This window comes from Schistocerca gregaria, chromosome 9 (assembly GCF_023897955.1).
Source record: "Schistocerca gregaria isolate iqSchGreg1 chromosome 9, iqSchGreg1.2, whole genome shotgun sequence".
Taxonomy (NCBI): Eukaryota; Metazoa; Arthropoda; class Insecta; order Orthoptera; family Acrididae; genus Schistocerca; species Schistocerca gregaria.
This window is the reverse complement of record NC_064928.1, coordinates 29,857,363-29,929,451: the sequence shown is the minus strand read 5'-3', so window position 1 is coordinate 29,929,451 and position 72,089 is coordinate 29,857,363.

Sequence of the window (72,089 nt, the reverse complement as noted above, 5' to 3'; positions counted from 1 at the left end):
CAACATTAATACTAGTATGTATCCCTGAGGCACGCAAGCCTCCCCAACACTAATACTACTATGTATCGCTGAGAACGCAAGCCTCTTCAACACTAATACTACTATGTATCACTGAGGCACGCAAGCCTCTCCGATACTAGTACTACTATGTATCGCTGAGGTAAGCAAGCCTCCCCAACACTAATAATAGTATGTATCGCTGAGGCACGCAAGCCTCCCCAACACTAATACTAGTATGTGTCTCTGAGGCACGCAAGCCTCCCTAACAGTAATACTACTATGTTTCGCTAAGGCACGCTAGCCTCCTTAACACTAATACTACTATGTGTCGCTGAGGTAAGCAAGCCTCCCCAACACAAATACTACTATGTGTCGCAGAGGTACGCAAGCCTCCCCAACACTAATACTAGTATGTATCGCTGATTCACGCAAGCCTCCCCAGCACTGATACTACTATGTATCGCTGAGAACGCAAGCCTCCCCAACACTAATACTACTATGCATCACTGAGGCACGCAAGCATCTCTGACACTAGTACTACAATGTATCGCTGGTATAAGCAAGCCTCTCCAACACTAATACTAGTATGTATCCCTGAGGCATGCAAGCCTCCCCAACACTAATACTACTATGTATCGCTGAGGTACGCAAGCCTCCCCAACACTAATACTAGTATGTATCGCTGAGACACGCAAGCCTCCCCAATGCTAATACTATTATGTATCACTGAGGCACGCAAGCCTCCTTAACACTAATACTACTATGTGTCGCTGAGGTAAGCAAGCCTCCCCAACACTAATACTACTTTGTGTCGCAGAGGTACGCAATCCTCCCCAACACTAATACTAGTATGTATCCCTGAGGCACGCAAGCCTCCCCAACACTAATACTACTATGTATTGCTGAGGAATGCAAGCCTCCCCAACACTAATACTACTTTGTATTGCCGAGGTACGCAAGCCTCCCCAACACTAATACTAGTATGTAACGCTGAGGCACGCAAGCCTCCCCAACACTAATACTACTATTTATCGCTGAGGTACACAAGCCTCCCCAACACTAATACTAGTATGTATCGCTGAGGCATGAAAGCCTCCCCAACACTAATACTACTATGTGTCGCTGAGACACGCAAGCCTCTCCAACACTAATACTATTATGTATTACTGAGGCACACAACCCTCCTTAACACTAATACTACTATGTGTCGCTGAGGTAAGCAAGCCTCCCCAACACTAATACTACTATGTATCGCTGAGGCACGCAAGCCTCCCCAATACTAATACTACACTGTATCGCTGAGGCACGCATGCCTCCCCAACACTAATACTACTATGTATCGCTGAGGTACACAAGCCTCCCCAACACTAATTCTAGTATGTATCGCTGAGGCACGCAACCATCCTTAACCCTAATACTACTATGTGTCGCTGAGGTAAGCAAGCCTCCCCAACACTAATACTACTATGTGTCGCTGAGGTACACAAGCCTCCCAACACTAATACTAGTATGTATTGCTGTGCCACGCAAGAATCCCCAATACTAATACTACTATGTATCGCTGAGGTACGCAATCCTCCCCAACACTAATACTAGTATGTATCGCTGAGGCAAGCAAGCCTCCCCAACACTAATACTACTATGAATCGCTGAGGTACGCAAGCCTCCCCAACACTAATACTACTATGTATCGCTGATGTAAGCAAGCCTCCCCAACACTAATACTACTAAGTATTGCTGAGGCACGCAAGCCTCCCCAACACTAATACTACTATGTGTCACTGAGGCACGCAAGGCTCCCCAACACTAATACTACTATGTATCGCTGAGGCACGCAAGCCTCTCCAACACTAGTACTACAATGTATTGCTGAGGCACGCAAGCCTCCCCAACACTAATAATAGTATGTATCGCTGAGGCATGCAAGCCTCCCCAACACTAATACTAGTATGTGTCCCTGAGGCACGCAAGCCTCCCCAACAGTAATACTACTATGTATCGTTAAGGCACGCGAGCCTCCTTAACACTAATACTACTATGTGTCTCTGAGGTAAGCAAGCCTCACCAACACTAATACTACTATGTATCGCTGAGGCACGCAAGCCTCCCCAATACTAATACTACTATGTATCGCTGAGATACGCAAGCCTCCCCAACACTAATACTAGTATGTATCGCTGTTTCACGCAAGCCTCCCCAACACTAATACTACTATGTATCGCTGAGAACGCAAGCCTCCCCAACACTAATACTACTATGCATCACTGAGGCACGCAAGCATCTCTGACACTAGTACTACTATGTATCGCTGACGTAAGCAAGCCTCCCCAACACTAATACTAGTATGTATCCCTGAGGCACGCAAGCCTCCCCAACACTAATACTACTATGTATCGCTGAGGTACGCAAGCCTCCCCAACACTAATACTAGTATGTATCGCTGAGACACGCAAGCCTCCAGAACGCTAATACTATTATGTATCACTGAGGCACGCAAGCCTCCATGACACGAATGCTACTACGTGTCGCTGAGGTAAGCAAGCCTCCCCAACACTAACACTAGTATGTATCCCTGAGGCACGCAAGCCTCCCCAACACTAAAACTACTCTGTATCGCTGAGGCACGCATGCCTCCCCAACACTAATACTACTATGCGTCGCTGAGGTAAACAAGCCTCCCCAACACCAATACTACTATGTATCGCTGAGGCACACAATCCTCCCCAACACTAATACTACTATGTATCGCAGAGATACGCAAGCCTCCCCAACACTATCACTAGTATGTATCCCTGAGGCACGCAAACCTCCCCAACACTAATACTACTATCTATCATTGAGGTACGCAAGCCTCCCCAACACTAATACTAGTATGTATCGCTGAGGCACGCAAGCCTCCCCAACACTAATACTACTATGTATCGCTGAGGTACGCAAGCCTCCCCAACACTAATACTACTATGTATCGCTGAGCCACGCAAGCCTCCCCTATACTAATACTAGTATGTATCGCTGAGGCATGCAAGCCTCCCCAACACTAATACTACTATGTATCGCTGAGGTACGCAAGCCTCCCCAACACTAATACTACCAAGTATTGCTGAGGCACGCAAGCCTCCCCAACACTAATACTACTATGTATCGCTGAGGTTCGCAAGCCTCCCCAACACTAACACTAGTATGTATCCCTGAGGTACGCAAGCGTCCCCAACACTAATACTACTATCTATCATTGAGGTACGCAAGCCTCACCAACACTAATACTAGTATCTAACGCTGAGCCACGCAAGCCTCCCCAATACTAATACTAGTATGAATCGCTGAGGCACGCTAGCCTCCCCAACACTAATACAACTATATGTCGCTGAGGTTCGCAAGCCTACCCAAGACTAACACTAGTATGTATCCCTGAGGCACGCAAGCCTCCCCAACAGTAATACAACTATATGTCGCTGAGGTTCGCAAGCCTCCCCAACACTAACACTAGTATGTATCCCTGAGGCACGCAAGCCTCCCCAACACGAATACTACTATGTATCGCTGAGAACGCAAGCCTCCCCAACACTAATACTACTATGTATCGCTGAGGCATGCAAGCCTCCCCAACACCAATACTACTACGTATCGGTGAGGCACGCAAGCCTCCCCAACACTAATACTACTATGTATCACTGAGATACGCAGGCCTCCCCAACACTAATACTAGCATGTATCCCTGAGGCACGCAAGCCTCCCCAACACTAATACTACTATGTATTGCTGAGAACGCAAGCCTCCCCAACACTAATACAACTATGTATCGCTGAGGTTCGCAAGCCTCCCCAACAACAACACTAGTATGTATCCCTGAGGCACGCAAGCCTCCCCAACACTAATACTACTATGAATCGCTGAGAACGCAGGCTTCCCCAACACTAACACTAGAATGTATCCCTGAGGCACGCAAGCCTCCCCAACACTAATGCTACTATGTGTCGCAGAGGTAAGCAAGCCTCCCCAACACAAATACTACTATGTATCGCTGAGGCACGCAATCCTCCCCAACACTAATACTACTATGTATCGCTGAGATACGCAAGCCTCCCCAACACTAATACTAGTATATATCGCTGAAGCACGCAAGCCACCCCAACACTAATACTACAATGTATCGCTGAGAACGCAAGCCTCCCCAACACTAATACTACTATGTATCACTGAGGCACGCAAGCCTCTCCGACACTAGTACTACTATGTATCGCTGATGAAAGCAAGCCTCCCCAACACTAATACTAGTATGTATCCCTGAGGCACGCAAGCCTCCCCAACACTAATGCTACTATGTGTCGCAGAGGTAAGCAAGCCTCCCCAACACAAATTCTACTATGTATCGCTGAGGCACGCAATCCTCCCCAACACTAATACTACTATGTATCGCTGAGATACGCAAGCCTCCCCAACACTAATACTAGTATATATCGCTGAAGCACGCAAGCCACCCCAACACTAATACTACAATGTATCGCTGAGAACGCAAGCCTCCCCAACACTAATACTACTATGTATCGCTGAGGCACGCAAGCCTACCCAACACCAATACTACTATGTATCGCTGATGTATGCAAGCCTCCCCAACACTATTACTAGTATGTATCGCAGAGGCACGCAAGCCTCCCCAACACTAATACTACTGTGTATCGCTGAGGTACGCAAGCCTCCCCAACACTAATACTAGTATGTATTGCTGAGGCACGCAAGCCTCCCCAACACTAATACTACTATGTGTCGCTGAGGCACGCAAGCCTCCCCAACACTAATACTACTATGTATCGCTGAGGCATGAAAGCCTCCTTAACACTAATACTACTATGTGTCGCTGAGGTAAGCACGCCTCCCCAACACTAATACTACTATGTATCGCTGAGGCATGCAAGCCTCCTTAACACTAATACTACTATGTGTCGCTGAGGTAAGCAAGCCTCCCCAACACTAATACTACTATGTGTCACTGAGGTACACATGCCTCACAACACTAATACTAGTATGTATTGCTGAGGCACGCAAGCCTCCCCAATACTAATACTACTATGTATCGCTGAGGTACGTAAGCCTCCCCAACACTAATACTACTATGTATCACTGAGGCATGCAAGCCTCCTTAACACTAATACTACTATGTGTCGCTGAGGTAAGCAAGCCTCCCCAACACTAATACTACTATGTGTCACTGAGGTACACAAGCCTCCCAACACTAATACTAGTATGTATTGCTGAGCCACGCAAGCCTCCCCAATACTAATACTACTATGTATCGCTGAGGTACGCAAGCCTCCCCAACACTAATACTAGTATGTATCGCTGAACCACGCAAGCCTCCCAAACACTATTACTACTATGTATCGCTGAGTTACGCAAGCCTCCCCAACACTAATACTACTATGTATCGCTGAGGTAAGCAAGCCTCACCAACACTAATACTACTAAGTATTGCTGAGGCACGCAAGCCTCCCCAACACTAATACTACTATGTATCGCTGAGGTACGCAAGCCTCCCCAACACTTATACTAGTATGTATCGCTGAGGCACGCAAGCCTCCCCAACACTAATGCTACTATGTGTCGCTGAGGCACGCAAGCCTCCCCAACACTAATACTACTATGTATCGCTAAGGCATGCAAGCCTCCCAAACACTATTACTACTATGTATCGCTGAGTTACGCAAGCCTCCCCAACACTAATACTACTATGTATCGCTGAGGTAAGCAAGCCTCACCAACACTAATACTACTAAGTATTGCTGAGGCACGCAAGCCTCCCCAACACTAATACTACTATGTGTCGCTGAGGCACGCAAGCCTCCCCAACACTAATACTACTATGTATCGCTGAGGCATGAAAGCCTCCTTAACACTAATACTACTATGTGTCGCTGAGGTAAGCACGCCTCCCCAACACTAATACTACTATGTATCGCTGAGGCATGCAAGCCTCCTTAACACTAATACTACTATGTGTCGCTGAGGTAAGCAAGCCTCCCCAACACTAATACTACTATGTGTCGCTGAGGTACACAAGCCTCCCAACACTAATACTAGCATGTATTGCTGTACCACGCAAGAATCCCCAATACTAATACTACTATGTATCGCTGAGGTACGCAAGCCTCCCCAACACTAATACTAGTATGTATCGCTGAGGCACGCAAGTCTCCCCAACACTAATACTACTATGAATCGCAGAGGTACACAAGCCTCCCCAACACTAATACTACTATGTATCGCTGATGTAAGCAAGCCTCCCCAACACTAATAGTACTAAGTATTGCTGAGGCACGCAAGTCTCCCCAACACTAATACTACTATGTATCGCTGAGGTACACAAGCCTCCCCAACACTAATACTAGTATGTATCGCTGAGGCATGCAAGCCTCCCCAACACTATTACTACTATGTGTCACTGAGGCACGCAAGGCTCCCCAACACTAATACTACTATGTATCGCTGAGGCACGCAAGCCTCTCCAACACTAGTACTACTATGTATTGCAGAGGCACGCAAGCCTCCCCAACACTAATACTAGTACGTATTGCTGAGGCACGCAAGCCTCCCCTATACTAATACGACTTTGTATCACTGAGGTACGCAAGCCTCCCCAACACAAATACTAGTATGTATCGCTGAGCCACGGAAGCCTCCCCAACACTAATACTACTAGTATGTATCGCTGAGGCACACAAGATTCCCCAACACTAATACTACTATGAATCGCTGAGGTACGCAGGTCTCCCCAACACTAATACTACTATGTATCGCTGATGTAAGCAAGCCTCCCCAACACTAATACTACTAAGTATTGCTGAGGCACGCAAGCCTCCCCAACACTAATACTACTATGTATCGCTGAGGTATACAAGCCTCCCCAACACTAATACTAGTATGTATCGCTGAGGCATGCAAGCCTCCCCAACACTAATACTACTATGTGTCACTGAGGCACGCAAGGCTCCCCAACACTAATACTACTATGTATCGCTGAGGCACGCAAGCCTCTCCAACACTAGTACTACTATGTATTGCTGAGGCACGCAAGCCTCCCCAACACTAATACTAGTATGTATCGCTGAGGCACGCAAGCCTCCCCTATACTAATACGACTTTGTATCACTGAGGTACGCAAGCCTCCCCAACACAAATACTAGTATGTATCGCTGAGGCACGCAAGCCTCCCCAACACTAATACTACTAGTATGTATCGCTGAGGCACGCAAGATTCCCCAAAACTAATACTAGTATGTGTCGCTGAGGCACGCAAGCCTCCCCAACACTAATACTACTATGTATCGCTGAGGCACGTAAGCCTCCTTAACACTAATACTACTATGTGTCGCTGAGGTAAGCAAACCTCCCCAACACTAATACTACTAACTGTCGCTGAGGTACGCAAGCCTCCCTACACTAATACTAGTATGTATCCCTGAGGCACACAAGCCTCCCCAACACTAATACTACTATGTATCGCTGAGGCACGCAAGCCTCCTTAACTCTAATACTAGTATGTGTCGCTGAGGTAAGCAAGCCTCCCCAACACTAATACTACTATGTATCGCTGAGGCACGCAAGCCTCCCCAACACTAATACTACTATCTATCGCTGAGGTACGCAAGCCTCCCCAACACTAATACTAGTATGTATCGCTGAGGCACGCAAGATTCCCCAACACTAATACTAGTATGTGTCGCTGAGGCACGCAAGCCTCCCCAACACTAATACTACTATGTATCGCTGAGGCATGTAAGCCTCCTTAACACTAACACTACTATGTGGCGCTGAGGTGAGCAAACCTTCCCAACACTAATACTACTAACTGTCGCTGATGCACGCAAGCCTCCCCAACACTAATACTACTATGTGTCGCTGAGGTAAGCAAGCCTCCCCAACACTAATACTACTATGTATCGCTGAGGAATGAAAGCCTCCCCAACACTAATACTACTATGTATCGCTGAGGTACGCAAGCCTCCCCAACACTAATACTGGTATGTATCCCTGAGGCACGCAAGCCTCCCCAACACTAATACTACTATGTATCGCTGAGAACGCAAGCCTCCTTAACACTAATACTACTATGTATCGCCGAGGTACGCAAGCCTACCCAACACTAATACTACTAAGTATTGCTGAGGCACGCAAGCCTCCCCAACACTAATACTACTATGTATCGCTGAGGCACGCAAGCCTCTCCGACACTAGTACTACTATGTATCGCTGAGGTAAGCAAGCCTCCCCAACACTAATAATAGTATGTATCGCTGAGGCACGCAAGCCTCCCCAACACTAATACTAGTATGTGTCTCAGAGGCACGCAAGCCTCCCCAACACTAATACTACTATGTATCGCTAAGGCACGCAAGCCTCCTTAACACTAATACTACTATGTGTCGCTGAGGTAAGCAAGCCTCCCCAACACTAATACTACTATGTGTCGCAGAGGTACGCAAGCCTCCCCAACACTAATACTAGTATGTATCCCTGAGGCACGCAAGCCTCCCCAACACTAATACTACTATGTATCGCTGAGGCACGCAAGCCTCCTTGACACTAATACAACTATGTGTCGCTGAGGAAAGCAAGCCTCCTCAACACTAATACTACTATGTATCGCTGATGTTCGCAAGCCTTCCCAACACTAGTACTAGTATGTATCGCTGAGGCACGCAAGCCTCCCCAACACTAATACAACTCTGTATCGCTAAGGCACGCGAGCCTTTTTAACACTAATACTACTATGTGTCTCTGAGGTAAGCAAGCCTCCCCAACACTAATACTACTATGTATCGCAGAGGCACGCAAGCCTCTCCAATACTAATACAACTATGTATCGCAGAGATACGCAAGCCTCCCCAACACTAATACTAGTATCTGTCGCTGAAGCACGCAAGCCTCCCCAACACTAATACTACTATGTATCGCTGAGGCACGCAAGCCTCCTTAACACTAATACTACTATGTGTCGCAGAGGTACGCAAGCCTCCCCAACACCAATATTAGTATGTATCCATGAGGCATGCAAGCCTCCCCAACACTAATACTACTATGTATCACTGACGCACGCAAGCCTCCTTAACACTAACACTACTATGTGTTGCTGAGGTAAGCAAGCCTCCCCAATACTAATACTACTATGTATCGCTGAGATACGCAAGCCTCCCCAACACTAATACTAGTATGTATCGCTGAGGCACGCAAGCCTCCCCAACACTAATACTACTATGTATCGCTGAGAACGGAAGCCTCTTCAACACTAATACTACTATGTATCACTGAGGCACGCAAGCCTCTCCGATACTAGTACTACTATGTATCGCTGAGGTAAGCAAGCCTCCCCAACACTAATAATAGTATGTATCGCTAAGGCACGCAAGAATCCCCAACACTAATACTAGTATGTGTCTCTGAGGCACGCAAGCCTCCCCAACAGTAATACTACTATGTTTCGCTAAGGCACGCTAGCCTCCTTAACACTAATACTACTATGTGTCGCTGAGGTAAGCAAGCCTCCCCAACACAAATACTACTATGTGTCGCAGAGGTACGCAAGCCTCCCCAACACTAATACTAGTATGTATCCCTGAGGCATGCAAGCCTCCCCAACACTAACACTACTAAGTATCGCTGAGGCACGCAAGCCTCCTTAACACTAATACTACTATGTGAAGCTTAGGTAGGCAAGCCTCCCCAACACTAATACTACTATGTGTCGCAGAGGTACGCAAGCCTCCCCAACATTAATACTAGTATGTATCCCTGAGGCACGCAAGCCTCCCCAACACTAATACTACTATGTATCGCTGAGAACGCAAGCCTCTTCAACACTAATACTACTATGTATCACTGAGGCACGCAAGCCTCTCCGATACTAGTACTACTATGTATCGCTGAGGTAAGCAAGCCTCCCCAACACTAATAATATTATGTATCGCTGAGGCACGCAAGCCTCCCCAACACTAATACTAGTATGTGTCTCTGAGGCACGCAAGCCTCCCTAACAGTAATACTACTATGTTTCGCTAAGGCACGCTAGCCTCCTTAACACTAATACTACTATGTGTCGCTGAGGTAAGCAAGCCTCCCCAACACAAATACTACTATGTGTCGCAGAGGTACGCAAGCCTCCCCAACACTAATACTAGTATGTATCGCTGATTCACGCAAGCCTCCCCAGCACTGATACTACTATGTATCGCTGAGAACGCAAGCCTCCCCAACACTAATACTACTATGCATCACTGAGGCACGCAAGCATCTCTGACACTAGTACTACAATGTATCGCTGGTATAAGCAAGCCTCTCCAACACTAATACTAGTATGTATCCCTGAGGCATGCAAGCCTCCCCAACACTAATACTACTATGTATCGCTGAGGTACGCAAGCCTCCCCAACACTAATACTAGTATGTATCGCTGAGACACGCAAGCCTCCCCAATGCTAATACTATTATGTATCACTGAGGCACGCAAGCCTCCTTAACACTAATACTACTATGTGTCGCTGAGGTAAGCAAGCCTCCCCAACACTAATACTACTTTGTGTCGCAGAGGTACGCAATCCTCCCCAACACTAATACTAGTATGTATCCCTGAGGCACGCAAGCCTCCCCAACACTAATACTACTATGTATTGCTGAGGAATGCAAGCCTCCCCAACACTAATACTACTTTGTATTGCCGAGGTACGCAAGCCTCCCCAACACTAATACTAGTATGTAACGCTGAGGCACGCAAGCCTCCCCAACACTAATACTACTATTTATCGCTGAGGTACACAAGCCTCCCCAACACTAATACTAGTATGTATCGCTGAGGCATGAAAGCCTCCCCAACACTAATACTACTATGTGTCGCTGAGACACGCAAGCCTCTCCAACACTAATACTATTATGTATTACTGAGGCACACAACCCTCCTTAACACTAATACTACTATGTGTCGCTGAGGTAAGCAAGCCTCCCCAACACTAATACTACTATGTATCGCTGAGGCACGCAAGCCTCCCCAATACTAATACTACACTGTATCGCTGAGGCACGCATGCCTCCCCAACACTAATACTACTATGTATCGCTGAGGTACACAAGCCTCCCCAACACTAATTCTAGTATGTATCGCTGAGGCACGCAACCATCCTTAACCCTAATACTACTATGTGTCGCTGAGGTAAGCAAGCCTCCCCAACACTAATACTACTATGTGTCGCTGAGGTACACAAGCCTCCCAACACTAATACTAGTATGTATTGCTGTGCCACGCAAGAATCCCCAATACTAATACTACTATGTATCGCTGAGGTACGCAATCCTCCCCAACACTAATACTAGTATGTATCGCTGAGGCAAGCAAGCCTCCCCAACACTAATACTACTATGAATCGCTGAGGTACGCAAGCCTCCCCAACACTAATACTACTATGTATCGCTGATGTAAGCAAGCCTCCCCAACACTAATACTACTAAGTATTGCTGAGGCACGCAAGCCTCCCCAACACTAATACTACTATGTGTCACTGAGGCACGCAAGGCTCCCCAACACTAATACTACTATGTATCGCTGAGGCACGCAAGCCTCTCCAACACTAGTACTACAATGTATTGCTGAGGCACGCAAGCCTCCCCAACACTAATAATAGTATGTATCGCTGAGGCACGCAAGCCTCCCCAACACTAATACTAGTATGTGTCCCTGAGGCACGCAAGCCTCCCCAACAGTAATACTACTATGTATCGTTAAGGCACGCGAGCCTCCTTAACACTAATACTACTATGTGTCTCTGAGGTAAGCAAGCCTCACCAACACTAATACTACTATGTATCGCTGAGGCACGCAAGCCTCCCCAATACTAATACTACTATGTATCGCTGAGATACGCAAGCCTCCCCAACACTAATACTAGTATGTATCGCTGTTTCACGCAAGCCTCCCCAACACTAATACTACTATGTATCGCTGAGAACGCAAGCCTCCCCAACACTAATACTACTATGCATCACTGAGGCACGCAAGCATCTCTGACACTAGTACTACTATGTATCGCTGACGTAAGCAAGCCTCCCCAACACTAATACTAGTATGTATCCCTGAGGCACGCAAGCCTCCCCAACACTAATACTACTATGTATCGCTGAGGTACGCAAGCCTCCCCAACACTAATACTAGTATGTATCGCTGAGACACGCAAGCCTCCAGAACGCTAATACTATTATGTATCACTGAGGCACGCAAGCCTCCATGACACGAATGCTACTACGTGTCGCTGAGGTAAGCAAGCCTCCCCAACACTAACACTAGTATGTATCCCTGAGGCACGCAAGCCTCCCCAACACTAAAACTACTCTGTATCGCTGAGGCACGCATGCCTCCCCAACACTAATACTACTATGCGTCGCTGAGGTAAGCAAGCCTCCCCAACACCAATACTACTATGTATCGCTGAGGCACACAATCCTCCCCAACACTAATACTACTATGTATCACTGAGATACGCAAGCCTCCCCAACACTATCACTAGTATGTATCCCTGAGGCACGCAAACCTCCCCAACACTAATACTACTATCTATCATTGAGGTACGCAAGCCTCCCCAACACTAATACTAGTATGTATCGCTGAGGCACGCAAGCCTCCCCAACACTAATACTACTATGTATCGCTGAGGTACGCAAGCCTCCCCAACACTAATACTACTATGTATCGCTGAGCCACGCAAGCCTCCCCTATACTAATACTAGTATGCATCGCTGAGGCATGCAAGCCTCCCCAACACTAATACTACTATGTATCGCTGAGGTACGCAAGCCTCCCCAACACTAATACTACCAAGTATTGCTGAGGCACGCAAGCCTCCCCAACACTAATACTACTATGTATCGCTGAGGTTCGCAAGCCTCCCCAACACTAACACTAGTATGTATCCCTGAGGTACGCAAGCGTCCCCAACACTAATACTACTATCTATCATTGAGGTACGCAAGCCTCACCAACACTAATACTAGTATCTAACGCTGAGCCACGCAAGCCTCCCCAATACTAATACTAGTATGAATCGCTGAGGCACGCTAGCCTCCCCAACACTAATACAACTATATGTCGCTGAGGTTCGCAAGCCTACCCAAGACTAACACTAGTATGTATCCCTGAGGCACGCAAGCCTCCCCAACAGTAATACAACTATATGTCGCTGAGGTTCGCAAGCCTCCCCAACACTAACACTAGTATGTATCCCTGAGGCACGCAAGCCTCCCCAACACGAATACTACTATGTATCGCTGAGAACGCAAGCCTCCCCAACACTAATACTACTATGTATCGCTGAGGCATGCAAGCCTCCCCAACACCAATACTACTACGTATCGGTGAGGCACGCAAGCCTCCCCAACACTAATACTACTATGTATCACTGAGATACGCAGGCCTCCCCAACACTAATACTAGCATGTATCCCTGAGGCACGCAAGCCTCCCCAACACTAATACTACTATGTATTGCTGAGAACGCAAGCCTCCCCAACACTAATACAACTATGTATCGCTGAGGTTCGCAAGCCTCCCCAACAACAACACTAGTATGTATCCCTGAGGCACGCAAGCCTCCCCAACACTAATACTACTATGAATCGCTGAGAACGCAGGCTTCCCCAACACTAACACTAGAATGTATCCCTGAGGCACGCAAGCCTCCCCAACACTAATGCTACTATGTGTCGCAGAGGTAAGCAAGCCTCCCCAACACAAATACTACTATGTATCGCTGAGGCACGCAATCCTCCCCAACACTAATACTACTATGTATCGCTGAGATACGCAAGCCTCCCCAACACTAATACTAGTATATATCGCTGAAGCACGCAAGCCACCCCAACACTAATACTACAATGTATCGCTGAGAACGCAAGCCTCCCCAACACTAATACTACTATGTATCACTGAGGCACGCAAGCCTCTCCGACACTAGTACTACTATGTATCGCTGATGAAAGCAAGCCTCCCCAACACTAATACTAGTATGTATCCCTGAGGCACGCAAGCCTCCCCAACACTAATGCTACTATGTGTCGCAGAGGTAAGCAAGCCTCCCCAACACAAATACTACTATGTATCGCTGAGGCACGCAATCCTCCCCAACACTAATACTACTATGTATCGCTGAGATACGCAAGCCTCCCCAACACTAATACTAGTATATATCGCTGAAGCACGCAAGCCACCCCAACACTAATACTACAATGTATCGCTGAGAACGCAAGCCTCCCCAACACTAATACTACTATGTATCGCTGAGGCACGCAAGCCTACCCAACACCAATACTACTATGTATCGCTGATGTATGCAAGCCTCCCCAACACTATTACTAGTATGTATCGCAGAGGCACGCAAGCCTCCCCAACACTAATACTACTGTGTATCGCTGAGGTACGCAAGCCTCCCCAACACTAATACTAGTATGTATCGCTGAGGCACGCAAGCCTCCCCAACACTAATACTACTATGTGTCGCTGAGGCACGCAAGCCTCCCCAACACTAATACTACTATGTATCGCTGAGGCATGAAAGCCTCCTTAACACTAATACTACTATGTGTCGCTGAGGTAAGCACGCCTCCCCAACACTAATACTACTATGTATCGCTGAGGCATGCAAGCCTCCTTAACACTAATACTACTATGTGTCGCTGAGGTAAGCAAGCCTCCCCAACACTAATACTACTATGTGTCACTGAGGTACACATGCCTCACAACACTAATACTAGTATGTATTGCTGAGGCACGCAAGCCTCCCCAATACTAATACTACTATGTATCGCTGAGGTACGTAAGCCTCCCCAACACTAATACTACTATGTATCGCTGAGGCATGCAAGCCTCCTTAACACTAATACTACTATGTGTCGCTGAGGTAAGCAAGCCTCCCCAACACTAATACTACTATGTGTCACTGAGGTACACAAGCCTCCCAACACTAATACTAGTATGTATTGCTGAGCCACGCAAGCCTCCCCAATACTAATACTACTATGTATCGCTGAGGTACGCAAGCCTCCCCAACACTAATACTAGTATGTATCGCTGAAGCACGCAAGCCTCCCAAACACTATTACTACTATGTATCGCTGAGTTACGCAAGCCTCCCCAACACTAATACTACTATGTATCGCTGAGGTAAGCAAGCCTCACCAACACTAATACTACTAAGTATTGCTGAGGCACGCAAGCCTCCCCAACACTAATACTACTATGTATCGCTGAGGTACGCAAGCCTCCCCAACACTTATACTAGTATGTATCGCTGAGGCACGCAAGCCTCCCCAACACTAATGCTACTATGTGTCGCTGAGGCACGCAAGCCTCCCCAACACTAATACTACTATGTATCGCTAAGGCATGCAAGCCTACTTAACACTAATACTACTATGTGTCGCTGAGGTAAGCAAGCCTCCCCAACACTAATACTACTATGTGTCGCTGAGGTACACAAGCCTCCCAACACTAATACTAGCATGTATTGCTGTACCACGCAAGAATCCCCAATACTAATACTACTATGTATCGCTGAGGTACGCAAGCCTCCCCAACACTAATACTAGTATGTATCGCTGAGGCACGCAAGTCTCCCCAACACTAATACTACTATGAATCGCAGAGGTACACAAGCCTCCCCAACACTAATACTACTATGTATCGCTGATGTAAGCAAGCCTCCCCAACACTAATACTACTAAGTATTGCTGAGGCACGCAAGTCTCCCCAACACTAATACTACTATGTATCGCTGAGGTACACAAGCCTCCCCAACACTAATACTAGTATGTATCGCTGAGGCATGCAAGCCTCCCCAACACTATTACTACTATGTGTCACTGAGGCACGCAAGGCTCCCCAACACTAATACTACTATGTATCGCTGAGGCACGCAAGCCTCTCCAACACTAGTACTACTATGTATTGCAGAGGCACGCAAGCCTCCCCAACACTAATACTAGTACGTATTGCTGAGGCACGCAAGCCTCCCCTATACTAATACGACTTTGTATCACTGAGGTACGCAAGCCTCCCCAACACAAATACTAGTATGTATCGCTGAGCCACGGAAGCCTCCCCAACACTAATACTACTAGTATGTATCGCTGAGGCACACAAGATTCCCCAACACTAATACTAGTATGTCTCGCTGAGGCACGCAAGCCTCCCCAACACTAATACTACTATGTATCGCTGAGGCACGTAAGCCTCCTTAACACTAATACTACTATGTGTCGCTGAGGTAAGCAAGCCTCCCCAACACTAATACTACTATGTATCGCTGAGGAATGAAAGCCTCCCCAACACTAATACTACTATGTATTGCTGAGGCACGCAAGCCTCCTTAACTCTAATACTAGTATGTGTCGCTGAGGTAAGCAAGCCTCCCCAACACTAATACTACTATGTATCGCTGAGGCACGCAAGCCTCCCCAACACCAATACTACTATCTATCGCTGGGGTACGCAAGCCTCCCCAACACTAATACTAGTATGTATCGCTGAGGCACGCAAGATTCCCCAACACTAATACTAGTATGTGTCGCTGAGGCACGCAAGCCTCCCCAACACTAATACTACTATGTATCTCTGAGGCACGTAAGCCTCCTTAACGCTAACACTACTATGTGTCGCTGAGGTGAGCAAACCTCCCCAACAGTAATACTACTAACTGTCGCTGATGCACGCAAGCCTCTCCAACACTAATACTACTATGTGTCGCTGAGGTAAGCAAGCCTCCCCAACACTAATACTACTATGTATCGCTGATGAATGAAAGCCTCCCCAACACTAATACTACTATGTATCGCTGAGGTACGCAAGCCTCCCCAATACTAATACTAGTATGTATCCCTGAGGCACGCAAGCCTCCCCAACACTAATACTACTATGTATCGCTGAGAACGCAAGCCTCCCCAACACTAATACTACTATGTATCGCCGAGGTACGCAAGCCTCCCCAACACTAATACTAGTATGTATCGCTGAGGCACGCAAGCCTCCAAAACACTAATACTACTATGTATCGCTGAGGTACACAAGCCTCCCCAACACTAATACTAGTATGTATCGCTGAGGCATGCAAGCCTCCCAAACACTAATACTACTATGTGTCGCTGAGACACACAAGCCTCCCCAACACTAATACTATTATGTATCACTGAGGCACGCAACCCTCCTTAACACTAATACTGCTATGTGTTGGTGAGGTAAGCAAGCCTCCCCAACACTAATACTACAATGTATCACTGATGTACGCAAGCCTCCCCAACACTAATACTACTATGTATCCCTGAGGCATGCAAGCCTCCCCAACACTAATACTATTCTGTATCGCTGAGGCACGAAAGCCTCCTTAACACTAATACTACTATGTGTCACTGAGGTAAGCAAGCCTAACCAACACTAATACTACTATGTATCGCTGAGGCACGCAAGCCTCCCCAACACTAATACTACTATGTATCGCTGAAAACGGAAGCCACCCCAACACTAATACTACTATGTATCACTGAGGCACGCAAGCCTCTCCGACACTAGTACTACTATGTATCGCTGAGGTAAGCAAGCCTCCCCAACACTAATAATAGTATGTATCGCTGAGGCACGCAAGCCTCCCCAACACTAATACTAGTATGTGTCTCTGAGGCACGCAAGCCCCCCCAACACTAATACTACTATGTATCGCTAAGGCACGCAAGCCTCCTTAACACTAATACTACTATGTGTCGCTGAGGTAAGCAAGCCTCCCCAACACTAATACTACTATGTGTCGCAGAGGTACGCAAACCTCCCCAACACTAATACTAGTATGTATCCCTGAGGCATGCAAGCCTCCCCAACATTAACACTACTATGTATCGCTGAGGCACGCAAGCCTCCTTAACACTAATACTACTATGTGTTGCTGAGGTAAGCAAGCCTCCCCAACACTAATACTACTATGTGTCGCAGAGGTACGCAAGCCTCCCCAACACTAATACTAGTATGTATCCCTGAGGCACGCAAGGCTCCCCAACACTAATACTACTATGTATCGATGAGGCACGCAAGCCTCCTTAACACTAATACAACTATGTGTCGCTGAGGAAAGCAAGCCTCCCCAACACTAATACTACTATGTATCGCTGATGTACGCAAGCCTTCCCAACACTAGTACTAGTATGTATCGCTGAGGCACGCAAGCCTCCCCAACACTAATACAACTCTGTATCGCTGAGGCACGCGAGCCTCCTTAACACTAATACTACTATGTGTCTCTGAGGTAAGCAAGCCTCCCCAACACTAATTTTACTATGTATCGCAGAGGCACGCAAGCCTCTCCAATACTAATACAACTATGTATCTCTGAGATACGCAAGCCTCCCCAACACTAATACTAGTATCTGTCGCTGAAGCACGCAAGCCTCCCCAACACTAATACTACTATGTATCGCTGAGGCACGCAAGCCTCCTTAACACTAATACTACTATGTGTCGCAGAGGTACGCAAGCCTCCCCAACACCAATATTAGTATGTATCCATGAGGCATGCAAGCCTCCCCAACACTAATACTACTATGTATCACTGACGCACGCAAGCCTCCTTAACACTAACACTACTATGTGTCGCTGAGGTAAGCAAGCCTCCCCAATACTAATACTACTATGTATCGCTGAGATACGCAAGCCTCCCCAACACTAATACTAGTATGTATCGCTGAGGCACGCAAGCTTCCCCAACACTAATACTACTATGTATCGCTGAGAACGCAAGCCTCCCCAACACTAATACTACTATGTATCACTGAGGCACGCAAGCCTCTCCGATACTAGTACTACTATGTATCGCTGAGGTAAGCAAGCCTCCCCAACACTAATAATAGTATGTATCGCTGAGGCACGCAAGCCTCCCCAACACTAATACTAGTATGTGTCTCTGAGGCACACAAGCCTCCCCAACAGTAATACTACTATGTTTCGCTAAGGCACGCTAGCCTCCTTAACACTAATACTACTATGTGTCGCTGAGGTAAGCAAGCCTCCCCAACACAAATTCTACTATGTGTCGCAGAGGTACGCAAGCCTCCCCAACATTAATACTAGTATGTATCCCTGAGGCACGCAAGCCTCCCCAACAGTAACACTACTAAGTATCGCTGAGGCACGCAAGCCTCCTTAACACTAATACTACTATGTGTCGCTGAGGTAAGCAAGCCTCCCCAACACTAATACTACTATGTGTCGCTGAGGTACGCAAGCCTCCCCAACATTAATACTAGTATGTATCCCTGAGGCACGCAAGCCTCAACAACACTAATACTACTATGTATCGCTGAGGCACGCAAGCCTCCTTAACACTAATGCTACTATGTGTCGCTGAGGTAAGCAAGCCTCCCCAACACTAATACTACTATGTATCGCTGATGTACGCAAGCCTCCCCAACACTAATACTAGTATGTATCGCTGAGGCACGCAAGCCTCCCCAACACTAATACTACTATGTATCGCTGAGAACGCAAGCCTCCCCAACACTAATACTACTATGTATCACTGAGGCACGCAAGCCTCTCCGATACTAGTACTACTATGTATCGCTGAGGTAAGCAAGCCTACCCAACACTAATAATAGTATGTATCGCTGAGAACGCAAGCCTCCCCAACACTAATACTACTATGCATCAGTGAGGCACGCAAGCATCTCTGACACTAGTACTACATTGTATCGCTGAGGTAAGCAAGCCTCCCCAACACTGATACTAGTATGTATCCCTGAGGCACGCAAGCCTCCCCAACACTAATACTACTATGTATCGCTGAGGTACGCAAGCCTCCCCAACACTAATACTAGTATGTATCGCTGAGACACGCAAGCCTCCCCAATGCTAATACTATTATGTATCACTGAGGCACGCAAGCCTCCTTAACACTAATACTACTATGTGTCGCTGAGGTAAGCAAGCCTCCCCAACACTAATACTACTATGTGTCGCAGAGGTAAGCAATCCTCCCCAACACTAATACTAGTATGTATCCCTGAGGCACGCAAGCCTCCCAAACACTAATACTACTATGTATCGCTGAGGCACGCAAGCCTCCTTAACACTTATACTACTATGTGTCGCTGAGGTAAGCAAGCCTCCCTAACACTAATACTACTATGTATCGCTGAGGAATGCAAGCCTCCCCAGCACTAATACTATTATGTCTCGCTGAGGTATGCAAGCCTCCCCAACACTAATACTAGTATGTATCCCTGAGGCACGGAAGCCTCCCCAACACTAATACTACTATGTATTGCTGAGGAACGCAAGCCTCCCCAACACTAATACTACTTTGTATTGCCGAGGTACGCAAGCCCCCCAACACTAATACTAGTATGTAAGGCTGAGGCACGCAAGCCTCCCCAACACTAATACTACTATTTATCGCTGAGGTACACAAGCCTCCCCAACACAAATACTAGTATGTATCGCTGAGGCATGAAAGCCTTCCCAACACTAATACTACTATGTGTCGCTGAGACACGCAAGCCTCTCCAACACTAATACTATTATGTATTACTGAGGCACGCAACCCTCCTTAACACTAATACTACTATGTGTCGCTGAGGTAAGCAAGCCTCCCCAACACTAATACTACTATGTATCGCCGAGGCACGCAAGCCTCCCCAATACTAATACCACTCTGTATCGCTGAGGCACGCATGCCTCCCCAACACTAATACTACTACGTATCGCTGAGGTACACAAGCCTCCCCAACACTAATTCTAGTATGTATCGCTGAGGCACGCAAGCCTCTCCAACACTAATACTACTATGTGTCACTGAGACACGCAAGCCTCCCCAACACTAATGCTATTATGTATCACTGAGGCACGCAACCCTCCTTAACCCTAATACTACTATGTGTCGCTGAGGTAAGCAAGCCTCCCCAACACTAATACTACTATGTGTCGCTGAGGTACACAAGCCTCCCAACACTAATACTAGTATGTATTGCTGTGCCACGCAAGAATCCCCAATACTAATACTACTATGTATCGCTGAGGTACGCAAGCCTCCCCAACACTAATACTAGTATGTATCGCTGAGGCACGCAAGCCTCCCCAACACTAATACTACTATGAATCGCTGAGGTACGCAAGCCTCCCCAACACTAATACTACTATGTATCGCTGATGTAAGCAAGCCTCCCCAACACTAATACTACTAAGTATTGCTGAGGCACGCAAGCCATCCCAACACTAATACTACTATGTATCGCTGAGGTACACAAGCCTCCCCAACACTAATACTAGTATGTATCGCTGAGGCATGCAAGCCTCCCCAACACTAATACTACTATGTGTCACTAAGGCACGCAAGGCTCCCCAACACTAATACTACTATGTATCGCTGAGGCACGCAAGCCTCTCCAACACTAGTACTACTATGTATTGCTGAGGCACGCAAGCCTCCCAACACTAATACTAGTATGTATCGCTGAGGCACGCAAGCTTCCCCTATACTAATACGACTATGTATCACTGAGGTACGCAAGCCTCCCCAACACAAATACTAGTATGTATCGCTGAGGCACGCAAGCCTCCCCAACACTAATACTACTAGTATGTATCGCTGAGGCACGCAAGATTCCCCAACACTAATACTAGTATGTGTCGCTGACGCACGCAAGCCTCCCCAATACTAATACTACTATGTATCGCTGAGGCACGTAAGCCTCCATAACACTAATACTACTATGTGTCGCTGAGGTAAGCAAACCTCCCCAACACTAATACTACTAACTGTCGTTAAGGTACGCAAGCCTCCCTACACTAATACTAGTATGTATCCCTGAGGCACACAAGCCTCGCCAACACTAATACTACTATGTATCGCTGAGGCACGCAAGCCTCCTTAACTCTAATACTAGTATGTGTCGCTGAGGTAAGCAAGCCTTCCCAACACTAATACTACTATGTATCGCTGAGGCACGCAAGCCTCCCCAACACTGATACTACTATCTATCGCTGAGGTACGCAAGCCTCCCCAACACTAATACTAGTATGTATCGCTGAGGCACGCAAGATTCCCCAACACTGATACTAGTATGTGTCGCTGAGGCACGCAAGCCTCCCCAACACTAATACTACAATGTATCGCTGAGGCACGTAAGCCTCCTTAACACTAACACTACCATGTGATCTGAGGTAAGCAAACCTCCCCAACACTAATACTACTAACTGTCGCTGAGGCACGAAAGCCTCCCCAACACTAATACTACTATGTGTCGCTGAGGTAAGCAAGCCTCCCCAACACTAATACTACTATGTATCGCTGAGGAATACAAGCCTCACCAACACTAATACTACTATGTATCGCTGAGGTACGCAAGCCTCCCCAACACTAATACTAGTATGTATCCCTGAGGCACGCAAGCCTCCCCAACACTAATACTACTATGTATCGCTGAGGAACGCAAGCCTCCCCAACACTAATACTACTATGTATCGCCGAGGTACGCAAGCCTCCCCAACACTAATACTAGTATGTATCGCTGAGGCACGCAAGCCTCCCCAACACTAATAATACTATGTATCGCTGAGGTACACAAGCCTCCCCAACACTAATACTAGTATGTATCGCTGAGGCACGCAAGCCTCCCAAACACCAATACTACTATGTGTCGCTGAGACACACAAGCCTCCCCAACGCTAATACTATTATGTATCACTGAGGCAAGCAACCCTCCTTAACACTAATACTACTATGTGTTGGTGAGGTAAGCAACCCTCCCCAACACTAATACAACTATGTATCGCTGATGTACGCAAGCCTCCCCAACACTAATACTACTATGTATCCCTGAGGCATGCAAGCCTCCCCAACACTAATACTATTCTGTATCGCTGAGGCACGAAAGCCTCCTTAACACTAATACTACTATGTGTCACTGAGGTAAGCAAGCCTCCCCAACACTAATACTACTATGTATCGCGGAGGCACGCAAGCCTCCCCAATAATAATACTACTATGTATCGCTGAGATACGCAAGCCTCCCCAACACTAATACTAGTATTTATCGCTGAGGCACGCAAGCCTCCCCAACACTAATACTACTATGTATCGCTGAAAACGGAAGCCTCCCCAACACTAATACTACTATGTATCACTGAGGCACGCAAGCCTCTCCGACACTAGTACTACTATGTATCGCTGAGGGAAGCAAGCCTCCCCAACACTAATAATAGTATGTATCGCTGAGGCACGCAAGCCTCCCCAACACTAATACTAGTATGTGTCTCTGAGGCATGCAAGCCTCCCCAACACTAATACTACTATGTATCGCTAAGGCACGCAAGCCTCCTTAACACTAATACTACTATGTGTCGCTGAGGTAAGCAAGCCTCCTCAACACTAATACTACTATGTGTCGCAGAGGTACGCAAGCCTCCCCAACACTAATACTAGTATGTATCCCTGAGGCATGCAAGCCTCCCCAACACTAACACTACTATGTATCGCTGAGGCACGAAATCCTCCTTGACACTAATACTACTATGTGTTGCTGAGGTAAGCAAGCATCCCCAACACTAATACTACTATGTGTCGCAGAGGAACGCAAGCCTCCCCAACACTAATACCAGTATGTATCCCTGAGGCACGCAAGACTACCCAACACTAATACTACTATGTATTGCTGAGGCACGCAAGCCTCCTTAACACTAATACAACTATGTGTCGCTGAGGAAAGCAAGCCTCCCCAACACTAATACTACTATGTATCGCTGATGTACGCAAGCCTTCCCAACACTAATACTAGTATGTATCGCTGAGGCACGCAAGCCTCCCCAACACTAATACTACCCTGTATCGCTGAGGCACGCGAGCCTCCTTAACACTAATACTACTATGTGTCTCTGAGGTAAGCAAGCCTCGCCAACACTAATACTACTATGTATCGCAGAGGCACGCAAGCCTCTCCAATACTAATACTACTATGTATCGCTGAGATACGCAAGCCTCCCCAACACTAAAACTAGTATGTATCGCTGAGGCACGCAAGCCTCCCCAACACTAATACTACTATGTATCGCTGAGAATGCAAGCCGACCCAACACTAATACTACTATGTATCACTGAGGCACGCAAGCATCTCCGACACTAGTACTACTATGTATCGCTGAGGTAAGCAAGCGTCCCCAACACTAATACTAGTATGTATCGGTGAGGCACGCAAGCCTCCCCAACACTAATACTAGTATGTGTCTCTGAGGCACGCAAGCCTCCCCAACAGTAATACTACTATGTTTCGCTAAGGCACGCTAGCCTCCTTAACACTAATACTACTACGTGTCGCTGAGGTAAGCAAGCCTCCCCAACACAAATACTACTATGTGTCGCAGAGGTACGCAAGCCTCCCCAACACTAATACTAGTATGTATCCCTGAGGCATGCAAGCCTCCCCAACACTAACACTACTAAGTATCGCTGAGGCACGCAAGCCTCCTTAACACTAATACTACTATGTGTCACTGAGGTAAGCAAGCCTCCCCAACACTAATACTACTATGTGTCGCAGAGGTACGCAATTCTCCCCAACATTAATACTAGTATGTATCCCTGAGGCACGCAAGCCTCCCCAACAATAATACTACTATGTATCGCTGAGGCACGCAAGCCTCCTTAACACTAATGCTACTATGTGTCGCTGAAGTAAGCAAGCCTCCCCAACACTAATACTACTATGTATCGCTGATGTACGCAAGCCTTCCCAACACTAATACTAGTATGTATCGCTGAGGCACGCAAGCCTCCCCAACACTAATACTACTCTGTATCGCTGAAGCACGCGAGCCTCCTTAACACTAATACTACTATGTGTCTCTGAGGTAAGCAAGCCTCCCCAACACTAATACTACTATGTATCGCTGAGGCACGTAAACCTCCTCAATACTAATACTACTATGTATCGCTGAGATACGCAAGCCTCCCCAACACTAATACTAGTATGTATCACTGATTCACGCAAGCCTCCCCAACACTAATACTACTATGTATCGCTGAGAACGCAAGCCTCCCCAACACTAATACTACTATGCATCACTGAGGCACGCAAGCATCTCTGACACTAGTACTACTATGTATCGCTGAGGTAAGCAAGCCTCCCCAACACTAATACTAGTATGTATCCCTGAGGCACGCAAGCCTCCCCAACACTAATACTACTATGTATCGCTGAGGCACGCAAGCCTCCCCAACACTAATACTAGTATGTATCGCTGAGACACGCAAGCCTCCCCAACGCTAATACTATTCTGTATCACTGAGGCACGCAAGCCTCCTTAACACTAATACTACTATGTGTCGCTGAGGTAAGCAAGCCTCCCCAACACTAATACTACTATGTGTCGCAGAGGTACGCAATCCTCCCCAACACTAATACTAGTATGTATCCCTGAGGCATGCAAGCCTCCCCAACACTCATACTACTATGTATCGCTGAGGCACGCAAGCCTCCTTAACACTAATACTGCTATCTGTCGCTGAGGTAAGCAAGCCTCCCTAACACTAATACTACTATGTATCGCTGAGGAATGCAAGCCTCCCCAGCACTAATACTATTATGTATCGCTGAGGTATGCAAGCCTCCCCAACACTAATACTAGTATGTATCCCTGAGGCACGCAAGCCTCCTTAACGCTAATACTACTATGTGTCGCTGAGGTAAGCAAGCCTCCCTAACACTAATACTACTATGTATCGCTGAGGAATGCAAGCCTCCCCAACACTAATACTATTATGTATCAGCTGAGGTATGCAAGCCTCCCCAACACTAATACTAGTATGTATCGCTGAGGCATGAAAGCCACCCCAACACGAATACTACTATGTGTCGCTGAGACACGCAAGCCTCTCCAACACTAATACTATTATGTATTACTGAGGCACGCAACCCTCCTTAACACTAATACTACTATGTGTCGCTGAGGTAAGCAAGCCTCCCCAACACTAATACTACTATGTATCGCTGAGGCACACAAGCCTCCCCAATACTAATACCACTCTGTATCGCTGAGGCACGCATGCCTCCCCAACACTAATACTACTATGTATCGCTGAGGTACACAAGCCTCCCGAACACTAATTCTAGTATGTATCGCTGAGGCACGCAAGCCTCTCCAACACTAATACTACTATGTGTCGCTGAGACACGCAAGCCTCCCCAACACTAATGCTATTATGTATCACTGAGGCACGCAACCCTCCTTAACCCTAATACTACCATGTGTCGCTGAGTTAAGCAAGCATCCTCAACACTAATACTACTATGTGTCCCTGATGTACGGAAGCCCTCCCAACATTAATACTAGTATGTATCGCTGGGGCACGCAAGCCTCCCCAACACTAATACTACTCTGTATCGCTGAGGCACGCGAGCCTCCTTAACACTAATACTACTATGTGTCTCTGAGGTAAGCAAGCCTCCCCAACACTAATACTACTATGTATCGCTGAGGCACGCAAGCCTCCCCAATACTAATACTACTATGTATCGCTGAGATACGAAAGCCTCCACAACACTAATACTAGTATGTATCGCTGAGGCACGCAAGCCTCCCCAACACTAATACTACTATGTGTCACTGAGACACGCAAGCCTCCCCAACACTAATACTAGTATGTATCCGTGAGGCACGCAAGCCTCCCAACACTAATACTACTATGTATCGCTGAGGCATGCAAGCCTCCTTTACACTAATACTACTATGTGTCGCTGAGGTAAGCATGCCTCCCCAACACTAATACTACTATGTATCGCTGAGGCATGCAAGCCTCCCCAACACTAATACTATTATGTATTGCTGAGGTAGGGAAGCCTCCCCAACACTAATACTAGTATGTATCCCTGAGGCACGCAAGCCTCCCCAACATTAATACTACTATGTATCGCTGAGGAACGCAAGCCTCCCCAACACTAATACTACTATATATCGCCGAGGTACGCAAGCCTCCCAACACTAATACTACTTTGTATCGCTGAGGCACGCGAGCCTCCATAACACTAATACTACTATGTATCTCTGAGGTAAACAATCCTCCCCAACACTAATACTACTATGTATCGCTGAGGCACGCAAGCCTCCCCAATACTAATACTACTATGTATCGCTGAGAACGCAAGCCTCCCCAACACTAATTCTACTATGTATCACTGAGGCACGCAAGCCTCTCCGACACTAGTACTACTATGTATCACTGTGATAAGCAAGCCTCCCCAACACTAATACTAGTATGTATCGCTGAGGCACGCAAGCCTCCCCAACACTAATACTAGTATGTGTCGCTGAGGCACGCAAGCCTTCCCAACACTAATACTACTATGTATCGCTGATGTACTCAAGCCTCCCCAACACTAATACTAGTATGTATCCCTGAGACACACAAGCCTCCCCAACACTAATACTATTATGTATCACTGAGGCAAGCAAGCCTCCTTAACACTAATACTACTATGTGTCGCTGAGGTAAGCAAGCCTCCCCAACACTAATACTACTATGTATCACTGATGTACTCAAGCCTCCCCAACACTAATACTAGTATGTATCTCTGAGGCACGCAAGCGTCCCCAACACTAATACTACTATGTATCGCTGAGGAACGCAAGCCACCCCAACACTAATACTACTGTATCGCTGAGGCCCGCAATCCTCCCCAACACTAATACTACTATGTGTCACTGAGACACACAAGCCTCCCCAACACTAATACTATTATGTATCACTGAGGCACGCAAGCTTCCTTAACACTAATACTACTATGTGTTGCTGAGGTAAGCAAGCCTCCCCAACACTAATACTACTATGTATCGCTGTGGTACGCAATCCTGCCCAACACTAATACTACTATGTATCGCTGAGGTACGCAAGACTCCCCAACACTAATACTAGTATGTATCGCTGAGGCACGCAAGCTTCCCCAACACTAATACTACTATGTGTCGCTGAGGCACGCAATCCTCCCCAACACTAATACTACTATGTATCGCTGAGGCACGCAAGCCTCCCGGACACTAATACTACTATGTATTGCTGAGGTACGCAAGCCTCCCCAACACTAGTACTGGTATGTATCGCTGAGGCACGTAAGCCTCCCCAACACTAATACTACTATGTATCGCTGAGGTACGCAAGCCTCCCCAACACTAATACTAGTATGTATCCCTGAGGCTCGCAAGTCTCCCCAACACTAATACTACTATGTATTGCTGAGGCACGCAAGTCTACCCAACACTAATTCTACTATGTGTCGCTGAGGCACGCAAGCCTCCCCAACACTAATACTAGTATGTATCGCTGAGGTACGCATGCCTCCCCAACACTAATACTAGTATGTATCGCTGAGGCATGCAAGCCTCCCCAACACTAATACTACTATGTGTCGCTGCGGCACGCAAGCCTCCCCAACACTAATACTACTATGTATCGCTGAGGCACGCAAGCCTCCCCAACACTAATACTACTATGTATCGCTGAGGCACGCAAGCCTCCCCAACACTAATACTACTATGTATCGCTGAGGCACGCAAGCCTCCCCAACACTAATACTACTATGTATCGCTGAGGCACGCAAGCCTCCCCAAAAGTAATAGTACTATGTATCGCTGAGGCACGCAATCCTCCCCAACACTACTACTACTACTACTACTACTACTAATAATAATAATAATAATAATAATAATAATAAGCGTGACTGACGGGTAAGTGTGATTGAGTGTACGTATGTTTTCGTCTTAAAAAGATGTACAAAATCCAACTATTTCTTATGAGACAGAAAAGCAGTCTGCTGACTTTGTCTCGTTGGTTTATAAGCAGCTCGAGCGGCGGATATACACCGGCGATGCATTCGTAGTCAGTGAGGAACAGCTCAGTCACTTGCTAGGACACCAGAATGGTTTTATCCTCTTAAAGTTTGTCACTGTAGTGATTGGCATGAAAAACTTCCAGGATGGTTCTATGTCTGAAGTTCGAGAAATATGTTCAGCATTTGGGTATTAAGAGCGTTGCCATAGGAGTGTGTGTTTATACTTTGCGATTTTTTCACTCATGCTGGTAGCTTCTTTGTTCTGACTCTAGACACTGCACTAATACTCCAGAATTGATAGCACAGTTGAATAAAGTAAAATGTTTCAAATTCCATCCCTCTGCAGCTCCATTATGTATAATCCACATGTTTCCTCTTAACCGTCTGTTACATCACTGCAACACTCTCATGTCTACTCTAACCTCCTGGAGAGATCTTGTGCATCCGGCTGGGTGCCATAGGTAAGATTGGTGTGGAACAGTCTGCACTGAAGAGCGGTTATGGACACAGCTAGATGCGTTCCTTCAGGAGGTGTGGAATGTAGTGGGTATGGTACCCCCACACTTCTGGTCAGCGTTGGTCCCGCGTTGCAGTGACGATTGCTCAACAACAATGTGGGAAGTCCTGTCAATCTCCGACTTCAGCCTATGAATGCGAGAATACTCTGTGACTCCCATCCACTCAGGGAAAGATGGCCAGTCGTAATCGTAAATTGTGCATTATGACCGATGTGCTGGAAATATGTAGATAACCTAAATGCAACGCCATAGGACGCTGTCTGGTATACTTTGGTGTATATGAACGAATGTATGTACTGCACAATTGGTAAGGATTTTGCTGTGTCATTGGCCGGCGTGAAATTACGGAACAACTGATAAGTCTGCTAAACTTGATTACACCCACATCTGGAGTAGTACACCATCTCATTTTGATGATGCCTTTCCCATCACATCCTTCCACCGGTTTGCTGTTGATTACCACATAATGATTGACTGACACCTCTTGTCTGAGATGAAGAGCCTTGGCGGAACACTAGAAATCTGCTACATGCCTCTGCGGACCATAGGTTTAAACGTAGATGTCGACACCTTCAGACAGTTTTTTTGATGGGTTCCTCTATGCTGCAGACTCGTCGTAATTCCATATGCTGCGATGCCCTCCACATTTTTTAACCAGTAAAATAACAGTTCCTCTTTTTATTTTTGCTATCGTACATTTTGTGAACAGTATCTTCCGGTGATGATAGACACAGGATCAGTGATCACGTGCCTGAGAGCAACTGCAGAATGAGGAAACAATGCTCTTCGAAACTAGACATTTGCTATACTGTCATTGTGGAAGATGATATTAATTGTATAGGTCATCACCTTCAGGCAGCTGTTTGGATATGCTCCAAAGTGTTGCAGATTCTCCCACAATATTATCAATGAGAAACATCGCCTCTGTTTTATTTCACCTTCATGTGTGTTGTGGGAGGAGTATAGATTACACAATGTGATATCCAGCTTTCTGTGAGAGTCGATGGATCGAAACATGCTAATGTCAGTTTAGAAGCTGACACAGACCTCAAAGTCATGGTAGAAAAACAAAGCGTATGGCGGTACACAGAGCTGTAGTCATAATTGCTTTGACGTGTTACAGTTGAAAAACAAGCTACTAAACTGCTTATGAAAGAACGACACAGGAACCTTCTCTTGTGATTGATAGTCTGCGGGGTGCAGTCTTCCTCCGGAACAGGTGACTTCGACCACAGGCCATCTGCTCCAGTGGAGTGATACGTGTACGTGTAGTGCGCTCATGGTCACCACGCTGATGGTACTTGTTTTTCGATGTATCAGAAGAGAGACACTTTAAAATCTTATAGGAAGATCTGTGACAGGGAGCGGCGTGAGTGGTTAAACTTCGGATGCAGATATTTCGTATTTTTTTACCTACTTGAATGTTACAAAATTATGATGAGGATTGTTCTCGAATGTACTAAATGACTGTATAGATGCTGAAATATATTTCATACATCTGAAATGAATGTAATGCCCTCGTGCATGAAAATTCGTAATTTTAACACGTGGAACGCTCTCAAACGACACCGGATTTTCTCATAAAACTAATAGAAATTGACTGTATCTATTCTCGACGAATCATGACTGGTTTTATCACTGTCGTCATGATTGCATGATTAAAAATAGGTGTTACCACAAATCCTGTGTTACGTCATACATCATAACATCTAACTATAAAGTAGACACCATTTGGATTATAGCTCGTTGTGGAACCTAGAAATGATATTGTTTCTCCTGAAATGTGAGTAGATTTCATGAAACATGCTGTTCTGTGATGATCAAATTCCTTACGAAAATAGAACCGATCAAGCTACTGTTATTGCAAATGATTGCCTGCTGTATGAGAGAACCTACATGCAGGTTGTTAGAGGGGAGTTACGGAGCAAATACGTCACACATACGGCATTTGTTCTCAACGTGTCGGAGGAATCTTATACGATTCTCTACTAGGTGATATTAGGAGGTTCTATTGCAAGACGTGTTCTTATGATTTGCTTTGTAAAGGCGAGTTTAATATAGCATTGCATTGGTGAAACGGGAACTGCCATAGTGTAGAAAATAACATCATCCTCTTGAATTATAGCTCGTTGTCGAACGTAAAATGATTGTGTATCTTTCGACAAGTGAGCAAGTGGCAGGAAACGCTGCATTCTGTAACGTTATTTCTCGTGTCTGAAATATCCATAATGCAGACGTACATGACAGTTTACTTACAGACACTGATTTGAACTCCAGGAATGCTCTCAAGTCATGTAATTTTGTCCATCAAGCAGAAAGAAATCGCTAAACATAGTTGGTTTCTTCTTTGGAGTCAAATTCTCGTTTTTTCTGTACTCTGATGACACCATGGAAATAACGAGGACATTCTGCAGTTATCGGCGGTTTTGGCAGCAAGGTAATGGAAGCTTTTCCGAGTTTACGCACGGTCAACATTTATAGGAGATGTAAGTTAATAAATCTTTCAGATGTGTAGCCCGACCTGTGCGACGGTGCTGAATTTTTTTTTTTTTTAATAACTTCGTTGCATGTCGCAAAATAACACACCGATTTTGCTCATAAAACTAAAAGAAAATGGATTGCTCCAATCAGGACATTTATTACCATTGCAGTTGTGTATTCTTTTTAATAGATGCCCTCTCAAAGAGATGCGCTGACGTTAAATAAAAGTGTTCCGCATTGCAGAGCGGCTGGCGGGAGCGGTGTGAGTCGCGACCGCTTTGTTCAGGGGGCGTCTGCGTCGGTGTCGTTAGCGCGGACCGCCCAGCCACGTGCTTCACCGGGGAAGCACTGGACTGAAGACTCTGACCCGTGTACAGAGGGAGGCTGTGGCGCGCTTAGGTGGCTCGCGGAAGTGTTACCAGCTGGCCGTATGAGAAAGCCTGCATCCCCCCCCCCCCCCCAGTCTCCCCCACAGTGGGGAGAGGGAGCGAGGGGGGAGGGGGGAGGAAAGAGTGGCTCTGAGTTGGGTAGCTCGTGATCGCACATTGATGACAACATAGGTGCAATTGTCACCCCTCTCCTCTGGGAAAATATTTTGGGGTGACGACTTTTGCCCATCACCGACACATGTATTGTAATATGACTCATTGATTACGAGTGCTGTTTTTTTTCACGCCAGTTTCTGTGTCTAATTAGAACAGTGAAGCTTTTTCCATCAGTTGTGGTAGTCTTTATCCCCTTACCTGAATTTCGATTATCTGGGCTGCATGGTGTTTGTCAAGCAATGTGGCGGGAGGAGTCTGAAGCGAACTCTGGCGTCAAACAGAGACAGACACAGTCCTCAGCTGTACGCTTACTGTAGCTATTAAACTCCTCTCTGTTCAACACCAGCCTCTCGTCAGTTGAACATATTTCCAGCCAAAAAATGAAGATAGTACCTTCCACTCCAGACTTCTTTCTCCACCAGCTTGTAGGTGAAGGCTACAGTTTTAGTACATCTTCCACTAGTTTCGAGTGGTACCGTGGAATTTTTTCCCAGCAGAACAACACCAGTTGTTTGGTATCGTCCATTTTTGAGCTGTGTTGCGATTTTAGACACTCCTTGTCTAGCGCTAAGCATACAGCTATGTATTTAGAACCGGTCTTTATGATTGATTATGTAGTTAGGACCAATTAGGAGCAATTCAGATGTGGGCTGCTGGATTTGTTACAGGTAGATTCGAACAATGTGCAAGTGTTATTGAGACGTTTCAGGAATTCAGACGGCAATCCCTGGAGGAAAGGCAACGTTTTTTTCGAGAAACACTACTGAGAAAATTTAGTGAACTGGTATTTGAAGCGGACTGCCAAACCATTCTACTGTCACCAACATACATTGCGCGAAAGGACCACGAAGATAAGATACAAGAAATTAGGGTTGGTACGGAGGCACATAGAGAGTCGTTTTCCCCTCGCTCTGTTTGCGAGAGGAACAGGAAGGGGAATGACGAGTAGTGGTACAGGGTACGCTCTGCCGAGCACCATACGGTGTATTGTGCAGCAGCTATGTAGATACTGATGTAGAATCTTTGCTTCAGTTTCACAACCAAAATAAATAAAGTGCACTAACGCAACCTTCCTCAGCTGCGTTTGGACAGTTTCCATGTGTTGGAAGGGGGGAGGGGCGCAGTTGGGCTTTCCACTCACTAGGACTGGGTTCGAGTTCCGAAAAGGGCCAATTCCAGGGTGAGGGGTGATGTGGGACGTCAGCACAGCTCTGGGAGACAGAAATTCCCTCCAAAATTCTAAATTCCCGCCAAAATCGAAATTGCCGCTAATAGGGTTGGTGGGGAAATGGGAGGGGCGGGAAGAGTGAGGAAGCGGAGACCTACGTGCTGGCTTGGGGAAACCACGTCACATCAGGGGATGGATGCGAGGGTAATTAATTGATCAATTTAGTTAATTTGCATATCAATTTGATATAAAAATTGCGCTCTTGGCGCCCTAATCCCACTTCTCTTGCTGTTTGGATACTAGATACAAGAGTGTCGGTGAATCCATTTACAACTTCAAACAATCTATGTTGAACATGTAAATTATAAATAATTTGCCACTTGGCACCACTGGTGTGAAACTTCAGCTTGCGATCGGATTTGAAGTAAGGTCCCTGGTTCGAAAATAACTACCGATCACGTACTGGTGCAAGGCAGTCCCTTCGTTGATACTGCAGTTCAACAAATTCGCACCCAGAGCTTATTAATAGTAGCGTGAAATGAATGTAGGTAGGTAGGTAGAGTCAATAGACGATATGACATGGTGATTTATAGTTTCAACTCAAAATGTTTGTTTTAAAAACCTGCAAGACATTTTGTGGAGGAAAACTGTTGAGATAGCAACTCCAGCTAGCAGGCGGTTTTCACAGTTCTTCACTAATATCTCAGTAAATGAACGATAGCGTTTATTTTCTGCGCCTGTAACTCTTTTTAGGCACGAGATCTGACGAAAATATTCGCTGCTTCTCAAAGGTATTAGCAATACGGGCTCACTTGTCGATATTACGTGGCGCTCTGTGTGACCTGAGTGCATGTAGTGGATCGGTTGCGAAGGGTCTGTTAAAGTAGTTGTATCCTCTCCTGGGGCCAGATGGCCCACAACTTTAGTTAACTGCCACTGGGGTGGTACCGACGTCGAAGCTCGACCCACACGTGTTCTGTCGGGGACAGATTTAAATACCTTTCTGGACTTGGAACGCCCAAGTGGCATCCAGTTCAAAGACTTCCACCACGTCATTGAGCGACACGAGATTTTTTTTTTTTTACCTCAACATGGCGCTCGCAACTCATTGACATGCGTTATATGTGGGCGAGCATTTTTCTGTTCAACAGTTGGCCAGGTCCGAGTGAATCAGTAAAAACTTAATTACTTATACAGGTAGTTCATCCATTACGGGAATCGAGAGTCTATGATTTTTGCTGGTTATCACCAGTGATACGGGCGAGATGTCGGTCCCAGGGGTTCCAGTAATTACGAGAGTGTTTTAATTTCACGTCTGAAGTCGGATAACAAGTGACAAACGAAATATTTTTGCGTGTGATAGAATTACAAATCAACAATTTTGTTATTCTTTTCCTTTACTTGCACTACGAATCCTTTCTTCTTGCCAAATTTACTCATTCAAGTCAGGGGAAAGGCCGTATATACTTTGATCTGCTGGTTGGTTGGTTTGGGGAGTAAAGGGACAAACTATGCAGTCATCAGTCCCTTTTCCAGTATCAATATATGTGACATAAATGGCCGTATGTTTTGATTACATTGACTTAAGGCTAACGTTTATTATATCGCCAAGGGACCATAGATGTCAGTATGTGACATAAATTTGAACTCGATACGTCTGCCCATTCCTGAGAAAATGGGGTTTTGATAGACAGACATTAAACGTACTCTCGCAACTGTGAATAATGTCAACCGCCAGCTGTAGAATGGAATGACGACACTGAAAATTTTGCGGTATCGGGACTCGAACCCGGCTTTCCCGCTTATTGCTAGCGGACGCCTTAACCGCTCTGGCTACCCGTGCACGACTCACGGCACGCGTCTAGACCTGGTCTCGTACATCCATCACGTGTATTGCCGTACACGTGAGACGTTGTGCTTGCCCGGTACCGGCACACAAATACGACATTGCAGTCCCTGTGTCACGCGTGCGTGTCCAAAGAAACTTTTCATCATAATCGGAATAACACAGGCACTGCAATATCTTATTTCTGTGCCAGTACCGGGCAAGCGACTTTCGAGTATAACGTCTTACGTGTACGGCAATATGCGTAAGGGATTTAGGAGAGCACGTCGTAGACGCACGGTTGACGGCAAATGGAAGTTTGGGTGTGCTCTGAGCCGTGCACGGGTGGCCGAATGCTAAGCCTGCTTTCCGCAGGGCTGCGGCGAGGGCGACCTCTTTACATCCCGTCCGCGCGCTCGGGAGTGTCCGTACTTGTCTACTACTGCGTCGCCGCTAGTTCAGAGTCCATCGCTACCGACGTCATGTGGCACATCCCTACGGAGAACCCACCGTCGAGATCAGTTTCCAACTCGATTATGAACGGCCGCGAGCTTTCGAAGTGGAACGTTTTCTACGTGACGACGTTAAAACTGATCCGAAGGACATAATTGGTATCCATCTCTCCGCCACGAGCAGTGTTGTCTACGTCAGGTTGATAGGTAACGAGGTATGCAACAGAACTGTGCGCGCACATGTGAACGATCTTAAATATCAAACACTGTGGCGGCCATATTGGAGCAGTCCATCGATCGTGCGGGGCTTGGCCTCTGTACGATACGGAGTGCCACCGGACGTGGTCACCGCGGCTCTCCAGCGTTACGTGATGACTGGGTTTGTGTGCTGTCCTTACGTTAGTTAGGTTTAAGTAGTTCTAAGTTCTAGGGGACTGATGACCATAGATGTGAAGTCCCATAGTGCTCAGAGCCATTTGAACCATTTTCTCCAGCGTTATGGCAGAATGGTAATCCACGTGGCCGAAAAATAGACCACCTTGTCATCGGCGGATGTAGGGCGATTATTATGACGGACAGCCACTCACTTGCTCCGGTCGTGGCCAAGAAGGGCACGTCAGATCGGATTGTCTCTGACGACGGCTTGCTCAAATCCCGACAGGTGAATGTAAGACACCTTCTACGGTGACGACCCTACCTCTCAATTATGCCTGGGTTCCTGTCGGGAAGGTCGCAGTTCGTAGTAATAGACGGCAAATCATAGAGTAAAACTGCAGTCATATCAGGTGTTCCCCAGGGAAGTGTCCTGGGACCTCTGCTGTTCCTGATCTATACAAATGATTTGGGTGACAATCTGAGCAGTTCTGTTAGGTTGTTCGCAGATGCTGCTGTAATTTACCGTCTGGTAAGGTCTCTGGGGACCAGTATCAGTTGCAAAGCAATTTAGAAAAGATTGCTGTATGGTGTAGCAGGTGGCAGTTGACGCTAAATAACGAAAAGTGTGAAGTGGTCCACATGAGTTCCAAAAGAAATCCGTTGGAATTCGATTACTCGATAAATAGTACAATTCTCAAGGCTGTCAATTCAACTAAGTACCTGGGTGTTAAAATTACGAACAACTTCAGTTGGAAAGACCACATAGATAATATTGTGGGGGAAGGCGAGCCAAAGGTTGCGTTTCATTGGCAGGACACTTAGAAGATGCAACAAGTCCACTAAAGAGACAGCTTACACTACACTCGTTCGTCCTCTGTTAGAATATTGCTGCGCGGTGTGGCATCCTTACCAGGTGGGATTGACGGAGGACATCGAAAGGGTGCAAAAAATGGCAGCTCTTTTTGTATTATCACGTAATAGGGGAGAGAGTGTGGCGGATATGATACGCGAATTGGGATGGAAGTAGTTACAGCAAAGACGTTTTTCGTCGCGGCGAGATCTTTTTACCAAATTTCAGTCACCAACGTTCTCTTCCGAATGCGAAAATATTTTGTTGAGCCAACGTACATAGGTAGGAATAATCATCAAAATAAAATACGAGAAATCAGAGCTCGAACAGAAAGGTTTAGGTGTTCGTTTTTCCCGCGCGCTGTTAGGGAGTGGAATGGTAGAGAGTTAGTATGATTGTGGTTCGATGAACCCTCTGCCAAACACTTAAATGTGATTTGCAGAGTAGTCATGTAGATGTAGATGTAGATGTAGCGAGGCCACGATGGATTCTGCGGTACGGCGCCCCCTCCTGAGGACAATCACCGACAAACAGATGACAGCGTCGACACTGATCCGCGGGTTGTGCCGACAGCGGCTTTTCTCCCAGACAGCGGTGCAGCGAAAGAGATCCACGCACATCCGGGTACTGAAACACACGTCCGTAAGCAGCGTTCTCCGCGGAAACACAAGAGACGGCGGCGTGCTCCATCGGACGAGTGCTTGCAGCGGTCGTCTGACACGGACTGTGGACACTCCCACGACGGCACCGTCGGTGCCGAGGCCGCAGTAACGTCCCATCCGACAGACTGCCACGGTGACGGCTTCAGTCCCTCTGCAGGGTCACATGCAGACGGCCGCTGCCGATCACCAGGCAGTAGCGCCGAAGGAGTCTGCAGCAGCAGCCACCAACAGCCGATGGTGTTTCGTGACGACTGAGCGGGCGACGGTGAGGAAAACTCCTCGTCCACCGTGTCGGGCGCTACGCAGGGAATTCACCGAACCGGTGTTGATCCTTTTCCACAATCAGTGACAGCGATGAGACAGCCAGACGTCACGTGCCCACACAATCCTTACAAGGGTGTTGATGACCAACCGGTGGTATGGATAGCCCTCAAACTTATTTTGTTGCGACTATGAAGATCAACACTATACGGACACGCGGTAAGTTATCCTCGCTTCAGGATATCTTGAATTCTGCTGCCATCGATATAGCCCTTCTTCAGGAGGTGTAAGTCTACATGTACGGTTACGATGCTTGCGTCTCTCCAGCTTCCCCCATAGAGAGCGGCATCGCTGTACTTCTTCGGAAAGCGATAGTGCCGGACTGTATCCTCCTTCTGCCTGGGGCAAGAGGAAAGGCAGTCACGGCAGTGGGTGCCCGCGTCATCAGTATCTAAGTACCTTCTGGGACGGACAAACGTCACGTTCACTGTTCCTTGCGGAAGACGTTATTCCGTCCTTCCGAGGCCGCCACGACCATCTGGTTTTCGGAGGTGAGTACAACTGCGTACCGGAACCCAGAGACCAACTGCCTGCAGCTTTCTCGGGCCACCCAGTTTACATCTGCGCCGTCACCCTACGGCGACTACAGCCGTGGAGAAGCCGCAGCCCGTGGAAATTAAACAACGCCCACCTGTCGCACCCAGATTGCCGCCAAGCCGTTGACGATACCTGGCATTCGTGTGAAAATCTCTTCCGTACATATCCCACAACGATGCGCTAATGGCTGGATTGCGCCAAACCGGCTCTGAGGCGAACGTCGATAACCTACGGTTGCAAATCACACTGCTTGGCGTAGACATAAACTCCATTTTTACTTCAGGGTACTGCGAGACTGTGATGCTACGAGGCCGTCTCCGGAACGACAAACGGCGGTCCATCGTGCTAAGACTCAGATCACCGCTAATATGTTACGTCACCTACAGGGGGTGGTCATCCGCTCGAGGACGCAGGACAGGATAGCGAGCCAACGCCCACGTTCCACGTACTCCGTGAACGTCAACGACGCCAAAGAGCGCTGATTCGCTTCATCGACACGCAGGACGGTCGTCGCCTCACGACGCAACATGACATAAGCACAGCGGTAGAACGACAGATAGCACGGCCGCCGGTAGTCGTATCAAAGTCGCAAAGTCAGTTGCGATGAACATGGGGGCCTAGCTACCTGAGGACAGCGCCACCCCTTTTCAGCTCAGAGATACGTCGAAGTGCTACGGCATTGATTTCATAGACGACATACGACGAACCGCTGCTCCCAACTTTCGACGACTTTTACGAATTGTTCCCACTGGGAGAGCCAACAACCGCCTACGAGCCCTGGACATCGTCGAACGGACCCAGTATGTGAACACACATTTAGCGCATCTCGCATCACGAATCTCGCACATAGCCCAGATATTACCTATACTGATGATGAAACTTCCTGGCAGATTTAAACTGTGTGCCGGACCGAGACTCGAACTCGGGACCTTTGCCTTTCGCGAGCAACTGCTCTACCATCCCCCAACCTGTGGCTAAGCCATGTCTCCGCAATATCCTTTCTTTCAGGAGTGCTAGTTCTGCAAGGTTCTCAGGAAAGCTTCTGTAAAGTTTGGAAGGTAGACGAGGTACTGGCAGACGTGAAGCTGTGAGGACGGGGCGTGAGTCGTGCTTGGGTAGCTCATTTGGTAGAGCACTTGTCCTCGAAAGGCAAAGGTCCCGAGTTCGAGTCTCAGTCCGGCACACAGTTTTAATCTGCCAGGAAGTTTCATATCAGCACACACTCCGCTGCAGAGTGAAAATCTCATTGTGTATACTGGTGATGTTAGCTCGCCATATAATGGCGGCTTTTGGGTCCTTGAGTTCAGGAACGCTTTCCAAGATCACGAATGAGACTCTCACCCTTCCCCCGGATCGGGGATCATGACAGAGCGGTCGCGTTAGTCAAACTGTGGTACGGCCGTCCGGACAGCCACAAGAGTTTGTTATCAGAAGCACTGTCGCCGCCCTCCCCCTTGCCAGCCGTGCCGGTTCACCACGCCCCCTCGTCACTCCTGTACACCGGCGCCTTTCACCTCCAACTGAGCTGCATTCGACTCGCCTCACCAGCGGCGGCACAGGCGGTTTACCGTGTCTTGCGGCGTGGACGGCCCGATGACGTCGAAGGGGGGAAGCAGCCGAACGTGGAGTGGGGGAGGGTTCACCACGTGACGCTGGACGCTGCTGATACATCACTGACAACGGTAAGCAGGTGGCTAGATCAAGGCTGCATGCGATCCTGTATGGTGAACTGACTCACGTGCACGAGCTGTGGCGTTCCAGACACTTTTTTTTCACTAGCTGCTTATATTTTATGACCCCCCATCTAATTTCTTATGGTGGGTCAAATGTTGCCCCTTAGCCGCTGTGACCGGGTCTTGGGTCCGGAGTGACAAAGTAACACCACCCCATCTCCCGTCCCCACTCACACCGTTGCCCGTGTCCCGCCACCTGGAGGCGGGCTCTGTCTGTTTACATCCATTTGATATCTTTTTTTGTGTGCAGCATTAGAAAAACTTATAACTAATACAAAATCAAATAAGATATAACAAAAAGAAATTAAATAAATAGAAAGAAGGAAGGAAGAGAACTGAATAGAGAAGGGATAGGTATAATGTTGCCCATCACCTGGTTGTTGGCGGCGGCCAGGATCGTGGAATGACCCTCAAGACGCTGGCCGTTGCTCACCATGCCTTTAACATCTACCATCCTAAAAACTAACTTAACTAGAAGAGATTAGAGAACGTTAAAGCTAGAAACTAAGGCTAAGACCTCCATGTCCAGCCTGCTAAACTATTTACGATGTACAATAGAGAGGTAACTGATTTTGTGCTCGGCTCAAAGTTGCCAATGAAAGGATACTTGTGGTGAAAGTAACAAGGTAAGGACGCTAACGGTTTGCGTTGAGGCTACAACGCTTCTAGTAAAGTACCTCAGGTGCAAGCTCCTGCCGGCCCCCCAAGAACACGACCTGAACTGTGATTTTCCCCAATCCACCATAGGTATCCGCCGGGTTGGGCTCAAAAGAGAGGTACCACAATTAAGATCCTTCCATCCAGGACATGCGCCGCCTCTTACCAGGCGGCGTAGGTCCCTTGAAGAGGTGCCTAACATTAAGCTTCAGATCAGAAGTTATTAGTGAAGTGGTGGTTGAGGTATAGGCTGTGTAGGTTGGTTGTACAAACAGTTCACGCTGAGACAATTAGACAATGATACGTGGTGTGGCAGTTAGCACCTTCTGGCCCCACCAGCAACACAGCCTGAACGGTGGTTTTCCCCGATCCACCGTAGGTATCCGTCGGGTTGGGCTCAAAAGAGGGGGACCAAAATTAAGATCCTTCCATCCAGGACGTGCACCACTCTTACGAGGTGCCTAGGTCCCTTGAATAGGTGCCTAACTTTAAGCTTCATATCAGAAGTTATTAGTGTAGTGAAGGTTTAGGTATAGGCTATGTAGGTTGGTTATACAAACAGTTCATGCTGAGTGAATGAGACTTACAATGTTCAATGATGTGGCAGTTAGCACCTTCTGGCCCGGCCAGCAACACCGCCTCAACGGTGGTTTTCCCCCATGTACCACAGGTATCCGTTAAGTTGTGCTCAATAGAGAGGGACCACAATTAACATCTTTCCATCAAGGACGTGCGCCGCCCTTTACCGGGGGCCTTGTCCCCTTGAATAGCTGCCTAACTTTAAGCTTCATATCAGAAGTTATTAGTGTAGTGGAGGTTGAGGTATAGGCTGTGTAGGTTCGTTGTACAAATAGTTCACGCTGAGCGAATGAGACTTATAATGTTCAGTGATGTGGCAGTTAGCACTTTCTGGCCCCGACAGCAACACAGCTTGAACGGTGGTTTTCCCCGATCTACCATTAGTATCCATCAGGTTGAGCACAAAAGAGATGGGCCAAAATTAAGATCCTTCCAGCCAGGACGTGCGCCGCCTCTTATCAGGGGGCGTAGGTCCCTTGATGAGCTGTCTAACTTTAAGCTTCATGTCAGAAGTTATTATTGTAGTTAAAGATGAGGTATACGCTGTGTAGGTTGGTTGTACAAACAGTTTACACTGAGCCAATGAGAGTTACAATGATACATGGTGAGGCAGTTAGTACCTTCTGGCCAGACCAATAACACAGTCATAACGATGGTTTTCCCCGATCTACCGTAGGTATCCGCCGGGTTGGGGTCAAAAGAGAGTGACCCCTATTAAGATCCTTCTTTCCAGGACGTCCGCCGCCTCTTACCAGGCGGCGTAGGTCCCTTGAATAGGTGTCTAACTTTAAGCTTCAGATGAGAAGTTATTAGTGTAGCGGAGGTTGAGGTATAGGCTGTGTAGTTTGGTTGTACAAACAGTTCACGCAGAGCCAATGAGACTTACAATGATACGTGTTGTGGCAGTTAGCAACTTCTGGCCCCGCCAGCAACACACCGTGAACGGTCGTTTTCGATGATCTACCATAGGTATCCGTGAGGTTGGGCTCAAAAGCGAAGGACCACAACTAAGTTCCTTCCACCCATGACTTGCGCTGCTTCTTACAAGTGTGCGTGTTTTCCTTGAATCGGTGTCTATCTTTAAGCTTCAAATCAGAAGTTATTAGTGTAGTGGAACTTGAGGTATAGGCTGTGTAGGTTGGGTATACAAACAGTTATGATGAGCCATTGAGACTTACAATGATATGTGGTGTGGCAGTTAGCACCTTCCGGCCCCGCCAGCAACTCAGCCCGAACGGTGGTTTTCCCCGATCCACCGTAGGTATCCGTCGGGTTGGCCTCAAAAGAGGGGGACCACAATTAAGATCCTTCCATCCAGGTCGTGCGCCGCTATTACGAGATGCCTAGGTCCCTTGAATAGGTGCCTAACTTTAAGCTTCATATCAGAAGTTATTAGTGTAGTGGAGTTTTAGGTATGGGCTATGTAGGTTGGTTGTACAAACAGTTCATGCTGAGCGAATGAGACTTACAATGTTCAGTGATGTGGCAGTTAGCACCTTCTGGCCCCGCCAGCAACACAGCCTCAACGGTGGTTTTACCCCATGTACCACAGGTATCCATTGGGTTGTGCTCAATAGAGAGGGACCACAATTAACATCCTTCCATCCAGGACGTGCGCCGACCTTTACCAGGGGCCTTGTCCCCTTGAATAGCTGCCTAACTTTAAGCTTCATATCAGAAGTTATTAGTGTAGTGGAGGTTGAGGTATAGTCTGTGTAGGTTGGTTGTACAAACAGTTCATGCTGAGCGAATGAGACTTACAATGTTCAATGATGTGGCAGTTAGCACCTTCTGGCCCCGCCAGCAACACAGCCTCACGATGGTTTTACCCCATGTACCACAGGAATCCGTTGGGTTGTGCTCAATAGAGAAGGACCACAATTTAGATCCTTCCATCCAGGACGTGCGCCACCTCTTACCAGGGAGCCTAGGTCCCTTGAATAGGTACCTAACTTTAAGCTTCAGATCAGAATCAGAAAATATAAGTGTAGTGGAGGTTGAGGTATAGGCCGCGTAGGTTGGTTGTACAAACAGTTCACGTTGTGCCAATGAGACTTACAGTGATACGTGGTGTGGCAGTTAGCACGTTACGGCCAGACCAACAACACACCCTGAACAGTGGTCTTACCCGGTCTACCACAGGTATCCTTCGGGTTTGGCTCAAAAGAGAGGGAGCACAATTAAGACCCTTCCATCCAGGACGTGCACCGCTTCTTACCAAGGGCCAAGGTCCCTTGAATAGGTGCCTAACTTTAAGCTTCAGATCAAAAGTTATTAGTGTAGTTAAGGATGAGGTATAGGCTGTGTAGGTTGGTTGTACAAACAGTTCGTGCTGAGACAATGAGACTTACTATCATACGTGGTGTGGCAGTTAGCACCAACCGGCCCCACCAGCAACACAACCTGAACGGTGGTTTTCTGAGATCTACCATAGGTATCCGTCGGCGTTGGGCTCAAAAGCGAGTGACCAAAATTCAGATCCTTCCATCCAGGATATGGGCCGCCTCTTACCAGGGAGCGTGGGTCCCTTGAAGATGTGCCTAATTTTAAGCTTCAGATCAGAAGTTATTAGTGTAGAGGAGCTTGCGGTATAGGCTGTGTAGGTTGGTTGTACAAACAATTCACACTGAGCCAATGATACGTACAATGATACGAGGTATGGTAGTTAGCACCTTCCGGCCCCCTCAGACACAGCCTGAACGGTGGTTTTCCCTAATCTACCATAGGTATCCGTCGGGCTTTGCTCAAAAGAGAGGGACCACAATTAAGATCCTTCCATCCAGGACGTGCGCCGCCTCTTACCAGGGGCCTAAGTAGTTTCAACAGGAGCCTAACTTTAAGCTTCAGATCAGAAGTTATTAGTGTAGCGGCGGTTGAGGTATAGGCTGATTGTACAAACAAATCACGCCGAGCCAATGAAACTTATAATGGTACGTGGTGTGGCAGTTAGCACCTTCCGGCCCCAACAGCAACACAGCCTGAACTGTGGTTTTCCCTGATCTACTATAGGTATCCGTGAGGTTGGGCTCAAAAGCGAGTGACCAAAATTAAGATCCTTCCATCCTGGACATGCGCCTCCTTTTATAGGGGGCATAGGTCCCTTGAAGGGATTCTTAACTTTAAGCTTCAGGTCAGAAGTTATTAGTGTAGTGGAGGTTGAGGTATACTCTGCGTAGGTTGGTTGTACAAACAGTTCACAGCTGAGCTAATGAGACTTACAACGATACGTGGTGTGGCAGTTACCACGTTCCGGCTCCACAAGCAACACAGCTTGTACGGTGGTTTTCCCTAGTCTACCATAGGTATTCGTCGGGTTGGGCTCAAAAGAGAGGGACCACAATTAAGATTTTTCCATCCAGGACGTGCGCCGCCTCTTATCAGGGAGCCTAGGTCCCTTGAATAGGTTGCTAACTTTAAGCTTCAGATCAGAAGTTGTCAGTGTAGTGGGGGTTGAGGTATAGGCTGGTAGGTTGGTTGTACAAACAGCTCACGCTGACATATTGAGACTTACAATGATATGTGGTGTGGCACTTAGCACCTTTTGGCCCAGCCAGCAACACATCCTGAACGGTGGTTTTTCCTCATTTACCATATGTATTCGTCGGGTTGGGTTCAAAAGAGAGGGACCACAATTAAAATCCTTCCATCCAGGACGTGCGCCGCCTCTTACCAGGGACGTAGGTCCCTTGAATAGGTGCCTAACTTAATGATTCAGATCAGAAATAATTAGTGTAGTGGAGGTTGAGGTATGGGCTGTGTAGGTTGGTTGTACAAACAGTTAATGCTGATCCAATGAGACTTTCAATGATACGTAGTGTGGCAGTTACCACCTACCGGCCCCAACAGCAACACAACCTGAATGGTGGTTTTCCCAGATCTACCATTCTTATCTGTCGGGTTGGGATCAAAAGCGAGTGACCAAACTTAAGATCCTTCCGCCCAGGACGTGCGCCGACCCTTAACAGAGGCCTAGGTCCCTTGAATAGATGCCTAACTTTCAGCTTCAGATCAGATGCTTTTGGTGTAGTTCAGGTTGAGGTATGGGCTGTGTAGGTTGGTTGTACAAACAGTTCACGCTGAGCCAATGAGACTTACAATGATAAGTGGTGTGGCAGTTAGCACCTCCCGGCTCCACCAGCAACACAGCCTGAATGGTGGTTTTCCCTGATCTACCATAGGTATCCGTCGAGTTGGGCTCAAAAAAGAGGAAACACAACACAACGTCCATCCAGGACGTGCGCTGCCTCTTACCAGGGAGCCTAGGTCCCTTGAATAGGTGCCTAACATTAAGCTTCTGATGTTATTATTGTAGTGGAGGTTGAGGTATAGGGTGTGTAGGTTGGTTGTACAAACAGTTCACGCTGACTCAGTAAGACTTACAATGATACGTGGTGTGGCAGTTAGCACCTTCCGGCCCAGCCAGCTACACAGCCTAAACGGTGGTTTTTCCTGATCTACCATAGGTAACCGACTAGTTGGGCTCAAAATAGAGGGATCACAAATAAGATCCTTAAATCCAGGACGTGCGCCACCTCTTACCAGGGGGGTAGGTTAGTTGAATAGGTGCCTAACTTTAAGCTTCAGATCAGAAGATATTAGTGGAGTGGGGTTGAGGTATAGGCTGTGTAGGTCTTTTGTACAAACAGTTTACGCTGAGCCAATGAGACTTGGAATGATACGTGATGTGGCAGTTAGCACCTTCCGGCCCCTCCAGCAACACAGCCTGAATGGTGGTTATCCCCGATCTACCATAGGTATCCGTCGGGTTGGGCTCAAAAAAGGGATCACAATTAAGATCCTTAAATCCAGGACGTTCGCCACCTCTTACCAGGGGGGATAGGTTAGTTGTTTAGGCGCCTAACTTAAAGCTTCAGATCAGAAGTTATTAGAGTAGTGGAGGTTGAGGTATAGGCTGTGTAGGTTGGTTGTAGAAACAGTTCACGCTGAGCCAATGATGCTTACAATAATACGTGGTGTGGCAGTTAGCACCTTCCGGACCCACCAGCAACACAGCCTGAATGGTGGTTTTCCCTGATGTACCATAGGTATCCATCTGGTTGGCCTCATATGAGAGGGACCACAATTAAGATCCTTCCATCCAGGACGTGCGATGCCTCTTACCAGGGGGTGTAGGTCTCTTGAATAGGTGACTAACTTTAAGCGTCATATCAGAAGTTATTAGTGTGGTGGAGGTTGAGGTATAGGCTGTGTAGATTGGATGTACAAACAGTTCACGCTGAGCCAATGACACTTACAATGACACGTGGTGTGGCAATTAGAACCTTCTTGCCCTACCAGCAACACAGCCTGAACGGTGGTTTTACCCAATCTCCCACAGGTATCCGTCGGTTTGGGCTCAAAAGAGAGGGACCACAGTTAAGATCCTTCCATCCAAGACGTGGGCCGACTCTTAGCAGGGGGCATAGGTCCATTGAATAGGTGCCTAACTTTAAGCTTCAGTTCAGAAGTTATTAGTGTAGTGTATGTTGAGGTATAGGCTGTTTACGTTGCTTGTAGAAATAGTTCACGCAGTGCCAATGAGACTTACAATAATACGTAGTGTGGCAGTTAGTACCTTCACGCCCCGCCAGCAACACAGCATTAATGGTTATTTTCCCCGATGTATTATAGGTATCCGTTGGGTTGGGCTCAAAAGAGAGAGACCACAATTAAGATCCTTCCACCCTGGACGTGCGACGCCTCTTACCATTTTGTGTAGGTCCCTTGAAGAGGTTCCTAACTTTAAGGTTCAGATGAGAAGTTATTAGTGTAGTGGAGGTTAGGGTATAGGCTGTTTAGGTTTTTTGTACAAACAGTTCACACTGAGCCAATTAAACTTAGAATGATATGTGGTGTGGCAGTTAGCACCTTCCGGCCCCACCTTCAACACAGCCTGAACGGTGGTTTTCCCTGATCTACCACAAGTAACCATCGGGTTGGGCTCAAGAGAGAGGGACCAAAATTAAGATCCTTCCTCCTAGAACGTGCGCCGCCTTTTACCAGGTGGCGTAGTTCCGTTGCATAGGTGCCTAACTTTAAGCTTCAGATCAGAAGTTATTAGTGTAGTGGAGGTTAAGGTATAGTCTGTGTAGATTTTTTGTACAAACAGTTCACGCTGAGCCAATTAAACTTAGAATGATACGTGATGTGGCAGTTAGCATCTTCCGGCCCCGCCAGCAACACAGCCTAACGGGTGGTTATACTTAATCTACCATAAGTATCCGTCAGGTTGGACTCAAAAGGGAGGAAGCACAATTCAGATCCTTATATCCAGAATGTGCGCTGTGTCTTACCAGGGGGCGTAGGTCCGTTGAATCAGTGCCTAACTTTATGCTTCAGATCAGAAGTTGTTAGTGTAGTAGAGGTTCACAATGAGCCAATGACATTTACAATGATACACGGTGTGGCAGTTAGCACCTTCCGACACCGCCAGCAACACAGCGCGATCGGTGGTTTTCCCCGATCTACCATAGGTATCCGTCGGGTTGGGGTCAAAAAAGATTGACCACAATTAAGATCCTTCCATCCAGGACGTGCGCTGCCTCTTACCAGGGAGCGTAGGTCCCTTTAATAGATGGATAACTTCAAGCTCCAGATCAGATGTTATTAGTATAGTGGAGGTTGAGGTATAGGCTGTGTAGGTTTTTTTGTACAAACAGTTCACGCTGAGCCAATTAAACTTAGAATGATACGTGGTTTGGCAGTTAGCACCTTCCGGCCCCACCAGCAACACAGCCTGAACGGTAATTATCCTTCCTCTACAATAGGTATCCGTGAAGTTGGGCTCAAAAGAGAGGGACCAAAATTAAGATCCTTCCAGACAGGACGTGCGCCGCCTCTTACCAGTGTGTGTAGGTCCCTTGAAGAAGTTCCCAACTTTAAGCTTCAGATCAGTAGTTATTAGTGTAGTGGACGTTAAGGTATAGGCTGTGTAGGTTGGTTGTACAAACAGTTCACGCTTAGCCAATGAGACAGTGATACGTAATGTGGCAGTTAGCACCTTCCGGCCCCACCAGCAATACAGCCTGAATGGTGGTTATCCTTCCTCTACCATAAAAACCACAATTAAGATCCTTCCATCCAGGACGTGCGCCGCCTGTTAACAGGGGGCGTAGGTCCCTTGAATAGGTGCCTAACTTTAAGCTTCAGATCAGAAGTTATTAGTGTAGTGGATGTTAAGGTATCGGCTGTGTAGACTGGTTGTACAATAAGTTCACGCTGAGCCCATGAAACTTACAATAATACGTGGTGTGGCAGTTAGCACATTCTGGCCCCGCCAGCAACACAGCCTGAACGGTGGTTTTCTCTGATCTACCATAGGTATCCGTTTGTTGGGCTCAAAAGAGAGGGACCACAATTAAGATAGTTCTTTCCAGGAAGTCCGGGGCCTCTTACCAGGGGTCGTAGGTGCCTTGAAGATATGCCTAACTTTATGTTTCAGATCAGAAGTTATTAGTGTAGTGGAGGTTGAGATATAGGCTGTGTAGGTTGGTTGTACAAACAGTTCACGCTGAGCCAATGAGATTTACAATGATACGTGGTGTGGCAGTTAGCACATTCCGGCCCCGCCAGCAACACAGCCTGAACGGTGATTTTCTCTGATCTACCATGGGTATCCGTTTGTTGGGCTCAAAAGAGAGGGACCACAATTAAGATAGTTCTTTCCAGGAAGTCCGGCGCCTCTTACCAGGATGCGTAGGTCCTTTGAAGAGTTGCCTAAATTTATGCTTCAGATCAGAAGTTATTAGTGTAGTGGAAGATGAGATATAGGCTGTGTAGGTTGGTTGTACAAACAGTTCACGCTGAGCTAATGAGATTTACAATGATACGTGGTGTGCCAGTTAGCAACTTCCGGCCCTGCCAGCAACACAGCCTGAACGGTGGTTTTCCATGATCTACCATAGGTATCAGTCAGGTTGGGCTCAAAGGGAGAGACCACAATTAAGTTCCTTCCATCCAGGACGTGCGCCGCCTCTTATCAGGGGGCGTAGGTCCCTTGAAGAGGTTCCTAACTTCAAGCTTCAGATCAGAAATTATTAGTGTAGTGGAGGTTGAGGTATATTATGTATAGGTTTTTTTTTACAAACAGTTCACACTGAACTAATTAAACATACAATGATACGTGGTGTCGCTGTTATCACTTTCCAGACCCACCAGCAACACAGCCTTAACGGTGGTTTTCCCTGGTCTACCACAGGTATCCGTCGGATTGGGCTCAAAAGTGATGGACCACAATTAATATCCTTAGATCCAAGACGTGCGCAGCCTCTTACCAGGGGGCGTAGGTCCCTTCAATAGGTGCCTAACTTTAAGCTTCAGATCAGACGTTATTAGTGTAGTGGACGTTGAGGTATAGGCTTCGTAGGTTTGTTGTACAAACAGTTCACACTGACCCAATGAGACCTACAATGATACGTGATGTGGCAGTTAGCACCCTCTGGCCCCGCCAGTAACACAGCCTGAACGGTGGTTTTTCCCGATCTACCATAGGTATCCGTCTGGTTGGGCTCAAAAGAGAGGGACCACAATTAAGATCCTTCCACCCAGGACGTGCGCCGCCCCTTACCAGGGGTCGTAGGTCCATTGAATATGTTCCTACCTTTAAGCATCAGATCAGAAGTTATTAGTGTAGTGGAGGTTGAGGTATATTCTGTGTAGGTTAATTGTACAAACAGTTCACGCTGAGCCAATTAAAGTTACAATGATACGTGGTGTGGCTTTTAGCACCTTCCGGTCCCACCAGCACCACAGCGTGAATGGTGGTTTTCCCCGGTCTACCACAGGTATCCGTCGGGTTGGGCTCAAATGAAAGAGAGCACAATTAAGAACCTTCCATCCCAGACGTGCGATGCCTCTTACCAGGGGGCGTAGTTCCCTTGAATAGGTGCGTAACTTTAAGCTTCAGGTCAGAAGTTATTAGTGTAGTTGAGGTTGAGGTATAGCCTTTGTATATTGGTTGTACAAACAGTTCATGCTGAGCCAATGAGACCTACAATGATATGGGATGTGGCAGTTAGCACCTTCCAGCCCCACCAGCAACACAGCCTGAACGGTGGTTATCCTTGATCTACCATAGGTATCCGTCGGGTTGCGTTCAAAAGTGTTGTTGTTGTTGTTGTCTTCAGTCCTGAGACTTGTTTGATGCAGCTTTCCATTCTACTCTATACTGTGCAAGCTTCTTCATCTCCCAGTACCTACTGCAACCTACATCCTTCTGAATCTGCTTACTTTATTCATCTCTCGGTCTCCCTCTACAATTTTTACCCTCCACACTGCCCTCCAATACTAAATTGGTGATCCCTTGATGCCTCAGAACATGTCCTACCAACCGATCCCTTCTTCTGGTCAAGTTTTGCCACAAATTTCTCTTCTCCCCAATCCTATTTAATACTTCCGCATTAGTTATGTGATGTACTCATCTAATCTTCAGCATTCTTCTGTAGCACCACTTTTCGAAACCTTGTATTCTCTTCTTGTCCAAACTATTTATCGTCCATGTTTCACTTCCATACATGGTTACACTCCATACAAATACTTTCAGAAATGACGTCCTGAAACTTAAATGTATACTCAATGTTAACAAATTTCTCTTCTTCAGAAACGCTTCCTTGCCATTGCCAGTCTACATTTTATATCCACTCTACTTCGACTATCATCAGTTATTTTGCTCCCCAAATAGCAAAACTCCTTTACTACTTTAAGTGTCTCATTTCCTAATCTAATTCCCTCAGCATCACTCGACTTAATTCGACTACATTCCATTATCCTCGTTTTGCTTTTGTTGATGTTCATCTTATATCCTCCTTTCAACACACTGTCCATTCCATTCAACTGCTCTTCTAAGTCCTTTGTTGTCTCTGACAGAATTACAATTTGAAAGTTTTTATTTCTTCTCCATGGATTTTAATACCTACTCCGAATTTTTCTTTTGTTTCCTTTGCTGCTTGCTCAATATACAGATTGAATAACATCGGGGAGAGGCTGCAACCCTGTCTTACTCCCTTCCCAATAACTGCTTCCCTTTCATGTCCCTCGACTCTTGTAACTGCCATCTGGTTTCTGTACAAATGGTAAATAGCCTTTCACTCACTGTATTTTACCCCTGCCACCTTTAGAATTTGAAAGAGAGTATTCCAGTCAACATTGTCAAAAGCTTTCTCGAAGTCTACAAATACTAGAAACGTAGGTTTGCCTTTCCTTAATCTTTCTTCTAAGATAAGTCGTAAGGTCAGTATTGCCTCACGTGTTCCAGTATTTCTACGGAATCCAAACTGGTCTTCCCCGAGGTCGGCTTCTACTAGTTTTTCCATTCGTCTGTAAAGAATTCGCGTTAGTATTTTGCAGCTGTGGCTTATTAAACTGATTGTTCGGTAATTTTCACACCTGTCAACACCTGCTTTCTTTCGGATTGGAATTATTATATTCTTCTTGAAGTCTGAGGGTATTTCGCCTGTGTCATACATCTTGCTCACCATATGGTACAGTTTTGTCAGGACTGGCTCTCCCGAGGCCGTTAGTAGTTCCAATGGAATGGCGTCTACTCCGGGGGCCTTGTTTCAACTCAGGTCTTTCCGTGCTCTGACAAACTCTTCATGCAGTATCGTATCTCCCATTTCATCTTCATCTACATTCCCTTCCATTTCCATAATATTGTCCTCAAGTACATCGCCCTTGTATAGACCCTCTATATACTCCTTCCACCTTTCTGCTTTCATCTTTGCTTAGAACTGGGTTTCCATCTGAGTTCTTGATATTCATACAAGAAGTTCTCTTTTCTCCAAAGGTCTCTTTAATTTTCCTGTAGGCAGTATCTATCTTACCCCTAGTGAGATATGCCTCTACATCCTTACATTTGTCCTCTAGCCATCCCTGATTAGCCATTTTGTATTTCCTGTCAATTTCCATTTTGAGACCTTTGTATTCTTTTTTCCCTGCTTCATTTACTGCATTTTTATATTTTCTCATTTCATCAATTAAATTCAATATTTCTTCTGTTATCCAAGGATTTCTACTAGCCCTCGTCTTTTTACCTTCTTGACCCTCAGCTGCCTTCACTACTTCATCCCTCAAAGCTACCCATTCTTCTTCTACTGTATTTCTTTCCCCCATTCCGGTCAATTGTTCCCTTATTCTCTCCCTGAAACTCTGTAGAACCTCTGGTTCTTTCAGTTTATCCAGGTCCCATCTCCTTAAACTTCCTCCTATTTGCAGTTTCTTCAGTTTTAATCTACAGTTCATAACCAATAGATTGTGGTCAGAGTCCACATCTGCCCCTGGAAATGTCTTACAATTTAAAACCTGGTTCCTAAATCTTTGTCTCACCATTATATAATCTATCTGATACCTTTTATTATCACCATGGTTCTTCCATGTATACAACCACCTTTCATGATTCTGAAACCAAGTGTTAGCTACGATTAAGTTGTGCTCTGTGCAAAATTCTACCAGGCGGCTTCCTCTTCCATTTCTTAGCCCCAATCCATATTCCCCTACTACGTTTCCTTCTCTCCCTTTTCCTACACTCGAATTCCAGTCACCCATGACTATTAAATTTTCGCCTCCCATCACTATCTGAATAATTTCTTTTATTTCATCATACATTTCTTCAATTTCTTCATCATCTGCAGAGCTAGTTGGCATATTAACTTGTACTACTGTAGTAGGTGTGAACTTCGTATCTATCGTGGCCACAATAATGCGTTCACTATGCTGTTTGAAGTAGCTTACCCGCATTCCTATATTCCTATTCATTATTAAACCTACTCCTGCATTCTCCCTATTTGATTTTGTGCTTATAACCCTGTAGTCACCTGACCAGAGGCCTTGTTCCTCCAGCCACCGAACTTCACTAATTCCCACTATATCTAACTTTAACATATCCATTTCCCTTTTTAAATTTTCTAACCTACCTGCCTGATTAAGGGATCTGACATGCCACGCTTCAATCCGTAGAGCGACACTTTTCTTTCTCCTGATAACAACATCTTCTTGAGTAGTCCCCACCTGGAGATCCGAATGGGGGACTATTTTAACTCCGGAATATTTTACCCAAGAGGACGCCATCATCATTTAATCATAAAGTAAAGCTGCATGCCCCCGTGAAAAATAACGGCTGTAGTTTCCCCTTGCTATCAGCCGTTCGCAGTACCAGCACAGCAAGACCGACTTGGTTATTGTTACAAGGCTAGATCAGTCAATCATCCAGACTGTTGCCCTTGCAACTACCGAAAACGATGCTGCCCCTCTTCAGGAACCACACGTTTGTCTGGCCTCTCAACAGATACCCCTACGGTACGGCTATCTGTATCGCTGAGGCACGCAAGCCTCCTCACCAACGACAAGGTCCATGGTTCAAAAGTGAGGGACCACAATTAAGATTTTTCCATCCAGGATGTGCGCCGCCTCTCAAAAGGCGCCTAGGTCCCTTGAATAGGTGCCTAACTTTAAGCTTAATATCAGAAGTTATTAGTGTAGTGGAGGTTGAGGTATAGGATGAGTAGGTTGGTTGTACAAACAGTTCACGCTGACCCAATGAGACTTACAATGATATGTGGTGTGGCAGTTAGAACATTCCAGCCCCACCAGCAACACAGCATGAACGTTTTTTCCCCGATTTATCATAGGTATCCGTAGGGTTGGGCTCAAATGAGAAGGACCACAACTCATATCCTTCAATCCAGGACGTGATGCGCCTCTTGCCAGGGGGTATAGGACCCTTGAATAGGTGCCTAATTTTAAGCTTCAGATCAGAAGTTATTGGTGTACTGGACGTTGAGGTATAGGGTGTGTAGGTTTTTTGTTCCAACAGTTCACGCAGAGCCAATTAAACTTACAATGATACGTGGTGTGGCAGTTAGCACCTACCCGCCTTGCCAGCATCAGCAAATGAACGGTAGGTTTCCCCGATCTACCAGTGGTATCCGTTTGGTTGGGCTCAAAAGAGAGGGACCACAATTAAGACCCCCCATCCAGCACGTGCGCCGCATATTACTAGAGGGCGTAGGACCCTTGTAGTGGTACCTAACTTTAAGCTTCAGATCAGAAGTTATTAGTGTAGTGGAGGTTGAGGTATAGGCTGTGTAGGTTGGTTGTACAAACAGTTCACGCTGAACCAATGAAAGTTAGAATGATATGTGGTGTGCCAGTTAGAACCTTCTGGCCCCACCAGCAACACAGCCTGAACGGTGGATTTCCCTGATATATCATAGGTATCCGTCGGTTTGGGATAGAAAGAGATGGACCACAATTAAGATCCTACCATCCAGGACGTGCGCCGGCCTTTTACCAAAGGGCGTAGCTCCCTTAAAGAGGTGCCTAACTTTAAGGTTCAGAACAGAAGTTATTACTGTAGTGGAGGTTGAGATACAGGCTGTGTAGGTTGGTTGTACAAACAGTTCACATTGAGCCAATGAGACTTACATTGATATGAGGTGTGGCAGTTAGCACCTTCCGGCCGGCCAGAAAAAAAACTGCCTGAACGGTGGTTTTCCCCGAACTACCATAGGTATCCGTCATGTTGGGCTCAAAAGAGAAAGACCACATTCAAGATACTTCCATCCAGGACGTGCGCAGCCTCTTACCAGTTTGTGAAGGTCCCTTGAATAGGTGCCTAACTTTAAACTTCAGATCAGAAGTCATTAGTGTAGTGGAGGTTGAGGTATAGGCTGTGTAGATTGGTTGTACAGACAATTCACGCTGAGCTAATGAGACTTACTATGATACGTGGTGTGCCTGTTAGCATCCTCTGGCCCCGGCAGCGACACAGTATGAACGGTGGTTTTCCCGGATCTACCTTAGGTATCCGTCGGGTTGGGCTCTAAAGAGAGGGATCAAAATTAAGATCCTTCCATCCAGGACGTGCGCCGCCTCTTACCAGGGGGCGTAGGTCCCTTGAAAAGGTGCCTAACTTTAAGCTTCAGTTCAGAAGTTATTCGTGTAGTGGAGGTTGAGGTAAAGGCTGTGTAGGTTGGTTGTACAAACAGTTCACGTTGAGCCAATTAGACTTACAATGATACGTGGTGTGGCCGTTAGCACCATCCGGCCCTGCCAGCAATACTGCCTGAACGGTGGCTTTCCCCATTCTACCATAGGTATCTGTCGGGTTGGGCTCAAAAGAGGGGCACCACAATTATGATCCTTACATCCAGGAAGTGCGCCGCCTCTTACCAGGGGGCGTAGGTCCTTTGAATAGGTGCCTAACTCTTAGCTTCAGATCAGAAGTTATTAGTGTAGAAGGGGTTTGAGGTATAGGCTGTGTAGGTTGGTTGTAAATTATAGTTTCCGCTGATCTAATCAGACTTGCAATAATACGTGTTGTGGCAGTTAGCACCCTCCGGCCCCGCCACCAACACACCCTGAACGGTGGTTTTCCCTGATCTAACATAGGTATCCGTATGGTTGGGCTCAAAAGAGGGGGACCACAATTAAGATCCTTCCACCCAGGACGTGTGCCACCTCTTACCAAGAGGCGTAGATCCTTTGAATAGGTGTATAACTTTAAGCTTCAGATCAGAAGTTATTAGTGTAGTGGAGGTTTAGGTATAGACTGTGTAGGTTGGAAGTACAAACAGTTCACACTGAGCCAATGATACTTACAATGATATGTGGTGTGTCAGTTAGCACCTTCAGGCCGGCCAGCAACACACCCTGAAAGGTGGTTTTCCCAGATCTACCATAGGTATCCATCGAGTTGGGCTCAAAAGAGAGGGACCACAATTAAGATCCTTCCATCCAGGACTTGCAGCAGCTCTTACCAGTGGGAGTAGGTCCCTTGAATAGGTGCCTAACTTATTAGTGTAGTTGAGTTGAGGTATAGGCTGTGTAGGTTGGTTGTACAGACAGTTCACGATGAGCCAATGAGACTTACAATAATACATGGTGTGCCAGTTAGCATCTTCCGGCCCTGCCAGCAACACAGCCTGAACGGTGGTTTTCCCCAATGTGCCGTTGGTATCTGTCGGGTTGGGCACAAAAGAGAGGGACCACAATTAAGATCCTTTAACCCAGTACGTGCGCCGCCTCTTACCAGGGGGCATATGTCCCTTGAGTAGGTGCCTAGCTTTAAGCTTCTGATCAGAAGTTATTAGTGTAGTGGAGGTTGAGATATAGGCTGTCTAGGTTGGTAGTACAAACTGTTCACGCTGAGCCAATGAGACTTACAATGATATGTGGTGTGGCAGTTAGCATCTTCCAGCCCCGCCAGCAACAAAGCCGGAACAGTAGTTTTCCCTGTCTCACATATGCATGCGTTTTGTTGGGCTCAAAAGAGAGGGACCACAATTAACATAGTTCCATCCAGGACATGTATAGCCTCTTACAATAGGTTGTAGGAATCTTGAATAGGTGCCTAAATTTAAGCTTCAGACCAGAAGTTATTAGTGTAGTGGATGTTGTGGTATAGGCTGTGTATGTTGGTTGTACAAACAGTTCACGCTGAGCCAATGAGACTTACAATGATACGTGGTGTGGCAGTTGGCACCTTCCGGCCCCACCAGCAACACAGCCTGAATTGTGGTTTTCCCCGATCTACCATAGGCATGCGTTGGGTTGGGCTCAAAAGAGGGGGACCACAATTAACATAGTTCCATCCAGGACGTGTATAGCCTCTTACAATAGATCGTAGGTCTCTTGAATAGGTGCCTAAATTTAAGCTTCAGACCAGAAGTTATTACTGTAGTGGATGTTGTGGTGTAATCTGTGTATGTTGGTTGTACAAACAGTTCACGCTGAGCCAGTGAGACTTCCACTGTTTTGTGGTGTGGCTGTTAGCACCTTCCGGCCACGACAGAAACATAGCTTCAACGGTGGTTTTCCCTTATCTACCACAGGTATCCGCCCGGTTGGGCTCTAAATGAGAGGGACCACAATGAAGATCCTTCCATCCAGGACGTGCGCCGCCTCTTACCAAGGGGCGTAGGTCCCTTGAAGAGGTGCCTAACTTGAAGCTTTCGACCTGAAGTTATTAGTGTAGTGGAAGTTGAAGTGTAGGCTGTGTAGGTTGGTTGTACAAACAGTTCATGCTGAGCCAATGAGACTTACAATGATACGTGATGTGGCAGTTAGCAACTTTCAGGGCCGCCAGCACCACAGCCTGAACGGTGGTTTTCCCCGATCTACCGTATATATCCGTCGGGTTGGGCTCACTAGAGAGGCACCACAATTGAGATCCTTCCACCCAGGACGTGCGCCGCCTCTTACCAGTGGGGCGTAGGTCCCTTGAGTAGGTGCCAAACTTTTAGATTCAGATCAGAAGTCATTAGTGTAGTTTGGGTTTAGGTATAGGCTGTGTAGGTTTTTTCTACAAACAGCCTAAACGGTGGCTTTCCCCGATATTTCATAGGCATGCGTCAGATTGGGCTCAAAAAAGAGGGACCACAATTAAGATAGTTGCATTCAGGACGAGCGCCACCTCTTACCAGGGGGCGTAGGTCCCTTGAATAGGTGCCTAACTATAAGCCTTCGATCTAAAGTTATTAGTGTATTGGAGGTTGAAGTATAGGCTGTGTAGGTTGGTTGTACAAACAGTTCACTCTGAGCCAATGAGACTTACAATGATTCGTGGTGTGGCAGTTAGCACCTTACGGCCCCGCCATCAACACAGCCTGAACGGTGGTTTTCCTCGATCTACCATAGGTATCCATCGGGTTGGGCTCAAACGATAAGGACCACAATTAAGATAGTTCATTCCTGGACGTGCGCCGCCTCTTACCAGAGGACGTAGGTCCTTTGAATAGGAGCCTAACTTTAAGCTTCAGATCAAAAGTTATTAGTGTAGTGGAGGTTGAGGTACAGGCTGTGTAGGTTGGTTGTACAAAAAGTTCAAGCTGAGCTAATGAGACTTACAATGATATGTGGTATGGCAGTTAGCACCTTCCCTCCCCGCCAGCAATACAGCCTGAACATTGGTTTTCCACGATCTACCATAGGCATGCTTTGGGGTAGGCTCAAAAGAGAGGGACCACAATTAAGATAGTTCCATCAAGGACTTGCGCCGGCTCTTACGAGGGGGCGTAGGTTTGTTGAATTGGTGACTAACTTCAAGCTTCAGATCAGAAGTTATTTGTGTAGTGGAGGTTGAGGTATAGGCTGTGTACGTTGGTTGTACAAACAGTTCATACTGAGCCAATTAGACTTACAATGATACGTGGTATGGCTGTTAGTACCTTCCGGCCCCACCAGCAACACAGCCAGACTGGTGGTTTTCCCTGAGCTACCACATGCAGGTGTCGGGTAGCGCTCAAAAGAGAGGGACCACAGTTAAGATAGTTCCATCCAGGGCGCGTATAGCCACTTACGAGCGGGCGTAGGTCTCTTGAATAGCTGCCTACCTTTAACCTTTCGATCAGAATTTATCAGTGTAATGGAGGTTGAGGTATAGGCTGTGTAGGTTTTTTCTACAAACAGTTCACCCTGACCCAATGAGACTTACTCGGATACGTGGTGTGGCAGTTAGCACCTTCTGGCCCCAGCAGAAACACAGCCTGCATGGTGGTTTTTAATGATCTGCCATAGGTATCCGTCGGGTTGGGCTCAAAAGAGAGGGTCCACAATTAAGATCCTTCCACCCAGGATGTGCATAGCTCTTACGAGGGGGTGTAGTTCCCTTGAATAGGTGCCTAACTTTAAGCTTCAGACCAGAAGTTATTAGTGTCATGGAGGTTGAGGTGTAGGCTGTGTAGGTTGGTTGTACAAACAGTTCACTCTGAGCCAATGAGACATACAATGATACGTGGTATGGCTGTTAGTACCTTCCGTCCCCACCAGCAACACAGCCTGAACGGTGGTATTCCCTGAGCTACCAAAGTTATCCCTTGGGTTGGGCTCAAAAGAGAGGGACCACAACTAAGATCCTTCAATCCAGGACGTGCGCCGCCTCTTACCAAGGGGCGTAGGTCCCTTGAAGAGGTGCCTACCTTTAAGCTTTTGATCTGAAGTTATTAGTGTAGTGGAGGTTGAGGTATAGGCTGTGTAGGTTGGTTGTACAAACAGTTCACGCTGAGCCAATGAGACCTGCAATGATACGTGGTTTGGCAGTTAGCCCCTCCGGCCCCGCCAGCAACACAGCCTGAACGGTGGTTTTCCCCAATCCACCATAGATATCCTTCGGTTTGGGTTCAAAAGAGGGGGACCACAAATAAGGTCCTTCCATTAAATACGTCCGCCGCCTCTTACCAGGGGGCGTAGGGCCTTTGAAGAGGTAGCTAACCTTAAGCTTCAGATCAGAAGTGATTAGTCTCTTGGAGGTTTAGGTATTGGCTGTGTAGGTTGGTTGTACAAAGAGTTCACGCTGAGCCAATGACACTTACAATGATACGTGGTGTGTCAGTTAGCACTTTCCGGCCCCGCCAGCAACAAAGCCTGAACGGTGGTTTTCTCTGATCTACCATAGGTATGCGTCGGGTTGGGCTCAAAGAGAGGGATCGTCATTAAGATCCTTCCACCGAGACTGTGCACTGCCTCTTAACGGATGGCGTAGGTCCCTTGAAAACGTACCCAGCCTTAAGCTCTTATTAGACATGGAGATGCTGTTAACTATTTACATATAAGGTGCAATCTGTTTTTAGGATAGTGTGTGACTTGTGGACCTCTTGTCGGTTGTTCCACTCTGTCCTTTCAATTTGACTTGGTTGACACTATGGATCATCCGCGCTGGATGGTCAATATCTATGTTGGTGCCCTGGTCTGTATCTTATTGATCACTCGTGGTGCTAATCATATCTGTGTTTCCCTAGGCTTCGTGACGTCTGTTTGGACCGACTTGCCTTCGGTCGGGTCTGTTGCGCAAGTATTCTATTTGTTGGATCTTCGAGATTTCGTCCGTTAGTTTGTTAAGTTCAGTCCACCTTTCCGGGTCGCGTATTATGGCATGTAGTTTGCTCTGTGTGTTCAGGCGATTTATGTGTACTGTGTGTCTTATGTTCGTCCGTTGTCCGCAGAAGAAGACAGTGTGTTCAGGGGAACCTTCTTCCTCGCATGTGCATCTATTAGTCTGCTGCAGACTCTCGCAGTACAGGTGCGGGGGATAAGTGCCATGTCCTGAGATGAAATGTACCATACCGCAGCTGGGATCAATATGTTTTTGTTTTAGTCTTTCCCGGATGTCAGGGAAGAAGTTGTATACACGAGGGCCCTTATCGCTGTTGACCCACTCGCTCTACCAAGTATCCACTCGCCATGCTTTGAGTTGGTGTGTTGTCTCAATCGGTACACCAGTGATCTACCAAACCTGATCTATTCTCCCCATCCTAAGCCAGTACATTGCTGCGCGGTACCTGATGGTGATATCTATGGGGAAGATTCCCATGACGACACATAGTGCGTCTTTTGATGTTGTATTGAATGCCCCTGTTAGTCGAAGTAGAACACTTTTTGGCCTCGACGTACAGTGGTTCTGATAGTTGAGAGATTTAACCTGTGGGCCCACGTACTGTGCAGCAAAGCATAGTACTGACTCGAAGAGAGCGCAATGGTATGTTCGTGTCACTGACAGGGGTAGTCTGAATTGTTCCGAATTTAGCCTGGCCAGTTTGTGTAGTACCTTTTCTGCTTTGTTTGTGCATATTCGCATGTGTTCGTGGAAGTTCAATGGTTCATCAATGTATACTCCTAGATATCGTGTGACTGCTAGTCTTTCATGTGTCCCCGATTTTGACTATTGGCTTCCTGCGCAGGATACCCTTTAGCAATGTATAAGTTGTTTTGTTTCCTGCTATCTTTAATTTATTGTCTGTGCACCATTGGGTTTTTGCCCTAAGTGTTCCATTGGCACGGTTGTTTGCTGAAACTACGACGAGTAGATCATGAGCATAAGCGACAACTCCATCGGCTCTTCTAGTAACTGTAGGAGCGGTTCTATAACTATGTCCCAGAAGATGGGGCCGCAGATCGACCCTTGTGGACAGCCTTTTTTAATTCGTTTAATCACTTTCTGGTTGTCCATTTGCCAAACGACCGTTGTGTCTCTGCAATAGTCCACGAAACTATTATACAGAGACTCTGGTACCTGCAGGCATCTGAGCCTCTTGAACAAGGCCTGCGACCAGAGGTTGTCGAAGGCACCCGAGATGTCTATCATAATTGCAAGTGTGTATTTCGAGGGTGTGTCGTGTACTATTTGGAGTGCTCTGTTCATTGCGTCGTCTATAGATTTCCCTTCCCTGAAGCCATATTGGTGTGGTGTCAGTCCCCGTAGTGTTCGGTGCGCTTGTAGTCTTTTGCAGAGTAGTTTTTCTTGTACTTTACCGAGTGTATTGATAAGGCAAATTGGTCTGTATGACTTGGGGTCTGATGGGTCTTTGTCTGGAGCCTTTTTCATGATAACCGCCTTCGAGGTCTTCCACACTGCAGGCCCAGCCTTAATGTATCGTTTAACAACGTTGTGAGAAACGGGGTGATCTGCGGTACAATTTGTTTCAGTACCTCAGAGTAGATACCATCCGGTCCAGGCGCCTTTTTGTTTTTGAGTTCTGAGATCGCTGTCGCCACTTCTTCCTGCGCAAATGGACAGGTGACGGTTGGTGAGCTGTATACTGTGTCTACTTCGCGTCTCAGTGCTGCATGTTGCGGTGTGTCTGTGTCTGCGATGTCGTCGGGCAGGAGTTTGCTCTGCAGGAACGCCGCTGTGCGTCTCCAGCCCTTAGTCATCTCACCATCCTCCTGTCGCAGCGTTCCCAGAACCAGTGGGCTCTTAATTTTCTCTGTCACGATTTTGTATGGTCCCCCCAAATGTTAAGTTGTGTTTGTGCTGCTACATGGCTGGTCTAATGGTCTTTCCTGGTCTTCTTCAGCTCACGTTTATGTTTGTCCTTGGCAAGCCGGTAGTCGTGTGGTCGTGGTTGTCTTTCTTTATCTGAAAGTGCTCGTTGGTAAAGCTTACGTTTACGTTTTGAGTCATGTTAATTGTGTAGTCCAGGGAATATTTTGGTGTCTTGTCATTCTTTGTGTGGGTATGCAGGTGTTCTGTGTGTGTGTGATGATATCTGTCAGCATGTGTGCTCTGTAATCAACACTGCCGGTGATGTCTCGCGGTATGTGTTCATGTATTTTTTGTCTGACCCTGTCCCAGTCTGTTTTGTCAAATAATAGTCTTTTTTGTAGTGTTTCTGTGTTGACATTTGGTGTACCACTTAAGGTTAGTGTGATGGTGTTGTGGTCGCTAGCAGTGATCTGGTCATGCACGGTCCAGTCTCGTACGTGGTTGATGGCGGCATTATTAACGAGGGTGATGTCTATGTTTGTTGAATGACCGTTGTGTCCGATGTGAGTCGCGTGATGTCCTTCCTTCTTGAGTACGTGTAGTCTGTTTTCTTGGATGACGTCGTTTATTATTCTACCTCTGTCGTCAGTTCTGTCTGAGTGTCACAGGGTTGATCTAGCATTTATGTCTGCACAGATGAGAAGTTTTTTGTTGCCAGCGTGTTGCGCAACATCTCTGATGAGGACTGCGTATCGTTTGATGCAGTGACAGAATTGGGCGTACAGCGACGCGATGATCCAGGTATCCCCCTTGTGTGTGACTTCAACTGTAACTAGGTGCTCGGAACAGAGTTCTGTAATTTTGACTGGATGTATTTCTTTGTTTAGGATTATGACAGGTGCCATGCAGCCTGTCCCCTCCGCAACAAACACCGCCTTAGCTGTGGCGAGTCTACGGCAGTGTGGCACTTAGGGAAGTAAATGGCAGCGTACTTCCTTCTCGTACCCGAGACTATATTGTTTTCGGATGAGACGTATTACCCACGCACGTAAAGTAATGCGGTGACGAGGCTTCGTCTACATGCAGTGCAAATTATTTGTTTCAAGACGGCCCTAAGGATACTTTTGGAACCACTTGCAGGAACGACATCGCAACATCCTGTGTAACCCAAAGAATCGGTAATATTTTCCAATTATTTGTGGCGTGCATACCACGACCTCCACGCAGCTGGATCATCACGGATAAGAAGCTAAATTTACAACACGATGATAGAGTACAGCACGGTACCACGTGGGACCTACCTTGCTCATTGGAGAAGTCGTACCCGGATGATAAAGCAGATGGAATTCGTCATGAACCGTCGCACTCTGTAGCAGTATTTGCCCCACTTCCTCTTTAAATGCCCAGTGCGAAAGGTTCTTCGCAGTTTTTGTTTCCCATCCGGTGCAAGATGTAGTAGCTGGTAATGGTGGTTCGTATTGCACCCTTAGGTTTTATTTCATGGCTTCCTCAGCCTCACAGCTTGCTCTCTTTCGTTTTGCGCTGTGCTGCAACCCTGCTTAACACAGCCGTACAGACTAGGGCAGCACAGCCCTCGCCAACTCGACAATACTGATGCAGCGCCGCCGCACGTTAGCCTCCTCAGAGGCGGCACCTCGGCCATTCCCGTCACAGCTACAGCTCGGTGCTCGTCTGCACTGAAGGCGTCACTGGCCCTCTTCGCCTCAACTATACATGTCCGAAATAACAGGCACCACATATATTTCCCTATTTCATTTGGAACTGTTACTAATCAGTTATTTCGCGTATTTGTTAAAGCGGGTTTGCTGCAAATATATAATTATGTACCCGTTTATCGATTGTCAACAACGTAGTCGATTTTTGGGCCGGTCTGTGGGGTGTGGAGCAAGTTCCTCCGGCTGAGCTGACGGCTCAGCTCGCATCGGTACAGGCGGCCAAGCATGTGCCACACGTCGAAGAGGAGTTTCCTGATTACAGTCTTAGAAAGATTTCTTTCAGTGGAGAGTGAGCAGCATAAAATGTTAAAATTCTGGAGAACAGTCTCTATCGCAACACAGGTTTATTTTGGTTGGCAACCACTTTCGGTCTACGATATGGACCATCTTCAGGCCGTAAGTACTGCAAGACGACAGTAATGCATATTCAGAGGGACGTTTATGAAAGGAGATGGTAATATGGCTAAAAACATCTAGAACAAAAGCTAGAACAATAACAACGTAAAACGTGATGCCCACGATTGCGGTTGGTGGCGGCGGACGTCGACTGCTGAATAAGGCAATATTACTCGAGAATATAGAATGTAAGCTTTACCCATCGCTTACGGCTTTATACGATTGACAGCGAATAGCGTACTCACAACACGAGATGTGTTAGATGAAAAGACGTATGTAAAATACACCAGAAAAATAGATACAAAAATACGACGGTGATTTGATAAGGTTAGTAAATTTCAAGGAAGAAGTGGTACATTTTTATTGGGCTTTCACGGTTGGTAAGTTTCATTGTTCCAAGGGTCATGTGGAGAATTTCGACAGGGTACACTGCACAGATCATTGTCGACAGCCGTGTGAATTGATCGATGTGTCGACTGCGATTGCAAATGGAGAAAAGCGAGTTTCATGCTGTTACCAAATATTGTAATTTGAATGGTTTTGACTGTCAGATAAAACAAAAGTGGTTCAAGTTGTGCACCATCCCTGAGGATCATTAACTTTTGGAGTAATGAACGTAAACGTGCTCGGACAAGCACCGAACACTAAGCGCGCTCCGGCCTTCCAGTTGGGGTCACCACGAAGGAAGCGACTGACAGAATGCGTGATACGGTTCTGCAAGGCAGCTGAACGAGACTCCGTGAGACTGCAAAGTGGCCGCGTGCGCAGTACCCTGCAGGGGCACCTGGCTGTGCAGAGCCTGTGTGCGAGGCGGCTGCCGCGACTGCCGAGCGCCATGTCTGGCCACGTTTAATCGCTTCTCGCACAACCTTTTGCACTGATTTGTGACTGTTGATTCATTACACACCAGAGTTAGGACGGCACTCAAAACAATAGGCAGAGGTTGCCAAAAGTGCACCGAAAAAGGAAAAGACCATTTTGTCCTCTGGTAAGGTTGCTATTTGTTTTGTTGTTTGTTTTTTTAGGGTGCAAAACCAACTAGGATCGCGCCCATGTCAGAACCTTACAACACTAAGACGAGAAAAGGACTTAAAGCGGCTACACGTCAAGCACATTCGGTGAAACCGAAGACGTCTTCGTGGAGAAAAGCCCACAAAATACACCGTAGGAACAATGGATGTCGCAAACTAAAGATTAAATGTCCTTCGCCATATTCCGACGACAGAGAAAAAGTAAAACGTCGTCGACAGCCCGCTCGTTCTTCGCTGAAACTGCCGATAAGATAGACGGCAAACATAAATAAGAACGTAAGTGGGTATGAAAAGCGGCATTCGATCAGGAAATGGCGAACCGTCAAAGGCTGATGACAATGAGCACAAAGTGTTGCGGATCACTACTTCACACATGGCGATGGCTAAAACGTTAAGGAGCAGTACGCAACGTGGCAAAACGACCTACGAGGTCTCGCCGGCGAGAGGGCCGAGAAGCGGCCGGCCAAAGCGCTGGGAGACGTTTGATGCGCCGGAGCTCGTTCCCACGAAGGGGAGAGCGCTGGTGATGCCAAAGTGACACCACATGCTGAGAGACGGCAACACGCAGGTCATCGGAAGGGACGGAGGAGGTAGAAGGCGGAGGTAGCACGACTCCGGCCTTGGCAGCAGACCGACGCGACCAGGGACCCACGTAACGCTTCAGTGGTGAGCGCACGCAAGCTTTCCAGGATCCGTTTCTCTTTGGGATGGGCTGTGTACAGCACACACGGGCTCTGAAGGTCGCGCAGAGAATCGGAGCTCATGTACTGCGTGGCCTGATACAGGACGAAGAGCTCTGCCGTAAATACTGATCAGTGTTCCGGAAGTCGATACCGAAAATCGTCGGTGTCAACGACGAAGGCACACCCGACATCACGGTCAGTCCGAAAGCCGTCAGTGCACTGTGAGGGTGGAGAAACTTACAGCGACAGATCGAACCAGCAGTAGTTTCCTTAGGAAGCGAATGAAGTCCAAGGTGAACACGGGCCAAGGCGGTGAAAGATTCACTCTCATCGGGAAAGTGGCAGGCAGTGTGAAGTTAGGTTGACGGAGCAGTAGACTAAAGCGATCTGCCGGAGCTAACAGAAAAGAGGGACTCGTCCCGTACTGGCGACAAGTCCTCAAAGGCTGAGGCACGCGGTGCGTGGCAGAGGAACGGCAGAACGTCACGTCGCAGCAGGTCGCCAGCTCGTGCGTAGAGGCTCCCACCCGGGCTTGTGTGAAAGCCACCGGTGGCCAAACGGACTCCACGATGGTGGGTTGTGTTTAGACGGGGTAACGTGGATGGACGTGCAGATGTGTAAACCAAACAGCCATATTCTAGTTTAGAATCGACAAGAGATCGGTAGAATCGGAGCAGCGTTGTTCGATCCACCCCCCAGGAAGTACCACTTAGGACACAAAGGACAATGAGGGACTGGGTACAGCGGCCGGTCGAGTAAGACGTGTGGGGTCGTTTGAAGCTTGTGTCGGGCGAAAGAAGTCCGATGATGGCACACAAAAAAATTCTTTCACCAGGATAATTCACCATCCCATACATCAGCGACAACAATGGCGAAAGTACATGATTTGGACTTTGAATTTCTTCCTCACCCATTCTATTTACCAGACGTAGCCCCGGGTGACTTCTTTTCGTTGTCTAACTTGCGACTTTGACTCGCTGGAAATAAATTTGCAGAAAATGAGGAAGTGTCACTCTGCAGACTGTGACAGGACCTACTTTACCGATGGGATCAAACAGGTGGAGGGGCGTTGGACCAAGTGTTTATCCCTCGAAGGAGACTATGTCGAGAAGTAAGGTGAGTTGATATGAAACAAACACTTTATTGCTTTTTTTTGCCTGACTTATCAAACCACCGTCCTGTATACAAACACTACATACACAATGATTCACACCAAACCGTTTCATAATCTTTTTAAAACAAACAAAACACCGAGACATGTTGTCTGGTGCCTGATAACGAGGGTAGCTGTTGGCCGTGCGAGGTGAAGAGCACACCTGTTGCACAACTCACAGTGACACTGTGGTGTCACGTTTGATATTTTCTCGGTTCGGGTCGCAACGCTTGCGGTAGAGGAGTTCACAACAACTCTTACGACTTAAAGTGCCTTCCGCGCGGAGACACGGACTTTGTGGCGCAACTAGGTTCTGACACAACGTACACAACCGACTGTTAATCTATCCGGATGGTAGAAGATTTCATTTTGTCACACTTGCTGCCAACGGGATTTTGCCAATAACATACCAGTTCTATAGATTCCTTTTTGTTGCATTGTCTTATACGTGTTGAGAGCTCAGTGTACCGCGCATTTTCTGAACTCTGATGTACCCGCGCTAGTGTTACTTAATAACTTTTGAAGACAGTTTGCATTCATATTCAAACATTCTTTCAAATCAATTTTACCTTACTATCACTTTCGTATTTACACGAATTTATAGCTACTTGCACTTGGCAGTTAGCAAACGATCACTCCATGTGAAACGTTCTCCTTGTCTTCATTATCTAGTGCAATACGAGGAGCGTCCAACAAGTAATGCAACAAATTTTTTCTCGGTCAGTTTTGGTTGAAAAATGCGTAATGTGTAGCGGGACATCGTGGAATATAACTTCAGGTGACAGCACTATAGTTAGCCGTGAGAATGGCGCCTCCAATGGAGGTGCATTCCAGGCAGTGAGCTGTCATTGAGTTTCTTTCGGCGCAAAACCGGAGCCTCGCAGATACTCACAGGCCCCTGTAGAATGTCTACGGACACATGGTAGTGAACAAAAGCACCTTAAATCGTTGTGCGCGGTATGTGTCGTCATCGCAGCGAGGTCGCGCACACGTGCCCTTCTCCCGCGTCCCGGCCGGCCGGCAACAGCTGTGACTACTGCGGTGTCGGAACGTGGGGACACTCTTATCCCAGGCGATCGACGGATCGCAATCGAACGTCTCGCCACACAACTGGACGTCTCTGCTGGGGGTGCTTACACACTCGTCCACCAATCCGTGTAGTCAAACGTGTGTGCCAGCTGATTCCTCGCCGCCATAAAGGGCAACGAGGGACCACGTGTGCGGAGCTGCTTGCGCGTTGCGAGACTGGTCGAGACAATTTTTTGCCGAACGTCGTCACAGGAGGTGAGACACGAATTCGTCACCTCGAACCGGGACCTGAACGGCAACCCGTGCGGTGGCGCTGCATCACCGAAGAGAAACTCGTCGCGGTGGTCTTCTGGGATTCTGATACAGTTATTGCGTTTGAGTGAAGCAGTACACTTAGTTACGATGCATTTAAAGAATTTGCGTACCAGATTGATTGTCATAGTATCGTGTGGAGTAACAAAAATTTTACATCGTTATAATATGGCCTATTGATTAGAGAATGAGCCCATCTGCGTTTTATTTTTGTGCGTCACGCTTCCCAGTTCCAATCTGTGTCGTTCTAGGAGTGTGTAATTGGATGAAGTTTGTATGTGATGGTACACAGAGAGGTGGGGCACAAGGCAAAGATAACTAGAGTGCACTGGGCATGGAACTGTGGGCGAGCTAAGCAAATAGATTGCCTCTGGTCTCAGATGGACAGGGCCAAGAATAGCGAGCATCAGGTGGCGACAGCCAGTGTCAGAGGTTCGCCCCCGGGCACTTTGACAGCTCGTGCTCAGCCCACGTGGAAGCTGTCCGGGTGGGTCACACTGCCGCAGACAGCGCTCGTAACGGCGTCGTTTCGAGCCAGTGCAGTCAGGGAACAGGCAAAAAACGATTTCATTATCACAGTTTTGTTGGTCTAATGCAACTGGTAAACTGTAGTCGTGAACATAGTGTGTTGGCCGTCGACTATGCACTCTGTTTGTGGAACACTTGTAAGTAACATCTATTCGTTTGAGAGAATTTGTCGTTACTGCTTAATTAGTAAAGTTTTGACAGATGAAGTTTTCTTTATGATGGGGTCATGGGCACATGTTCGCGCAAATTTTGTCAGCGCCGATTGTAAGAGGTCGTGGTCTCCTGACCTTCATTGCTTACATATTCCGCCCTCACAATGATATTCCGAACATCAAGACGCTGCTTTCGAACCCAAACTCGATAAGATAAAGTCAATGTTGTACCAATTCATGTAAACGATATGCAAATAACTAATAAATTGTAAGTGCGCACCGAGGTTGAAATACTCGAGGCTGGCGTACACACACACACATTCAAAACACGACGGTCACAAAAGATTTCACTTCGGGAGAGCAACTGCACGCCAGGTGGCCGGTCCCAAGCTATCTACGTTGGCTAATGACCGCCCATGGAGCGGACAGCATTTGCCCTAGGGATAGGAGGAACGACCCCATGTTCTGCTTAAATGCAAATTCCGCTACATTGTGTGGGAGCGGCCAGCCTACACATTCTTTACACATAGAAAGCAGTTTCAGAGATTTTCACAGGGAGACAGCAAACGCCAAACGCTGATACAACAGATTTCCAGACTGGTCGCCTTAAACGAAACGTCATTCTCCCGTTCTAGAAGAGCAATGCTGATTGGCAGACGATAGTGTCGCCTTGAGCTGAAGGAGTAATGGAAGAGACCGAAAGTTATACCCCTTCACGTCTTTCATGGAGAGGGGCCGTTCCGTTGTCGCTCTTGGAGAGAGAACTCGTAACGAGACTGTGCGCGCTCGTACGTGTACTCAAAGAGCGAGGAACAAGTCTCTCCTCAGTACTTCACTGGGAGAGTACCTCTGTCGAGAGCGAATCGGAGTGCGACTCTATATTGAGTCCTTGCGATTAAGCGTTGTTCACTGTGTTGGTCGCCACACTTACTGTGCGGTGTGACCAGACAAAATTATAGTTAAACGCCTGCGAGCGAATTTTGAGTGGCATCGCAGTGGACTGGTTATCTGACCAGTGTACCACGCCAATAGTTAGACTAGGGGCGATTAGGATTCCTTGACTTCATCAAGGCGTGGGGAAAGTTTGATTGGCGAAGGTCAATCTAGATAGAATGAGAGTTATCTTATATGTCAGCAGCGAGTGGCGCAGACAGCAGTTATCGCAACTTATTTCGGGCGTATTATAGTACTTGAGAGTTGTAGCATCGCGTTTTTAGTACCTGAATAGTGTAAAATCGCGTAGTCTCCTTCCACCGCCAAGCAGTGTGTCAGCAGTGCGCAAGTAGCAGCATTATTGCATTTACTAGGCACTCTTGTATTTTAATAACCATTTAAATTTTGTGTCGAATTGTTTGTGCTATCTGTAGATTAATTCAGACGTTATTTGCACAACAGTTTTTAGCATAGATAGGGACTGCAACTGCTGTGTTCGGATGCAGGCTGAGTTGGCATCCCTTCGTTCCCAGCTTCAGGCAGTGTTGGCTTCAGTCACACAGCTTGAGGCTGTTGCCAATGGGCATCACTGTGGGGGTCCGGATGGGGGTTTGTCGGGGACGACCAGCTCGTCCCACGCATCTCCCGATCGGACTACGACTGTGGCTGCCCGGGATACTGCCCACATTGAGGCTGATCCGTCACCTGTGGTAGAGTGGGAGGTTGTCTCGAGGTGTGGTACGGGGCGAAAGACATTCCGGAGGGCTGAAATGAAGGCCTCTCCAGTTTGTCTGACAAACCGGTTTCAGGCTCTGTCTCCGGATGATACTGATGTTCGGCCGGAGATGTATGTTTGTCCTGTTCCAGAAGTTGTCCCTCAGTCTGCAAAATCCGGGCAATCACAGAGGGTGGGCTTACTGGTAGTTGGGAGCTCCAATGTCAGGTGCGTAATGGGGCCCCTTAGGGATATGGCAGCAAGAGAGGGGAAGAAAACCAATGTGCACTCCGTGTGCATACCGGGGGGAGTCATTCCAGATGTGGAAAGGGTCCTTCCGGTTGCCATGAAGGGTACAGAGTGCACCCATCTGCAGGTGGTCGCTCATGTCGGCACCAATGATGTGTGTCGCTATGGATCGGAGGAAATCCTCTCTGGATTCCGGCGGCTATCTGATTTGGAGAAGACTGCCAGTCTCGCTAACGGGATGATAGCAGAGCTCACCATCTGCAGCATCGTCGACAGGACTGACTGTGGACCTTTGGTACAGAGCCGAGTGGAGGGTCTGAATCAGAGAGGTTCTGCGACCGTGTGGGCTGCAGATTCCTCGACTTGCGCCATAGGGTGGTGGGGTTTCGGGTTCCGCTGGATAGGTCAAAAGTCCACTACACGCAGCAAGCGGCTACACGGGTAGCAGGGGTTGTGTGGCGTGGGCTGGGCGTTTTTTTTAGGTTAGATGGCCTCGGGCAAGTACAGAAAGGGCAACAGCCTCAAATGGTGCTGCGCAAAGTCAGGACATGTGGGACCAAGCAGCAATCGGTATTGTAATTGTAAACTATCGAAGCTGCTTTGGTAAAGTACCGGAACTTCAAGCGCTGATGGAAAGCACCGAAGCTGAAATGGTTATAGGTACCGAAAGCTGGCTGAAGCCAGAGATAAATTCAGCCGAAATTTTTACAAAGGCACAGACGTTGTTTAGAAAGGATAGATTGCATGCAACCGGTGGTGGCGTGTTTGTCGCTGTTAATAGTAGATGATCCTGTAGTGAAGTAGAAGTGGATAGTTCCTGTGAATTATTATGGGTTGAGGTTACACTCAACAACCAAGTTAGGTTAATTATTGGCTACTTTTCCCGACCTCCCG